This window comes from Glycine max, chromosome 12 (assembly GCF_000004515.6).
Source record: "Glycine max cultivar Williams 82 chromosome 12, Glycine_max_v4.0, whole genome shotgun sequence".
NCBI classification, from domain to species: Eukaryota; Viridiplantae; Streptophyta; class Magnoliopsida; order Fabales; family Fabaceae; genus Glycine; species Glycine max.
This window is the reverse complement of record NC_038248.2, coordinates 10,880,847-10,952,935: the sequence shown is the minus strand read 5'-3', so window position 1 is coordinate 10,952,935 and position 72,089 is coordinate 10,880,847. Positions and strand designations below refer to the sequence as shown.

General features: G+C 35.5%; 5 protein-coding genes across 6 annotated transcripts in view; 4 read left to right on the top strand and 1 right to left on the bottom strand.

The window, feature by feature from the left end:
* Nucleotides 1-19,882: 19,882 nt before the first annotated feature.
* LOC100809870 (GPI-anchored protein LLG3) lies at nt 19,883-23,266 on the bottom strand. The gene is made up of 3 exons (XM_003540859.4): nt 23,002-23,266; nt 22,835-22,891; nt 19,883-20,541 (listed from the first exon to the last, which is right to left on the bottom strand). Exons 1-3 carry the CDS (start codon nt 23,099-23,101, stop codon nt 20,174-20,176), a joined length of 525 nt encoding a protein of 174 aa, XP_003540907.2. The 5' UTR covers nt 23,102-23,266; the 3' UTR covers nt 19,883-20,173.
* Nucleotides 23,267-26,259: 2,993 nt separating this feature from the next.
* LOC102660446 (protein ACCELERATED CELL DEATH 6) lies at nt 26,260-30,897 on the top strand. The gene is made up of 4 exons (XM_006593014.1): nt 26,260-27,046; nt 28,735-28,830; nt 29,350-29,897; nt 30,232-30,897. The coding sequence occupies exons 1-4, from the start codon at nt 26,260-26,262 to the stop codon at nt 30,895-30,897; spliced, it is 2,097 nt and encodes a 698-aa protein (XP_006593077.1).
* Nucleotides 30,898-43,969: 13,072 nt separating this feature from the next.
* On the top strand, nt 43,970-44,569 carry LOC102660198 (uncharacterized). Its single transcript, XM_006593012.1, has one exon. It carries the CDS (start codon nt 43,970-43,972, stop codon nt 44,567-44,569), a length of 600 nt encoding a protein of 199 aa, XP_006593075.1.
* Nucleotides 44,570-58,578: 14,009 nt separating this feature from the next.
* On the top strand, nt 58,579-59,631 carry LOC100808786 (beta-glucuronosyltransferase GlcAT14B). Its single transcript, XM_003540857.2, has 3 exons — nt 58,579-59,110; nt 59,241-59,316; nt 59,420-59,631. The coding sequence occupies exons 1-3, from the start codon at nt 58,594-58,596 to the stop codon at nt 59,559-59,561; spliced, it is 735 nt and encodes a 244-aa protein (XP_003540905.1). The 5' UTR covers nt 58,579-58,593; the 3' UTR covers nt 59,562-59,631.
* A 9,787-nt stretch (nt 59,632-69,418) lies between these two features.
* LOC100807729 (E3 ubiquitin-protein ligase RMA1H1-like) overlaps nt 69,419-72,089 on the top strand; it is a 3,491-nt gene continuing 820 nt past the window's right edge. Inside the window, 3 exon segments of one of the 2 annotated variants that reach the window (NM_001289228.1) lie at nt 69,556-69,711; nt 69,887-69,940; nt 71,984-72,089. The exon segment at nt 71,984-72,089 is cut by the window's right edge and continues 820 nt beyond it. In NM_001289228.1, coding sequence (NP_001276157.1) covers nt 72,030-72,089 — 60 coding nt within the window. In that variant the 5' untranslated portion in view covers nt 69,556-69,711; nt 69,887-69,940; nt 71,984-72,029. 2 annotated transcript variants of the gene reach the window in all.

Genomic DNA, 72,089 nt, shown 5'->3' with positions numbered 1-72,089 from the left:
GAGGAGGAAGCAAACGAGAAAGACACACCGAGTCTTAGAGCTCTCCAATGAAGAAATCCATAGTCTGAGTCTCTCCCTTAGGGGAAACCCTCTTTTCTTAGCCATTCCCCCTTTTCTTGCTATTAGTCAGCCAACCCCTTCTTCTATTAGCCTTTGAAGTGTAAAGCCTTTCATGGCTATGAGAGGCTAAGCCCCCTCTGTTTGATGCCTAGCAGTCAATGCCCTTGTAATGTAACTTCTGTTCTTATCTATTAATGTAATTTCAATTTCTATTGTCTCTTTTCTGCTCTTCATCTTTATTGTGTGGTTTGGCCATCCTTGCATTTGCTTTTAGAGGTTATACATTGGGAAATGATAATGTCTAAAGAATTGGAAAAGGGCATCTCAATAATGCATTGCTAGGGATAGAGTGACTTTGTTGTGACTTTACATACATCTTCATACTTAATGCAATTTATTATTCAATCTTTGCCAAGGGATTTGGGAGAGACAATACATAAATTAGGCTCTTCATCGTGAGAGATCAAAGTTGAGTATCTTAGTAGATGTGGGTGGAAATTGGGAAAGCGATTAATAGAGAAAAACATTAATGTTGAATAAAGGGTAGTTACAAATGCTAGGCCCTAACATAATTGCATTCTGAAGTCATCTTTTTCACTCATCTTGTTTATTTTATTATTCTTGCCTTTTAAATTCAATTTCTTTCTTTTTTTATTTCTATTATACTCCTTCCTCTCTTGCTTACAAATTGGGTATTCATCAATACAAGTACAAACAAAGTTCCAGTGGACTTGACACTCACTCCTCCGTTTTAATCTTTACTACTTGTGATAAAACTGGTACACTTGCTAATCAGTTAACAGGCTCCAACCCTCCACCAGTAGCTATGACAGACACAAATATTCTTTAACAACTACAGAACCACATTGTGGAGATGGAGCGATGCCATGAGGAGGAGTTGAAAAAGCTAAAGGTTAACCATGATCAGTTGGAAGCTAATGTCAGACGTCCCCAAGATGACGAGTTGTTCACCCACACATTGCCTGAGCGCACCCTAGGGGAATCACACCCCCGACGCACAGTCTGTAGAAGCAAAGCTTCATGGTGAATCAAAAGTGATTCAAAGATGTTTTGATGATAACAATGATGATAACAAAAGATGATGACAAAGGTGATGACAAAAAGCTCAAAGGTCAATCAAAGGATGAGTTCAAGATGTTCAAGAAGAAATCAAGAACGATTCAAGACTCAAGAGGAAAGGTTGAAGAACACTTCAAGATTCAAGAGGAAAGTTGAATTCAAGAGAATCAAGATTCAAGGATCAAGCTTCAAGAATTAAGATCAAGATTCAAGACTCAAGATTCAAGAATCAAGAGAAGACTTAATCAAGGCAAGTATGAAAAGGATTTTTCAAAAACTGAGTAGCACATGGATTTTTCACAAAACTTGTTTACCATAGAGTTTTTACTCTCTGGTAATCGATTACCAGTAGCAAAATGGATTTGAAAAAGTTTTCAAATGAATTTACAACGTTCTAATTGATTTCAAAAAGCTGTAATTGATTACAATGTTTTGGTAATCGATTACCAGTGCCTTTGAACGTTGAAATTCAAATTCAAATGTGAAGAGTCACATCCTTTCACATAAAAGCTTTGTGTAATCGATTACACTGATTTAGTAATCGATTACCAGTGTTTGTTTCTGAATAAATCAAAAGATGTAACTCTTCAAATAGTTTTTGACTTTTTCAAATTGGTTTTTAAGTTTTTCTAAAAGTCATAACTCTTCTAATGGCTGTCTTGACTAGACATGAAGAGTCTATAAAAGCAAGGCTTTGTTTTGCATTTCAAGTATCTTGAACACTTATTCAATCAATCTTTTACAAGCCCTAAATCTCTTTGAACTTCTTCTTCTTCTTTGTACCAAAAGCTTTTCAAAGTTTTCTGGTTTTCTAAACCTTGAAAACTTGTGCTAGTCATCTTTGCATTATCTTCTCCCTTTGCCAAAAAGAATTCGCCAAGGACTAACCGCCTGAATTCTTTTTGTGTCTCTCTTCTTCCTTTTCCAAAAGAACAAAGGACTAACCGCCTGAATTCTTTTGTGTCTCCCTTCTCCCTTGTCAAAGAATTCAAAATGACACAGTCTGAGGATTCTTTTGATTCTTCCCTTTCCCTAATACAAAAGTGTTCAAAGGACTAACCGCCTGAGAATTCTTTTGTATCCCCATTCACAAAGTATCAAAGGTTTAACAACCTGAGATCTTTGTCTTAACACATTGGAGGGTACATCCTTTGTGGTACAAGTAGAGGGTACATCTACTTGGGTTTGACTGAGAACAAGAGAGGGTACATTTCTTGTGGATCATTTCTAGTGGAGGGTACATCCACTAGGGTTTCAAAGAGAACAAGGGAGGGTACATCCCTTGTGGATCTTTGCTTGTAAAAGGATTTTTACAAGGTTGGAAAAGAAATCTCAAGGACCGCAGGTCGCTTGGGGGCTGGATGTAGGCACGAGTTGTTGCCGAACCAGTATAAAAAATCTTGTGTGTTTGTCTCCTTCTTCCTTACTCTTTTACTTTCCGCTGTGCATTTTAATTTCCGATTTTACTTTTGGTTAAGATTCTCTTCTACTCCTTATTCTCTTAACAACATAGTAAAAGCCTGAAAAGAGTAATTTTTAATCAGTAAAGGTTTAAGAATAATTAATTCAACCCCCCTTCTTAATTATTCTGAGGCCACTTGATCCAACACAGTCAACACTTCAGATGACCTAAGTCTCTCCCACATGCACCGTCCAGCAAGGTAGACTACTCGTGAACATCCTTTTGTCGGCCACTTTATGGAAGCTAACATACCCCTGGGGTGGAAACCACTCAACCTAGAGCGGTATGATGGGAACATAGACCTAGATGAGAATTTGGATGCTTTCCTGACTCAGGCGAATCTATATACCAATGATGATGTGATTCTATGTCATGCCATCCCAACATCCCTCAAAGGGGCGTCATTAACCTGGTACGGTGGATTCCCACCAAGATCCATAGACATCTTTGACACTCTCATCGAGCGTCTCAATGCGCAGTACGCAACCAGTAGATCTCACCGGATGACCTCGGCCAGCTTGGCTAGTCTACGACAAGCAGACAATGAGTCTCTTAGAAAATTCATGGAGATTTAGGTGCACTGCCGTCTAGATCCAAAATTTTAACTCGGAGGTAGCATTGCATTCCATGCTCCTCGCTCTACGGCATGACAAATTCACAGATAGTCTGTGCAAAATATCCTTGGTAACATGAACGAGTTGCTCAAATTAGCCAAGGGCTACATTCAGATGGAAGAAATGTCTAGATTCAGGAACGAAGTCAGACAAGCAAGACAAAAGCGCGATAAGCGAGAAGGAAGCACTAAGACCGACTTACACAAGTTAGACAAGAGGCACAAGCCAGACAAGAGCCATTCTCTTCCAAAAGGACCCGAGTATGAGCATTACACACCCCTAATGGCCAATCACACTATAATTCTGGAGGAATCTTTCAACTTGGAGGTACCCATCAGCTACCCCTGATGAAACCTACCAAGCCGGGGGTTAAACACAACCAAATACTACATGTATCATCATGGTATTGGTCATAACGTAGAAACTATTGGACCCTAAAGGACAAGATAGAAGAGCTTATACAGGATGGGTACTTAGCCCAGCTTTTAAAAAGGCCAGACAACCACCAAGCAGGAGCAAGACCTGGAGGACACCAAAAGGAGCAATAGAGGAATCATGATGCAGATAGAAGAAAAGATAGAGTGGAAGATCGAAGTAGACAGAGACACCAACAGCAAAGGCGTGAGGGACAACCTCCACAAGAACAGGAACCCGCCCAACAAATTAGAGGTGTAATCAACACCATTATAGGCAAATTCCCCTATGCAGATAGTCCAACCAGTCCCGAAATTGCCAGCTTCACACTATTCGGGACATCGACATGAATTTTTTCAACACACTATTACAACAAAGTCTCCCTCCTATCACTTTCACAGATATGGACTTCAAGGGTATCAACCCCATCAACCAAGACAACCCCATGGTTGTCTCTATCATCATTGCAAACTTCATGGTGCCCAAGGTCCTTATCAATCAGGGCAGTTCCACTGATATCCTATATTGAAGAACTTTTCAGAGACTCGAGGTCTCCCCTAACACTTTCCACCCTCATGTTGGTCCACTTCTTGGCTTTGCAGGCGAGAAAGTAGAGACTAGAGGCTACGTGGAGCTAATGATCACATTGGAGCTTCACAATAAGATATCTACTTGTTGATGTAGATACATCATATTTTGCTTTGATCAGCAGGAAGACACTTAAGGAGCTTGGAGCCATAGTCTCCATGCCTCATTTGAAAATGAAATTCCTTACCCCGACCGAGGAGATTGTAATGATAAAGGCATAAAGGTAAAACCATATCCTCCCACCAGGGAGCTTGCCAAGCCTCACCCCACAGCGGCTGAAGGTACTTAAGTCATGAGCGAGGACGAAGGGTCTCCAATTCGACCTCTGATCGTGTACCAAGTAAGATTGGATGATGCATTCGATATAGATTCATGCGACGAAACTTTTCCTAGAGGCCTAAAACCCATCGAAGAGCTTATCAAGATGTAGCTTAGACCTAAACATGGGTAGTGTATGTTGCTCAGTAGGGACCTCACCAGCCATGAGCACTATCGCATCACCGATGTGCTAGACAAAAACACAGATTTATTTGCTTGCCAGCCATCTAACATGCCGAGAATCCATCTTAGCATTATCTGCCACAAACTTGCCATCTGTCCCTAGGCCAAACCGATATCACATAAAAATAGGAAAATAAGAGAAGAACAACACAAATCGGTCAAAGAAGAAGTGGACAAATTCCTCAATGCTAACTTCATCAGAGAAGTCAGGTATTCCACTTGGCTCGCCAACTCGTTATGATAAAAAAGGCCAATGACAAATGGCAAATGTGCATTGACTACATTAATCTCAACAGGGCATACCCCAAAGATGCATACCCTCTGCCCAACATCGATAGGCTAGTCGATGGAGCCTCTGGGTTCCAGGTGCTAAATTCCAAGACACTTACTCTAGATACAACCAAATCAGGATGCATGTTCCATATGAGGAGAAAATGACATTCATCACCGAAGATACCAATTTTTGCTACAAGGTCATGCCCTTCAGCCTTAAAAATACAGGCGCTACATACCAACGACTGAGTCTTTAAATAGTAGATCGGACGAAACATTGAGGTATATGTGGACAACATGGTTGTCATGTCTTAAAGCATAGCCCAACATGTGGCAGACTTGGAAGAATTCTTTAGGGAACTCTGCAAATATGACATGTGCCTCAACCTAGAAAAATGTACTTTCGGGGTAGGCGGAGGCAAGTTCCCCGGCTTCATGATCACTCACTGGGGGATTGAAGTGAACCTTGACAAATGCAGTGCCATATTGGAGATGCACAACCCAACCAACATCCAATAAGTCTAGAAATTGCATGGTTGGCTAGCATCCCTGTCCAGGTTCCTCCCAAAGCTTGTCGAAAAGGCGAAGCCATTTTACAAACTGCTCAAGAAAACCGAGCCCTTCCTTTGGACGAAACTTGTGAACAAACCTTCCTGGTTTTCAAAAAGACATAGCTACACCGCCAATCCTGAGTCGGCCCAAGCGAGGAGTATCCCTACTCCTATACCTTTCGGTAGCTGACAAAGTTTTTAGCTCAACCCTTGTGCAAGAGGAAGGGAAGCATCAACTTACTATCTATTTCACCATTCGCATACTTCATGACGCTGAGAAGCATTACCAAATGATAGAAAAGGTGGCACTAGCACTCATTACCTCAGCTCGACGACTCAAACCCTACTTCTAGAGTCATCAAGTGGTAGTCAAAATGAACTACCCTATCAAGCATGTTTTGCAAAAGCCAAAACTCACAGGAAGGATGGTGGTCTGGTCTGTAGAACTTTCAGAGTTCGACATCCAGTACTAACCTTGCTGGAAACAAAAAAACCACCCCAGATTGGTGGAATCTCTATGTGGACGGTGCGTCTAACGTAAAAGGAAGCGGGGCAGGAATCATCCTTGAATGCCTTGACAATGTCACCCTAGAGCTAGCTCTCAAGCTCAACTTCAAGGCCTCAAACAACCAGACAAAGTACAAGGCGCTTATTATAGGACTAAAACTAGAAATAGAAGTCAGGGCGAAGAAGCGACAATGCTACACAGACTCATAGCTTGTCTAGGGACAGGTTGCCAACAAATATCAGACCAAGGGGACAGTGTTGCTCAAGTACTACCACATTGCCAAAACTTTCATCAACAATTTTGAATGCTTTGAAATATACTACATACCGAGGGAGAGCAACACTAGAGCAGGTTTGCTTTCCAAGCGCCAACACCAAAAGGTCAGGCACCTCAAGACTATCATTTAGGAGACGCTCCAAACTCCCACCATAGACATTAAAGAAGTTATGGTTAGAGAAGAGGAGGAACTAGACTGAATGACCCCCTACAAGAATGTCCTAATCTGAAGGGTGTTGCCATCAGACGAGAATGAGGCCCGATGCTTGAAATGGAGGGCCAACTACTACGTCATCCTTGATGTTGAACTATTCAAAAAAGGGTTGACAACACCCTATTCAAATGCCTAAACAACCAATAGACACATTATGTCATGAAAAAACTCCATAAAGGGATTTGCGGTCTCCTTACAGGAGGAAGCTCCTATGCACAAAGATGGTACGTGCTGGCTACTACTGGCTAACACTCGAGGCAGACGCCCTTGACTTCACAAAGAGATGCAGACGATGCCAAGAGTTTGCTGACATTCCACGTACCCCTCCTGACAATCTCCACAATCTGATCTCCCCTTAGCCCTTTTCCATGTGGGGAATGAACATATTGGGACCACTACCAAAGGCCTCATGAGCAGTCAAATACTTATTAGTCGTCATCGACTACTTGATCAAGTGGATAGAAGCAAGACCACTGCGAGAAATTACGACCAGTGAGGTGGTGAAATTCACCTAGAAATACCTCATTTGCAAGTTCGACCTCCCATACGCCATTGTCACTGACAACGACACTTAATTCAAAGCTCAGACTTATGATGACTTCCTGGCAAGGCTAGGCATCAAGCACCTAGTCACCTTTGTTGAACATCCTCAGATCAACGGTTAGGCAGAGGCAACCAACAAAGTCATCCTTAGGGCCTTGCGCACTAGACTCGACAAGTCTAAGGGTCTGTGCAAAGAAGAGCTCCCAAGTATATCTAGGCCTACCATTATTCACCCAAGACAGCAACCAACGAGACTCCTTACTGACTCACATATGACATAAATGCCATGATCCCCGTTGAAGTTGGGGAACCATCGACAAGGAGACTGCTATTTTGACAACAAAAAAAATGAAGAAAACATGAGGGTAGAGCTTGAAACAACAGATGAAGTCCAAGAAATGGCAAGGATCAGGGAAGAAGCTACCAAACTCTGAGCAGTGAAGAGATACAATATAAAGGTTTAACCATGAGCCTTTCAACCTGGTGACCTTGTATGACGAGTTTAAGGTGAAGCCAGAAAAGATCCCTAAGCGGGAAAGCTTGGTCTCAATTGGGATAGCCCATTCATGGTGACAGCAAGCCTAGACAACGAAGCATACAAACTACAAGAACTGGATGTCGAAGCAATTCCAAGAACATGGAATTCCATCCACATGAAGTTCTACTTCAATTGACCTAAATGAAAACCAAATGTTGTACTCTTTTTCCTACTCAAGTCTTTTGACCCAAAAATAGAAAAATTAGGGTTCTGGCTTGAGAGATTTTAACAAGGCACATCTAGAATAATGAAGGGAATTTGTATTCAATCAAATACATTGAATAAAAATTTTACACCCCTTCTTTTTCTTAATTTTCTTGTAAAGATAGGAACATTCATAGTCGTAGCTCCAAGGCTATTAAAACCTAAGGATCAGCCTTGGTAAGCCCTCTTTTTATCATTAAGTCTCTAGTATGTGTCACCCATAGCGAGTGACATGTACGTAAAAGCACACCATTAAGCCTCCAGAACATGCCACCCACAGTAAGTGACATGTACGCAAGAGCATGCCACTAAGTCTCTAGTGCGTGTCACGCACAATTAGTGACATGTACGCAAGAGCACACCATTAAGCCTCGAGTACATGCTACCCACAACGAGTGACATGTACGCAAGAGCACGCCATTAAGCCTCCAGTAAATACCACCCACAACGAGTGGCATGTGCGCAAGAGCATGCCACTAAGTCTTTAGTATATGCCACCCACAGCGAGTAGCATATACGCAAACGTACGCCACTAAGTCTCTAGTACATGCTACCCTCGACGAGTGACATGTATGCAAGAGCACAACACATGCCTCACACATAAGACTCGTCAAACCCAAGCTCCACAATTGGTGATAACTAGAGGTAAGTCAAACATACTCCTCAAAGACATCAAGGGAGAAGCTCCGTGAAGCAGAAGGAAGCTCCACTAGATGGGTGACAAGACCTTTAACCACTACGATCTTACCTCTATTTTGACTAGGTCTCACTTCATGTGTCGTCAAAGATTCCACACTTATCATCATGATGGCTTATTCATACTATCACAATTACGAAGCATTGCATAAAGCAAACACATAAGACATACATAACATACATGCAAGATAAAATTCGTCAACGAAGGAAACCATATGCATTGAAGAAGAAACATTGTCATAATTACAAGGTCTATGCGGCCAAAATCCAACAATAAAGAAAAAAAGAAAAATAAAGACAAAGGTAGCTTAGACATGGGCATGATTGCTTTGCTCATTAGCACCCTGCTCCTAACCAGCAACCTCCTCCTCCGCAACAATTTCTTCCACGTTAAGCAAAACACCGTCCTTCACATCCTTGAATGGGTCAAAAAGACCCAAGTCAAGTTCCTCGGCAAAGAACCCGGCCTGCCTGAAGGCTTCGTTAAAGCCCTTTTCATGTTGTTCCATGATCTCCTTCTTGTAAACAAGCAACTCCTCCTCAAGCTCTTTGTTGGCTTTCCCTTCTCTAGCAGCCTGGACTCTGACTCTTTTAGTCGAGCCTCGAAATCCGCCACCACCTTGGCAAGTTCATCTTTCTTTATCGCCATGCTATCCACCTTCTTAGCCAAGTTCTTTTTCTCTTCTTGCAAGTCCTTGTAGCAATTGGATAGTTCATCACTGTCCAACTTGGTGCACAACAACTTCGCCAACGCACTGCCAACTTTAGAAGACAGTTGGTGGTTCAACCTCATAGCCTCAGCAAAAGCAGCGGTGGCACTAGCTACCTTAGGGCGCTCCACTCTCCAAATAGTGCAAGCAGTCGCCCTCCATTTGCCAACTTTAGCCTCCAAAAAGGTCATTCTGCTCAGCGTCTCTTGATGTCACTGTCCATTTTCTTCAAGAATTGTCAGACTTTGTTGAAGGAAAACCTTGGCAAAATTTGTAGCATGCTGGAACTCGGCTGACCTGATAAATTTTTTATCAAAGGCCAATACAAAGCAAACTAGGGCCTTCTGTTCGGGTTTGTACCCATGCCCAACAAGGAATCAACATCATTGGAAATGTAGATGTGATCCAGGGAAACATAGGAGCGAGATGAGGTTGAAGTCAAAGCCAATGCAGTGGAGGGAAGGATCATTGGAGCTGAAGAGGAAGAGGGAGGCACCATAAGGGCACTAATGGTAGCCACATCGACACTTAGTAAAGGTGTAGTGCAACGATGGGAGACGAGGGAACCGCAGCAAAACCAACCAAAGCAGTTGGCATGCTCACTTTAGTAGCAATAAGAGCGACCTCCTAAACAAGTAGAACATGAGGAGGTGGAGGAGCAGTAGTAATAGCAATATCAACCTCAGCACCAGGAACCTTGAAGATTGGTGGAGTCGGAGGCACATCTTGCACACTTGAAGGGCGACCCACACCGGGTGTCAACCTTATAGCTTGCCTTAGGGCACGAAGGGTCCCTTGGCTTCTTGCGACCCGATAGCCCAACACCATCATCTCGTTTCCTCTTAACCAATACAGAGGAAGGGGCAGTGGGAGCAATCTCAACAATACCAACAACAATAGGGCCAACCTTAACCACCGGTTGACTTCCTTCAGTGGGAGCAGCAGTAGACGGTGGCATAGTCCCATTTGCAAGTCTGGCCTGCTTCACGAGTGGACTCTAGGAGAAGTCACCCACAATACCTGCAAAATGAGCAACAACAACACAAGCAAGTGTCAGTTCAAGCCTCAATGCAATACAAACATAAGAAAGCAAGATAAGGCAAAACATTTATCGTCTAAGGCAGCAAGGGGATTGCTTGTCGAAGGAAGAGACAAAATGGCCCACGTATCTAGCGAGGCCGACAGCTGCTCCAAGATGGTCTTGTCTACCCTCTTCGCAAAGGTCAATAGGTCTTCATCAAAAGACTTAAACATGGTGGGATAAGCCTACCAGTAAAACGGGAAGCAAGACTCCCCGTCCTTGTTGAGCATCAATGGCAAACCATCAGCCACGACACCTGCATCCAGGACCTTGAAGCAATGGTCCTTAAAAAGATGAAAGACGTTTGAGTCAAACTCAAATAGCTTCTTGGACACGTTGTTCAAGGAGACCCAACAAATCTTTCCCGTCAGTTTCATTTGGAAGAAGTATAAGAAGACCGACACACTAGGCCGAATGTTGAAAAAGGGGTACAAAATTTCAAAAGCTCTCACTGTTGCCCAATAGTTTGGGTGGAGCTAAGAATGAGCCATATTCAAGTGCTCAAGTAGAGCACATTGGAAGACGATCAAGGGGAGAATAAGTCCCATGACCTCAAACAAGCATTTATACATAAAGAAGAAGGGCGGACTACCCAATGCCACCCTTAAGAAAGGGAAGTCATCACTGTCGCAGGCCTGGATGACTATCTTCCAGGAGTCCTCAGGGCTTGCCAACTTCACCTGGCATTGCAGAGCAGTGACACTTGTCGCAGAGGTGAGAGATGACTTATACTTCAAAACATCGTCCCTCACCCACTCATAGCCAATAACGACAGGTGGGGACGATAGTGACCCAACGCTATGGCTACGTCGCATGTGAGGAGATGCCTTAATATCTCCACCACTACTACCTCTCCTTACTCCCCAAAAGCAGAAGGGGAAAGGATCACAATAATTGGGGAAGGCTCCACAGAAACAACAGAAGGTCACTCCCTCTTGTGAAAGTGAGAAGTGCCTCCACTAGTACGACACAAAATCCTCAATCTCCCGAAAGAGAAGGATTCATTGTTAGAGGAATCATGACAAGTATCCTCCAAGGAGGAGTTGCCAATGGAAATGACCTCCTGATCTATCAGGGGTTGCTAAATCAAACCCCCAGAATCACTACCACCCATGCCAATGGCAGAATCAGAAAGGAACGAAGACATGACCAATCAAAAATGTACCTTGAAGACTGAAAAGACAAACGTAGAAGAAAAGGGAAACCGTAAGTAAGGAAGCACAAAAGCAAAGTGTATTCAGGAAACAAGAAATCACAGCGACAGTGCCCTGAAATCAAATGTCCCTTCCATTTATAGATTAGGCAGCCTCTTCAGTAACTGGCGGGAGCTAAAGTGGTGTCCTAAAATTTCATATCACAACGCAGCCTCACTCACACACGAGCCACGTCTCTAGTACGTATCCACTCAACGAGTGACACATGCAAGAGTACTGCGCGTGTGCCACACACACCTGTGGCAATGGATAGAACGTAACATCTGGTTTTAATGCACCCTCCAATGGTCAAAAAAAGGTAGGGCTATCAAATCTAAAGACTTCCCTCACCTGACATGTTAGACTTAGCCTACAAGATCAAAGGCATGTCCTATTGGATCAAGTGGTCTCGGAATAATTAAGAAGGAGGGGTTGAATTAATTATTACTAGACATTTACTACTTAAAATTTACCCTTCTAAGGCTTTTACTATGTTGTTAAGAAAGTAAAGAACAAAAATATAAACTTAACCAAAAGTAAAAGCGGTAATTAAAGTGCAGAGCAGAAATTAAAGAGTGTAGGGAAGAAGAAGACAAACACAAGAGTTTTATACTGGTTCGACAACAACCCGTGCCTACATCCAGTCCCCAAGCAACCTGCAATCCTTGAGATATCTTTTCAACCTTGTAAAATCCTTTACAAGCAAAGATCCACAAGGGATGTACCCTTCTTTGTTCTCTTTGAACAACCTAGTGGATGCACCCTCCACTAGAACTGATCCACAAGAGATGTACCCTCTCTTGTTCTCAGTTACAGCAACCCAAGTAGATGTACCCTCTACTTGTACCACAAAGGATGTACCCTCCAATGTGTTAAGACAAAGTTCTCAGGCGGTTAGTCGTTTGAAACTTTGTGAAGGGGGATACAAAAAATATCTCAGGCGGTTAGTCCTTTGAAATCTTTTGTATAAGGGAAAGGGAAAAATCAAAATAATTCTCAGACTGTGTCATTTTGAATTCTTTGACAAGGGAGAAGGGAGACACAAAAGAATTCGGCCGGTTAGTCCTTCGTTCTTTTGGAAAAGGGAGAAGAGAGACACAAAAAGAATTTGAATTTCAACGTTCAAGACTGGTAATCGATTACGAAATCCTTGTAATCGATTACACAAGGCTTTTTATGAAAGGATGTGACTCTTCACAAATGAATTTGAATTTCAACGTTCAAACACACTGGTAATCAATTACCAATATCTTGTAATCAATTACACAATTTCGAAATTAATTGGAAGGTTATAAATTCAGTTTAAAGCTTTTGAAAACAAAATTCGCCACTAGTAATCGATTATGAGAGAGTAAAAACTCTGGTAACTTAGAAAATTTTGTGAAAACTCTTTTGAAAACCAAAAATGTGCTATGTTTGTTTTTTGAAAAATCTTTTCAATACTTCCCTTGTGAAGTCTTCTTGATTTCTTCTCTTGAAACTTGAATTCATCTTTTCTTGAATCTTGAAATAAAACTTCTCTTGATTCTTGAATTGTTCTTGACTCAATCTTGAAATCATTCTCTTGGGCTTTTTGTCATCATCTTTTGTTATCATCAAAACATCCTGAATCAACTTGATTCATCATCATGAAGCTTGCTTTTGCAATCTCCCCCTTTTTGAAGATGACAACCCTGAAATCAAGAAACACATACACACACTTTTTCCTAGTTGATCACTCACTTGAATTCTTCATATTCTCCCCCTTTGTTTTTGAGTTTACGCTTCTATTGAAATTAAGTTAGTTACTTATGTGAGTTCTTGATTTAATCCCTATTTCTCTCCCCCTTTGGCATCAACAAAAAGCCAAAGTGCGTAACAAATATAAAACATACATAAATTACTAATCATTCACAAGACATTCATTGAGAAATCTAAACCAATCATGAAGCAAGAAACATGAATAGATCAAATATATAAAAACCACATAGTCATATAACATAATTCATAATTGTTCATTCATACCATGCAAATAAAAGAAATACAAAATTTGTTCAAATGTCATAATAATAAAGCCAAATAGACGGCTAGAAATCAAAGTACTAATAATATTAAAAATAATAGAAAACTAAGATGATGGTGGCGGTGGTGGTGGTAGATCAAAGCTTGTACAAATGTAAGAAACATCTTCTTCGACCTTGGTGATCCTTGACTCCATCTCATTGAATCGCATGTCCACTTGTAACTCCAAAGTATCAAACCTTTCACCAACAAAGGTTTGAAGACCATCGAACCTGTCCAAAATCTTTTGAAGAAGAGAGGAATCTTCTCCACCATGTAAATGTCCTTCTTCATCAATGGGTTGAGCACCCTTTTTCACCCAAGATCCATCATGCTCTTTACGGTAACCAAAGGATGCAATCACAACAACGCCTATTAGAAAGGATCTCTTGATTGGAATATAAGGTTCAGAATCAAAAGGAATGTTGAAGTGTTGAAGGAAGAGGGTGACTAGGTGTGGATATGGCAATAGAGCATTTAATCACAATGCCTTATGCATGCGATATCGAACTAAGTGTGTCCAATCAATTTGTCGGCCTTTATGAAAAGCACACATAACAATAAGATCTTCTTCAGAAACCTGAGCAAGGTTTGAAGATCTTGGAACCAAGATACACACAATGAGATAATGAAGGATGCGACTCTCAATAACCAATGAACCGGCAAGAAGCCTTCTGGTCATATCCGCTTGGTTGGTGCAAACCAACCGGTGGGCATAATGCACAGAAAATTCAAATTTTTAATCATCAATCAGTGTACCTTCAAATGGTACACCTTCACTGGGTAATTGGGGCAAATTATAGAATAGGGATTGGTCAATGACCATTTTAATCCCATAAACTTCAGAAATTAAGGTGCCTTCTTGGATTTCTAGGTTTGAATAGAAGGCTTTAACTAAATCAGAGTAAACAAGCAATTTTAAAGACATGAAAGGAATAAGATTGGAGTTTTCAAATGCCTGAATGCATTCAAAACTCTCATTTGAAAAGAAATCCATATCAATGAATTTTGGATCAATAATGGAACGAGAAGAGAAAAGATTTGTGTACCGTATCCGTTGTTCTTCGAATGAGAACAATGAGGAAGAGGAAATGGAGGAAGGAATCTGAGTTTCTTGAGTCTCGGAATGTCGTTGGCTTCGACTCGAAGAACCCTTTCGTTTCTTTGATGGTTCCTCCATATGAAGAGGTTATTTGAATTTTCAATCGGATCAAATGAAAGAGAATGAAAAAAGATGAAGTTTGGGCTTTGTGAGGAGTGATTTGGGCAAGAAATGAGTGAGATATGGCAAAAGGGAGAATTGGGAACGAGGGTTTTTCGAAAAAGAGAGAAATTGTAAATTTCTAATTTTGAATTTTGAATATATAGGGGCAAGGACACATTGTAATCGATTACAGAATTTGGTAATCGATTACACCTTACTATAATTGCCTGTAATCGATTACACTAATGTGGTAATCGATTACTAGAGAGCATTTTAGCCAAAACTAAAAGATGATTGACTTTTAAGGGAAAAGGGATTTGAATGAATATCAAAATACTTTCTTAAAGAAAATATATATTAAAAATACTTTATGAATGAATCTTAATCAAGTGATTCACATATCATATTCAAAATCATGCATAATCATTTAAAAGGATATATATATATATATATATATATATATATATATATATATATATATATATATTCAATTTTTATCACAAAAATCAACTCAAGTATTGAAGAATAAAGATCATAAATATTATCAAAATTTTTAAAGGAGACTTCATGCTTTGAGAAAAAATTAACTCAATCAAGAACATATAAATGCATACTCACAATTTCAATCAATCAAGATAAACAAAATACAAAAAATGTTAGTCATCATAATCAAATTAATTGAAAGGAAAATTTCAACCAAAAAAAACTTTCAAAAGAGAATGGTTTTGATGTTACCTTTTTCATGATTAAAGGTATCTAGATCTTCAAAGATGAAAGTCATACTTTTGATTTTTGTTTAACCTTCTTGAGAAATGTTCTCATCACTCTCATAATCCTTGGTTAGAAGATTGATCTCCTTTTTTGAACCATCGGATGAATCATTGTCATCCCATGCAATGTAGGCCTTCTTGATCCTTCTTTCATCATACCTTTTTGTATCACTTTTCTCAGGCCATTCTTCATTTGAAGGACAATTAGCTTTGATGTGACCAAGTTGGTTGCATTTGTAACATCTAAGAACTTGAGAGTCTTCTTGTGATCTTCTTCCATTGTTGAAGTTCTGACGCCTCTCGATTCTTCTTTTCTTGACAAATTTTTGGAACTTCTTCACAAAGAGTGAGAAGTCTTCTTCATCATCTGAATCTTTTTCTTCATTTTCTTCTTGCATTGATGATGAGGCTTTAAGTGCTATACTTATCTTTTTTTTGTCGATTTCTTCATTTTGATTAAGACGTTGGAGTTCCATTTCATGTTCCTGCAATTTTCCAAACAAAGTAGCAAGAGACATAGAAGAGAGATCTTTACTTTCAGAAATAGCAGTTACCTTGGGCTGCCATTCCCTACTTAAGCATCTTAAAACTTTATTAATTAAATCTTCATTAGGGAAGATTTTTCCTAAAGAGGCAAGATGGTTAACTATATGTGTAAATCTTTTCTGCATGCTATGAATGTTTTCATTAGGGTTCATCCTAAACAATTCATATTCATGTGTAAAGGTATTGACTCTAGATCTTTTAACATCAGTGGTGACTTCATGTGTAAGTTGGAGAGTATCCCACATCTCCTTGGCATTTGTGCAGTTTGACACTCTAAAATACTCATATATTCCTAGGGCTGAAATAATAATGTTTTTGGCTTTAAGATCATACTGGATTCTTCTTATATCTTCTTCTGTCCACTTATCTCTAGGTTTTTGTGTTGTGGTTCTTGTGCTTACATATACTATAGTGACTATGTAAGGTCCTTATTTCTATTGCTTCCCAAATGTTTAAATCTATGGCTTTAGGAAACAAAGAATTTGAAGATATGTGGCCTATGGATGGAATTTCCTTCAGGAAACAAAGAATTTGAAGAGGCCATGAATCTTGAAGTGGTTAAACTTTCTACAAGATACCTGCTCTGATACCACTTGTTGGATCAAGTGGCCTCGGAATAATTAAGAAGGAGGGGTTGAATTAATTATTACTAGACCTTTACTAATTAAAATTTACCCTTCTTAGGCTTTTACTATGTTAAGAAAGTAAAGAACAGAAATATAAACTTAACCAAAAGTAAAAGCGGTAATTAAAGTGCACAACATAAATTAAAGAGTGTAGGGAAGAAGAAGACAAACACAAGAGTTTTATACTGGTTCGGCAACAACCCGTGCCTACATCTAGTCCCCAAGCAACCTGCGATCCTTGAGATTTCTTTTCAACCTTGTAAAATCCTTTACAAGCAAAGATCCACAAGGGATGTACCCTTCCTTGTTCTCTTTTAACAACCTAGTGGATGTATCCTCCACTAGAACTGATCCACAAGAGATGTACCCTCTCTTGTTCTCAGTTACAACAACCCAAGTAGATGTACCCTCTACTTGTTCCACAAAGGATGTACCCTCCAATGTGTTAAGACAAAGTTCTCAGGCGGTTAGTCCTTTGAAACTTTGTGAAGGAGGATACAAAAGATATCTCAGGTGATTAGTTCTTTGAAATTTTTTGTATAAGGGAAAGGGAAGAATCAAAAGAATTCTCAGACTGGGTCGTTTTGAATTCTTTGACAAGGGAGAAGAGAGACACAAAAGAATTCGGCTGGTTAGTCCTTCGTTCTTTTGGAAAAGGGAGAAGAGAGACACAAAAAGAATTCCGGCGGTTAGTCCTTGGCAAATTCTTTTTGGCAAAGGGAGAAGGGAATGACAAAGATGAATAGCACACTTTTGTTTTCAAGGTTTGGAAAACCAGAAAATTTTAGAAAGCTTTTTTCAAAGGAAGAAGAAGAAGAAGAAATTCAAGAAGATGCTCAAAGAGATTCAAAGGTTGTAAAAGATTGTAATGATTGTTGTTTGTAAAGGTTGTAAGTTCTTCTTTAAATGCAAATCAAGGTCTTGCTTTTATAGAATCTTCAAGTCTGGTCAAGAAAACCATTGGAAGAGTTATAACCTTTAGAAAAATCTAAAAACCATTGGATGAGTTACATCTTTTAATTTTTGTTCAAAACTTGTCACTGGTAATCGATTATCAAATTCTTGTAATCGATTACACAAGGCTTTTTATGAAAGGATGTGACTCTTCACAAATGAATTTGAATTTCAACGTTCAAACACACTGGTAATCGATTACCAATATCTTGTAATTGATTACACAATTTTGAAATTAATTGGAAGGTTGTAAATTCAATTTAAAGCTTTTGAAAACAAACTTTGCCACTAGTAATCGATTATGAGAGTAAAAACTCTGGTAACTTAGAAAATTTTGTGAAAACTCTTTTGAAAACCAAAACTGTGCTATGTTTGTTTTTTGAAAAATCTTTTCAATATTTCCCTTGTGAAGTCTTCTTGATTTCTTCTCTTGAAACTTGAATTCATCTTTTCTTGAATCTTGAAATAAAACTTCTCTTGATTCTTGAATTGTTCTTGACTCAATCTTGAAATCATTCTCTTGGGATTTTTGTCATCATCTTTTGTTATCATCAAAATATATTGAATCAACTTGATTCATCATCATGAAGCTTGCTTCTACATGTCCATTCCAGACAACTTGATAGAAATAGCGCAGACAACACTTGTCCAGGCTCGAGGGCTTGACAAACCACATCGACTTGTCATTCCTTCACCTGTTGAGGTTACCACCCCCAACATCGGACAAACACACATCCATGATTGGGGACTTGTCAAGGCTACTACCTCAGACATTCAACAATCTTTAACACTGAACAATCTCTTTCGCCTGCAACCTGGCTCAGAGCTTGGGGGGCTTATGTATTATCCAAGGTCCACAAAATACACGTGGAACCCTACATGACACTCTAAGACACATGTCAACCCTCCACGTCAGCCCTAGAACATGAGCACAGACACTCGACCCTTAGCAATCGGGCTCCCTAACTCAAAGGTTATCTCTAACCTCTTATTATGTGAATATATTTGAATCTCCATATCTCTTGGTAGGTATTCAAACTACAAATTATCTATAAGGTACAATTATCTCCTAGCCTTTATCCTTAAGCTACATATTATCTCTAACATTATCTATAAGCTACCAGCTCTTATCTATAAGCAGAGAATTATCTGCAAAGGCTATAACAACCTCTACAAACAAGGACCCGTAACTCTACTCCTCTCCTATAAATACCAAATTCCGTCGAACCCTGAACACATGCACACCTGCTTGCATACTTGTGTTTTTCTACTCTATATTTATCTCTTAAGTCATATACTTACTTGAGAGTCAGAATCATTAATTTTGTAGGTCCCCCCCTCCTATTCTATTAACAAAGGTATCTCTCAAAGTCGACGTGTGAAGTTTGAGAACCCACTTTAGTCATATCTACCATGACGTGTGCCAACTCCAAATTTTAATAAGTACATGTGTACGATATCAATATCTAACAAATCATAACCCCACCTTAAATCATCTTCCCCTTTTCCCTTTTATGAAGGCGATGTTATTCATGCACTGAGCAATTTTTTATTCAATAAATTAATGATATATTCAACTAATTTTTCACTCTCACATAATAATTTTAGTTTTCAGAAGAATTGCTTTGTTACATAAGCTTTTAAAATGATGTGTAATGATACTATAATATTTTAGCTGAAATTCCAGATAAGTCATTTATAATTCTGATTTGATACTGTCCGTTAAAGTTAAAAAAAGGCAAATAGGATCTCTAGTCCTTTTACACTTATAGTTTAGTCCTTAAATTACTTAGGTATATGAGTTAGTGTTTAAATTGACAACAATTGTTTAAAATAATTCTTTGAACAAACTAGTTAAGGCTGAATGCAAATGGTTGCTAGCGGGGAAGGGGGCCAAGATTAACATTTCTATCTTTTATTTATCGTGATAATTGCTGGATTGAGGAGGTCTCTTTTGAAGTAGACGAAATAATTTATAATGATGTAATTTCTGCTTTTGATCATTATTAATAAAATCCAGCTTTACCATAAAAAAATATTTTTTTAGAGATTACATATATCTTTTACAAGAGATAATCTTGTTTGAGTTGAATAAAATTATTATGTATAATATTTTTTTTTGAAATATAATTTACAAGATTATAAAAAAGTACTAACATGCTACAAATTATCTAAGGAGTAACTCTAAATAATATCAGATACTAGTACTAATAAACTGATTAAAATAATTATATGAACAAATTTTACATACTTTTCCTTGTAAAAAATTTCAAGGAAGGTTTAGAGTGCAGGGCACAAAACCACATTTTGCACTTTGTATCCATAAAGGAAAACAAGAAGAAAAAAATAATAATGAAATTGTCAATAATATACTTTTCTTGGCAATCTCGATTCTTGATCAGATCATATAAATTCAAGCATCATATCACATGAAGGGTGGATATAGAATTCTCACTCCAAATATCTTGGAAAGAGTGTTCAATAATACAAGAGCTACTCTTTCTTAAATTTTTCACATATCATCCTTTCAGAACAAGTGGAACAAGAATCCCAGGAAAGCAGCAATGGTCATGAGTGAGAAAAAGTGAGGAGGAGCAGCCACATGAATGGTGTTGGAAGAGGTAGAAGTGTTGGCTGGTTTGACTTGGCTGCAATCAAGGCCTTGGTTCCCTTCTTTGCACTCATTGGCAAACAGGCCAGGGGGGTATTTGCCATAGATGTTGATGTAGCTAAACATAACTGAGGAGCAATCAGTTGTCATGTCATTGATCTCATTTGCAAAAGGGCAAGCAAATTGCTTGAAAGCCTCACAGCACACCTTTGGCGGGTACTGGGGTCCCTTGCATTGGCTTGTGAGGACTGTGTAGTTCTGGTTCTCAAAGTCAACTCCACAGGCTGCACATAAGTTCTCATTTTATTAGCTCAATCATGAAAAAATTAGAGGAGATGCTTCACATTGAAAAAAAAATGAAAAAAATGTTGATATCACATTCTATAACTCTGTTCTACTAAGGTATTTTTTTTATTTTGATTGAAATTCATGTAGGTCTTATTACTTTGAAATGAGACCTATTAAGTAAGAAATAGAACCCACATGTTTAGTGAAAATCTAGGCAAATTTGACCTAATAAGAGAGTGAGTATTGGAATGGGAGTAAGAGTAACAGAACGTGTTACTAACACTCCTAAAAATAAAATATATTTTTTAGTTAATATGCTCTCTCTCTCTCTTTTCTTTTTCTTCCTTTGACTAAAAATCCTTATAAACAAAAGCAATGAAGAGATTAACCTTTTTGGAATGGTTGGGTGAAAATCTCTCCAAAATAACTATTTCATGATACAAATTCCAAAACTGTTTTCCTCTTTAGTTGATATGTTTTGGTTAATGAACTCTCTATAAAATGAAAGCAACAAAGTATTTTAATTTAAAATGAAGATGAAAGACAAACTAAATACTGCCGTAGAGTTCAACTTTTTTCCATAATTCCTCTACAACATTGGAAAATTGTAAAGAGAGTATAAAAGTTTGCGTGGCTAATGGGTTCAGACTTCAGAGTGCACACAAGTACATCCATTCTGATAACCTATTTTGATAAATACATTCTCATGAGTGGTGAAGCATTAGTGTAACATAGGTGACTCATGCCTCCACTAAAACTTTTTTACTTTCTTAGTCATCAATGAAAAAGTATAGCACCTTCAAATGTAAGTTATAAACCTACTTTTTTCCAAAAGGAAAAATACTGATAAAAAAACTTCGTACCCCATTGCCCAGAGGCTCTTCGCTATGCGAAGGTATGGGGGAGGGATATTGTACGTAGCCTTACCCTTGCATATGCAAAGAGGCTATTTCCAGATTCGAACCCATGACCAACAAGTCACCAAGGCACAACTTTACCGCTGCACCAGGGCTCGCCCTCTTATGGGGGAGGGATATTGTATCCAGCCTTACCCTTGCATATGCAAAGAGGTTGTTTCCAGATTCGAACCCATGACCAACAAGTCACCAAGGCACAACTTTACCGCTGCACCAGGGCTTGCCCTCTAAAAGGAAAAATACTGATATTTATCTGAATTTTTATTGGTAAATTTTTCACTTATCAGTACTTACAATACTCGGATTCATTTGCCTAGAGCTTACAAGAAAATTTGGGTTCTTAATAATAAATAACGGTGCTATTCTCGAGGGCAATTGGGTATTGTTTAGATAATTTTTTCTTTAAGTACTCAGAAAAGAAAATTAAGAAAGTAAAATGAATCAAAAAGGGAAGAATTATTGCAAAGATAAGGATAGGAAGAGGGAAAACTAAAGTTAAAAAAAAAAAAAAAAACTAATGATAGAGAGCTGAGAATTAACATTGAATAATTCAAAGGACTAAGCTCCTTTGCTTTTGCTTACCTATCACCATCCAACCTTTGCATAACCCATTGTCTTCTAGCAAGGGGTCATTTTTTGGGCCAACAGTATAATTTTTCTTATGTACAATTAAAGGATGAGAGGTAACACTAAAGATTTTTTTCTCCAAATAATATGCTTTTGAAGATTTGGAATATCACCCTCCATATTCCAAATAATTAACATCAAAGGACTAGGTGGTTTCCTCAATATTTTTACAAATAACTCCTGTAGTCAATCCTTCTTTTACTTGGACATCACCCATAAATAAAGAAATGTATAAGGAGCATAAACCAGAGAATCGAAAGGATTTTTATTTTAAAGGAAAAAGAAAGATTAGAAAGAGGAATAATTTGGACAATAATTAATATCCAAGTAGGTGGAGTTTCTGAGGAGAACCTAATAAATTTTGACATGCTTTACAGATATAATCTCTTTATTCCCCATAGAGAATCATAATGCAAAAATTTGTTTTCACATGGAATGAACAATAAAATCCGGTTCAAAAGAATTAACCTGATTTTAGTTACTTGTCGCCTGTTTGGAATATCGTTAAGAAGTAAGAAATCACGTTTAGGATGTGGAAATTATAACTATTAACTTCTTAAAATGATATTGTGAAAAATCATGTCCGAGACACAGAATCAAACAAGCTATTGGTTACATTATGATTTCCACATTAGAATCGAAAGGAAATCCATTAAAGATGTATAAACACAACAAATATTTCAGGGTACATGCATTAAGGTAAAACTAGAAATATAAAGAGAAAGGAGGCAGAACAAAATGTTACCTTTCTTAGCCTGTAGGAGGGCACGGCCAGTGGATGCTTCAGCTCCAAATATGTCATCTGTGTTGACACACAAAATCAATCACATTAAGCCAATCTTAACAAATACGAGTACCCATCATTAAATGTGACACGTAAAAAAGGTTGCAACTTGAGGAAAAAGAATGTACCAGAAAGGAATGGGGCAGAGGAGACCAATGTAGCTAGGAGGAAAAAATAGAGAATGGAAGAGAAGAAGGCGTTTGAACCCATTTTCTCTTTCACTCTCATCCTTTTGATTTCAAAATATTCTTTTTCCTTTGATGGGTGTGCTTCTTTTGTTTTCTGGTTTTGGAGAGATGAAGAAGAGAGAAGGAAGGGACTGACATTGCAGGAATTGTGGTGGAAATCAATCGTGTTGTCAGGCAGGCAAAGTTCCAATGGCTCTCCGCAAGTTTTCCCTTGGCTTTGGTAGTTATTGGTAGTTTTATAATGTGCTGCTTCCCCCTATAGGATAGTTATTTAATATGCCCTATTTTTACTATAATTAGAAAGGAGGAAATTATCATTTTAACTTAATGGCAAAAGTTGTTTCTTACCGGTAGGAATTCAAAATCTAAGATAAATATTAACGATTTGTAATAATTTACTCATCTTATTTAACTAATTGAACTAGATTCTTTAATTATTGACATAAGATCTAATTCTAAAAACACAATCCAGGGTATTGTAAAAAAAAAAATTAAAATGATAAACAACTCGTTTAAAAATTATTCTATAATTTTTGGTGAGTTTTAACTTTGCTTTTCAAGTTTATAGAGATAGAAATTCTAAAGCACTTGTTAGTAAAAATATAATTCATATTTTGAATTCTTATTCTAATTCCTAATAATTTCTCTATGAATAACTGCACATTCTTTATTTAGTTTTCCAGTTCAGTGTTCAAATGGTAAATGCAAAAGCAAGAGTTTCAAATCATATTGTTTCCTAATCTAAAAAGTAGCTAATGTTTTTGCATAAACATTCCAAAAACAGCGCAGTTAGGATGCTAGCAGTGGGTTAACGTACATAATAAATATTATTCCCCAAAAAATGTCTTCTAATTTGCATTGAAGTAATATTATACTGCACAAGTCCAACCGCATGCAGTGCCAGATGAGACAGTGAATTAGCTATAAATTCACAAAGTAATTTGACAAGACACAACTGTACATTGCTTCATTCTGTTTAAGCACTAATATTATTTGTGAATCAAGAAAGAAAAATACATGAGCAATCAATATAATGTTTAAAAGAATTTCCAGTTTTGTTTTGTCATAAGAAAATCCTGACATAAATGACTAAGAAGTAGAACATAACTGCAAATTTTAGCCTTTTTTATGAATATAAGTATAAACTGTACCTTACTTCCTTCTATATGGGTCGTGTGGACTATGTTCCAGAGTTCCTCATGGGCTCTGGTTTAGGACTGTTGCTACCTACACTTCCATAAATTACTTCCTGCACCCCATTACATTTCCGAAAGCTCCATCCAAAATGCAAAATCATATTTTAGATTGGTCTTTCCAGGATGAAATGGAGTACCAATGGCAATTTATGGAGATGCAGGAAGTTTAGCCCAAACATAGCTACACTGTTTTTAGGCAAACATAGATTTTGCATACATATATGATTTTGGAACATTATTTTGGAACATAGTAACTATCAACGACTAAATTGTGAGAACGACATACTCTAGTTTCACCAATCACATTAGTTATATATGTGAAGGCCATAAAATTAGAGACATTGGTCATTAGTAGACTAGAAAAGCCAAGAGACCACAGCAAGTTTTGATTATAAGAACAATTGACACCCCGCTAAATGATATGGGTTCCCGATCGAATCATTGAAATTTGTTAAAAGTACTTACAGAGTTTGACAGTTTGTGTTTCTAATCTAACAAGTAATAATTAAGCCACATGACACGGTCATTACTCATTAGTAGTTCTATTGTGTGATGATTTATGGTGCGTTAGTATGAATGGACATTGAGTCATTGAGGACGCTTAACTCTAACGGTCTAACCTGAAAAGTGAAAATAACCCTTCTTTGTCGTGTTATAATTTTCCTTTTATATAGTGTCTCATCAGCCCTGGTGTTTATTTGTGCATGCTATGTACTTTAATTAGTTGCAACCACTTGTGTCATGCGTGAGGAAAAAATCATGATCTATTTGTCAATTTTGAGCGATATCCTCCTCTCAATACGAATATGAAATTGGTTTTGCAAAAGGAAACAACGTTTTAAATTAAGCAAATGTATGGAGCATGCATAGAAGAATGAACTAGACATCGGTATCATCCATCCACTTGCGTGCTTCTGCAGAACTTCTATTTATGCATTTGTCTGTTCTAGCAGAGAGTGCTACCCTCCCTATGTTGTTATCAGGTACTAAAAAACAAGATACTCCTTGCAATTGTCTTGGTCTCGCTGTTACTAACATGTCATCCAACAACGAGGTAAATTTAAATTTTATCGTTGTCCACATCTTCCGTTCTTTTTAAGACCATCGTGTGGTAAAATAAATTAAGCGTCGAAGTGTAAAAAGGCTTAAAAATTAATCTGAGACTTCACGTCAACCAAGGATTATTATATACTCCTATGCACCCAATAATGCTACCATATACTAGTAGGGTATAAGAGGGAATATTAATTAAGTATTTAGCAAAGTAGGGTATCTAAAAAGCTCTTGTTAATCAATGTTGGTAGGAAAACTAAAATAAAAAAATATTTATTGTAAAAATTATAGGAGAGTGTAAAAAGAAATTATGAATAATATAATTTTACGCATTTCAGTAGAAATATTTTTTCTTTTCATTTCTTAATCAATATTCTAATGACACTAATTAACATTTCTGAATCTAAAAATATTATTACTCCTAAATATTAATGTATAATTACTCTTAATTTAAACAAACTTTGTCGTTGTTTAGGCCTTGTTGTCACAAAATGGTATACCTCGTCATTACAAATACGAGGTGAGTTTAAATTTTATCATTGTCGACATCTTCCACTCTTTTTAAGATCGATCTATGGGAAAATAAATTTAGGATTTAAGCATGACAGTTCACGAGTGAAAAGGTTCGAAAATCAGACTTCGCGTCAACCAAAGATTACTATATAATCTTATGTACCGAATAATCCTACCATATACTACGTTCACACACAACATCGTATGACAATGTTACATGCGAAGTAATTATTTAATTCATTGAAAAAATATTTTTTTTGACAGTATTAGTAAAATAATATAAAGACACAAGCACCATCATTTCCTTAATTAACGGTCTTCTCGTGTATTAATTGCGGTTCACATCTGTTAAGGATAAATCACAAGTCACAACCTTCATCTTTCTGGATTTATTGCACTTGATTTGGGTGTTACTCAATTATCATATACCTAAATCATGAATCATAATCATAATCATTTGCAAATTCCTATCGAATCAGATGACTCAAGCTGGAGACAGAGATGCAACAGGAGGATGGAGGAACTGAAGAACACACAATTCTCAAGTCAAGAGGCAGCAGCTTCTTCACAACCGGTGAGACTATTATTGCATAAGGAACTTGTTGGAAAAGTTATGGTTCGCGAGTTGTACAATGCTGTTGAAGATGGGAATGTGGATAACTTTGTTGGGGTTTTGAATCAACAATGCAGAAAAAGGAAACTATCTTTGTCTGATATTTTTTATCAAGTCACTGGAGCAGGTGATTCATTGCTTCACGTGGCAGCATATCATAAGGGAGAGCATATTGCTGAGCTGATTGCCCATCATTTTCCTGAGCTTCTTATTAGGAGAAACGTAAGAGGAGATACTCCACTTCATGTTGCTGTGAGGTCCAAGAACTCTACTATAGTCAACATCATTCTCTCACAATATGCCATAGAGAAGTCAAACCATGAAGAGATGAATGATAAAGAGATAACAAGAGAAACAAATGAACATGGGGATACTCCTTTGCACGAGGCTATCCACAGTGGGGATGTTGATGTGATAAAGGAGATTTTTTGTGCAGATAATGATGTGGTTCATTATTTGAACAAGTCAAGGCGATCACCACTGTATTTGGCAGTAGTGAATGGGAATGTGGAAATTCTGAATCTTCTATTGGAAATTCCATTCCCTGTGGATCTTCCACAGTGCCTTGGAAACTCTCCACTCCATGCAGCCCTGTTAGAACGGAAATCTGGTAAATCCTGCTTCTTTAGACTAAATTACTGTATTTGTGGTATTTTAATTAAGCAATTGTTTCATAAGCTTTTAAATAGAGTTGGACATATATTTTTATAAGAAAAGTATTGTTAATAAAATTTGAACTAAGTAGAAAGGATACTTTAGTCCAGAATCTTACTTTCTAGATAAAAGAAGTAAATAGAGTTCGATATTTAAGTTATAGACAAAGTAGACCTGCACGCATAAGTTTAAAAATAGGATTGGTTGTCCGTACGGTCAAAACACTCGGTTGATGAGTTCCTGATTGAATCATCCTATGAACTGTTGTAACTAACATAAAATATAACTATATGTATTAATTAATTATATATTTAATAATTAATCAATGATGATTTGATGGTAAGTTGATCCACTAAATGATTTTTAGGTTCTAGATTTATTTTTTTATTCATTAAATTTTACATTTTAATAAAAATAACTAATATTGGTTCAATCGATTCAATCAAATTGATTCATGCTAAATGGAATTAATTTATCAATTCAACCACAGAATCAATCAGGTTAGATTGGATCATTGGATCAATGACATACCAATTAATTTAACAACAGACTCAGACCAACCAATTAGTTATATTATTTGTAAGGGTAATTATAAACATATATATCTATTGTATCATTCATCTTATTGTCATTCTATTTTTTTTATCATTATGTCTATCTATTTTTTTCTATTTATTTGTCTATTCTCGTACCAATCCACCCATAATAGAGTGTATATTTACAATTTTCCTAATTGCAATTTGCATGAGGCAAGATTGTAGACTTTTTATTCTATATAAAAAAACAATTTTATATTTTTAGTTAATTTTCCTGATTTTTTTATTTTCTTTTTCACTTTAGTCCCATGTTTGTTTTTTTAAATCTTCTATTAACTATATGACCCAACTTATTAAGTTGTGGGCCAAGGGAAGTAAACCCAAGTCAATTCTATAAGCCCATTTATTTCCTAGGGCATATAATTTAACCACATTTGAATCTTGTACCTCTCAACTTATATCATGCACCTTCTACTTTATTTGTATGGACAAAAATAACTCTTTCATCAAGAATCACCTTTTCAGAATGGTCATTTGGAAAGGTAACTTTTATTTTCTAGAACAATTATTCCAAAATAGGTTATCATAACATACTTTTGAAATGATCAGTCTCAAAGGTAATTTTTACATTTCGAAATAGCTATTTTGGAAAAGGTTTTTAGAACACTTATTCTTATTCTTCAAAATAGTTTATGAAATGGTTATTCTAGAACATAGATTGAGTTTCAGAGTAAACTTTCCCGATAACATAAAATATGCTTCTAGAATAGGTATTTTGAAAAAATGCTATCAATATTCTGTATTGCATGTTCCAAAACAAATATACATATTTTTGGAAAAGGAATTTCAGAAGCTTTGTTTCATTATTATGGAGCACGTATTCTAGAACTAAAATCGTGTTCCAAAAAGGTCATTCTGTAACCGAAATAAAAGCTTCCAGAATACCTGTTCCGAATACAATTGCCACAATTCCTCTTTGGAAAAGATTTGTTCATAAAATAAAAGCTTAATAAAGAATGGAAGAAATCAATAGTGGAATCGACACAAATGAAGATGAAGAGGAACAAATGAAAGTTTGTGAGATGATTATGTGTGAATGCAAATGGAGACGAAGAGGAAGACCGAACCGTGGAGAAACACTTAGATGGAGTATATGAGAACAAGTGGGACTCCCTCTGGAGTAGCATGTTGAGAAAGAGGAAAGGTATAATATGAAAATGATGATTTGGAGATATTTAAAAATCAGAATATGCGAAATTCAAAATGGGAGGTGCAACATTTGAATACCTAATTTACTGCATGTAACAAGGTTACGTAATGAACAGGGGGTTTGAACATGTTAGACTAATCCACATGCCTTTTTTTTTGTATACTTAACCCTATTTATAATATGAAAGACCAAAGTTACTAAAATAATTTAAAAATAATGAAGTTCACCATAAAAAAATATTTAAATAAGAAGAACACAGGAAAAAGTTCTAGGCCTAAATACGTTTATTATAAACTCGCCATATGTCACAGTATATACGAAGAATTAGGCATACTTATCATAATAATAAGGTACAATTTTTATTAGAAAAATATATTTTATCGCAAATGTAAAAGTTATGTAATTTTTAATATTTGAATAATTAAAAATATTTAATAAAATATGCTAAGATTCTTTAATTTGTCGTTAGCAAAATCTAATTAATTTATTTTACTTTGGTTTGTTCAACTGTAGATCTAATAAATGGGATACTAGCAAAAAGACCAGAACTAGTTTACTTAAGAGATGAAGATGGAGGTACTCCCCTTCATTATGCAGCTTATATCGGTTATGTTGAGGGATTTCATATACTCTTAGAAAATTCAATTGATAGTTCAAATCAAACTGCCTTGGAAGGGAACAAAAAGGGTCATCTTCCTATTCACCTTGCTTGCAAAAAGGGTCATGTTAGGGTGATAAATGATTTTCTTCAACATGAATGGCCTATTAATCTTCTCCTCAACCAAAAATGTCAAAACATTCTTCATGTTGCAGCGAAAAATGGAAAAAGTAAAGTGGTACAATACCTATTGAAAAATTCGAAGATCGACCAATTTACTATAAACCAGAAAGACAATGATGGAAACACTGCATTGCATTTGGCTTCAATAAATTTGTTTCCTAAAGTTTTGTACTTCATCACTCAAGATAAGAAGACTGATGTTAACTGCTCGAATAACGACGGCTTTACGGCTCGGGATATCGTTCATCTAGCTTCGAAAAAGCAAATGACAATTCGAAAGGTATGATCAATAATTAATATCTGTAGCAGAAGTGCTTAAGGCTTCATATATAATGGCATCATGCAATAGAGTTATATGTTTCAATGAATGATAAAAGATAAAATGGAATTATATAAAATGACATGAAATGCTATTAAATTATATTATTTGAGATATGAATATCAACTATAATTGATATGCTTCATATATAATATTCTCTCATTATAAAAAAGGTACTCTTTTGGTTTCATTGTGAATATATCTAAACACTATAACTTGTAATTATTGATGATGCATGACATCTCATGTTTATTTCTACTTTTTTTTTTCCTGAACTTCTCCATTTTTCATGTAGTTCCTTGCTAATCTAGTATTAAAAGAAGCTGGTGCCCTCCTAAAAGTAAATGATATGTTGAGTTCTCAATGGCAACAATCGCCCAGAATGCAATTGAGCTTAAAAGATCTCATCAACACATTTTTAGTTGTGGCAACGTTGATGGTCACTGTGACATTTGCTGCTGGTTTCACTGTGCCTGGAGGCGTATATAGTTCAGATGCTAAAGACCCAAAAAATATAGGGATGGCAATTTTGGCTGATAAACCATTTTTTTGGGTATTCACCACCTTCAACATGATAGCTATGTATAGCTCTGTTATTGCATGTGGACTCATGTTGATGGCACTGATTTTTGATCATAAATTGGCAACAGGAGCAACTATCCTTGCAATGTGTTGTTTGGTTCTTGCCTTTTCAACCGTACCAATTGCATTTATGGCTGCAGTACATCTAGTTGTGGCCAACAACTATGCTCTTTCCCGTACTATTATTGTCATTGGAGTTGTGTACACTTCCCTCATCTTGTTGGGTTTATTTTTTGGATTTTTTCCAATTGGAATTCGCCTTCTTCTATTTCGTCATGTTGGTAGACTCGTTCTTCGGATTCTAATTGCATTGACAAAATATGATGATAGGCCTGAAGATTCATTGCCTCAGAAAGAAAACAATGACAAGGATGATTAATCAGAGGAGCATGTGTAACAACAGATTAAACTATATACTAGTGTTTACTGTATTGCTTTTATTGGGATGGAGGAATGAGAATGGCAATCAAAATTTCATACTTGTTAAGTAATTTCCCTTTACATGTGGATGTAAATTAAATTAAACTCGGGATTTGTATTGAAAAAAACAATTCACAAAACATAGAAGCTACATATATTTTTAAAATAAGTATTAAATATAAATATAAAAATATATAATTTAAACAAACCCGTGAGATTTGAAATCTAGTCAATAGAAATTAAATTTAAGATTTCTTATGATTCTTGTGAATGTTTTATTTTCCTTGACCGAACAATCTCAATTTTCATTCCATGCAGCTCCAATTTGGCAATTCCCATGATTTTTAAGAGCATCTTATTGACCAAAATGATCATTTTCTTTTGTTTACTGTGAGGGTAGGCATTCGATCAATAAGATACGCAGCTGTTTGCTACGCATAACACCAAATTTGAATGGGAGGGATGCATGCATGATTCAAGAGACAATGGGATGTTTCGATAAGATGACAATGCTTACATTCAGAGATTCCATTATGTTCAGAGGTATGGGCAAAAGTTGTTAAATGAGAAATGTCATGGGTTTGCAGGAACGAACGCATAACTTAATGTATGTATTCACCGTCGTTGCCAGTGTAAAGAGTTTTAATTTTGGCATTTAATTGATTTTTCGATAAGGGATTTAAAGACTGGAAATATATTGAAAAAATCAGATTTGATTTTACTGGATACAACTAGACATAAAGTGAAAATAAATCAATGAAAACTTTGGATTTGATTTTATTGAAGTTTGACCCATACATCGGAATAAACAATGTGAATAGGACAAGAATAGCAAGACTCGATTTATTGAATGAAAGTTTGTGACTTTTGTTACCTAAACAATTAACACAACGACACTTGATGACTTTATTGGAATTTAGGAACTTTGGAATGTGATACAGCACAGCACCCTCGGCCCAAGAGAGAGACCCACAGACCAGCTTACCTGCATGATTACGTGGATAAATTTATTGTAAAGGGTCCCTTTTACAAATTATTTATGTAAAGGGGTCCCTTTTTTAAGTATTTACCGAGGGGGTCTCTTCTTATGCTGATGTCACCAACAGGATTGACGAGATAAGTGTGTCGCCATTGTCAATGACGAGAAACTTCGTGACGTGGCTATATGGTGAGTGTGCCGCCAGCACAACTGGCGAGATGCATGGTGACGTGGGTGTGCCGCCAGCATGACTGGAGAAGCCTCCCCCATTGTGCCACCATTGCTTCCGGCGAGACAGCTTAAATGACTGAATTTGTTATGTGTTGTATATTTCAACTCTGCTGTCTGAATGCAAAGACACGGCACAGTGATGAAGTGAAGTGGTGCATCAACCTCAATCTCAGGTACCCATTCTTTCTCAACCCAACAACTCCATTTTTTTCAAATAATTCATGTCTACCCAGATGGCAATTCCTCTTCAGTTTTCTTGGGTTTCTTATGATTTTATATCCTAAGATTGTTTTTAGGAATGCTGAATGCTGAAGCGGAGAACTTTTTGGGGGGGGGGGGTTGTTTATTTGTTTCTAGGTTTCTTTTGTTTCAACAAAGGTTGGATTTCGAAGGAATTCTTGGTTGATGGTTGATGCTATATCTCATCAGTGTGTTCTATAAGAAATTGGGGTTTTCCCATTACTTTGTATGTGGCAAGTCATTGCATTTGAGAACTGTTGGAGATCTTCTCCAACACTGTAGAAGGTTGAGAAGACATTAATTGGTGAGTATGGTTTTCTGTGCTTGAGGGATTTAAGCTTTGGATGCAGATTGAAGAGGGCTAATTGTTAAAACCATAACCCCCATCAAGGTTTTTGCTTTGTGTGTTTGTGGAAATAGCTTGAGCTGCTCTGTCTATTTTCATTTGGTGTTTTGTTCCATTTGCTTCATTTACAGTAAATTTGCCGCACCGAAACTTATTCATGGGTCCATTGGGTGGATGCAGTATAGCAATATGAAGGAAGGAGACAATGTATCTCGCCAGTGGGAGCAGCGAGACAGCTTCCACGTCAGCTATCTCGCCAACGACAATGGCGGCACCATCTTCTCTCCGCCAAGCACGCTTCTCGCTATTGCGAATAGCGGCACACCTATCTCGCCAATCCTGCTGGCGGCATCAGCGTAAGAAGAGACCCCCTCCATAAATACTTAGAAAAGGGACCCCTTTACGTAAATAGTTTGTAAAGGGGACCCTCTACAATAAATTTTCCTGATTAGGTGCAACCTTAGGCCATTTGTGTAACTGTCGAGACGTAATAGGAGTGTGCAATTAGTTAGTATTCTGTAATTAGAAAGTTGTCAGCAATTGTCCGTTTTGTTATTTTGTGTACGTGTCTCTGTGTAATGGAAGGTTCGTGTACCTCGAGGGCTTTTAAATAGCAAGAAGCGCACTAAATGAAGGGAGGAATATTCATTTTCAGCTTTTTGTTTATCGTTCTTCTCCCTGGAGACTACCCTTGATCTTGAATCCAAGGGATAATCCCTATGATTTAGTCTGACCTATCGACGTCCCCATGGCAGAGCACAACACCTGCTCCAAGACCACCAATCGCTTGGAAGAGGCGGTTCTCCGTCTAACCCAGACCCACCATGACCTCTCCTTGCGCCTCGACTCCATACAAGAGTAGTTGTAGCTCCTGTAACTCTAACACCAACACCCTCCACCTTCACCCCCGCCCTTACCCCCACCACCCTTTTTCCCCTTTCTTCCCACCACCACATCAAACTTGACGTCTCTCATTTCGACGGCAACAACGCCATGGGATGGATCTTCAAGATCTCCCAATTCTTCGACTATCACCATACACTGGATGAAGAACGCGTCACCATCGCTTCGTTTTATATGGAAGGACCCGTTTTAAGCTGGTTTCAATGGATGTTTTGAAACAGCTTAATCACGTCGTGGTTGTCATTGCTGCAAGCACTGGAGACCCGGTTCGCGCCGACATTTTATGACGCCCCCAAGGGCGTGTTATTCAAGCTCACTCAGAAAGGGTCCATCAATGATTACCTCCATGAGTTTGAGTGCCTCGCCAACCACATCATCGGCTTACCGCCATCATTCTTGCTCAGCTGCTTCATATCGGGTCTCACGCCGAAATTGCGTCATGAGATACAGGCACTCCAGCCTATCTCCCTTCCTTAGGCTATCTCTTACAGGAAGATAAGCTCGAAGATCGCTGCCTCAGTTTTTGCCCGTGGCCACCAGCCTCAATCACCATCATCCACATAGCCCATCCACCATTCTTACCCTCACCGGTACCCACTGGTACTCCCAATCATTCCTACACCCAGGTCCACCGCCTCACCTCTAAGGAAATGGCCCATAAGCGTTAACACGGTCTGTGTTATAATTGTGACGAGAAGTGGGCACCTTCCCACAAATGCAAGGTTCGTTTCTTCTTGCTTGTTGTCGACGAGGACGACCTAGGACCTGACCACCCTTCTCAGACCCCCATTTCCCCACCTCCCATACCACCCTCCCCAGACCCCACCCTCGCCCAAATTAGCTTTAATTCCTTTTCCAGTGCCTCGACTCTCGACGCATTCTGACTCTTTGGGTTTATTCACCACTTCAGAGTGACGGTACTCATTGACGGAGGGAGTACCCATAATTTCATACAATCTTGCATCACCAAGCACCTCCAACTGCCAGCATCACAGACCACCCCTCTGCAGGTAATCGTCGACAACGGCACTATGCTCCTATGTGAACAAATCTGTTCCCAAACTCCATTATCACTCCAAGGTCATGACTTCGCTGCGGAAAACTCCAACTCACGGATTCTCTGAACCTATTCAGCTTAATATCTTCATTGATGGGTTAAGGCCACAGTCAAAGCAATTACTTGACGCTTTTGCTGGGGGGAAAATTAAATTGAAGACCCCAAAAGAGGCAATAGAATTGATTGAAAACATGGCTGCTAGTGATCATGCTATCTTGCGTGACAGGACACACATTCTCACCAAGAGAAGTTTGTTAGAGCTTTCATCAGAGGATGCTTTGTTGGCACTGAACAAGTTGTTGTCCAAGCAGCTTGAGACCTTAATAGAGACATTAAGTAAGTTGTCAACTCAATTAAATGTTAGTCAACCTTCACATTCTATTATTTTGCAGGTTGTAGGTTGCACTATTTGTGGTGGAGCTCACAAAGTAAATTACATGGGGAATCAGCCAAGACCAAATTTTAATGCAGGTGGATACTCAGGTTTCCAACATGGCCTGAATTACAACCAGCAACAAGGACAGTGGAGAACTCACCCAGGGATCCAATTCAACAAAGACCAGGGTGGGCCATCCAATAGGCCGCAACAACAAGGGCCTAACTTATACAAGAGGACGACAAAACTGGAAGAGACTCTTGCTCAATTTATGCAGGTTTCTATGTCAAATCATAAAAGCACAGAGTCGGCCATTAAAAACCTTGAAATTCAGGTGGGACAGTTGGCCAAACAATTGGCAGACAAGCCTTCAAGCAATTTTGGAGCCAATACAGAAAAGAATCCAAAGGAAAAGTGTAAGGTTGTCATGACCAAAGGTAGGAGGGCCATTATTGCTGAAGATGAGGGGAGACTAGTTGCTGAGAACCAAGAATTAGTTGTTGAAGAAGAAAAAGAAGAAGAGAAGGAAGAGGAAGAAGACCAGTTGAAGAAGGGACCAATAATTGATGAAAAGAAAGAAATAAATGAATAGAAGAATAAAGAAAAACAAAAACAAAAACAAAAAAATGAAAAAATGAGAAGAGAGAAGAGGGGAAGAAGAGTAAGAGTGAACGTGCCCATGGGAAGAAAAATGAGGCAACTCCAGTTAAAGGGAAAGAGGTATCATACCCATTGTTACCCTCAAAGAAGGACAAGGAACAACATCTAGCTCAATTCCTTGATATCTTCAAGAAATTGGAGATTACTATGCCCTTTGGAGAGGCCTTACAACAGATGCCCCTCTACTCTTGTTGGATCAAGTGGCCTCGGAATAATTAAGAAGGGGGGGTTGGAATAATTATTACTAGACCTTTACTAATTAAAATCTACCCTTCTTAGGCTTTTAATATGTTGTTAAGAAATTAAAGAACAAAAATATAAACTTAACCAAAAGTAAAAGCGGTAATTAAAGTGCACAGTGGAAAATAAAGAGTGTAGGGAAGAAGAAGACAAACACAAGAGTTTTATACTGATTCGACAACAACCTGTGCCAACATCCAGTCCCCAAGTGACCTACGGTCCTTGAGATTTCTTTTCAACCTTGTAAAGTCCTATACAAGCAAAGATCCATAAGGGATGTACCCTCCCTTGTTCTCTTTGAATAACCTAGTGGATGTACCCTCCACTAGAACTGATCCACAAAAGATGTACCCTTTCTTGTTCTCAGTCACAACAACCCAAGTAGATGTACCCTCTACTTGTACCACAAATGATGTACCCTCCAATGAGTTAAGACAAAGTTCTCAGGCGGTTAGTCCTTTGAAACTTTGTGAATGGGGAAACAAAAGAATTCTCAGGCGGTTACCTTTGAAATCTTTTGTTTATGGGAAAGGGAAGAATCAAAAGAATTCTCAGACTGTGTCGTTTTGAATTGTTTGACAAGGGAGAAGGGAGACACAAAAGAATTCAGGCGGTTAGTCCTTTGTTCTTTTGGAAAAGGGAGAAGAGAGACACAAAAAGAATTCAGGCGGTTAGTCCTTGGCGAATTCTTTTTGGCAAAGGGAGAAGGGAATGAAAAAGATGAATAACACAAGTTTTGTTTTCAAGGTTTGGAAAAACCAGAAAACTTTAGAAAGATTTTGGCAAAGGAAGAAGAAGAAGAAATTCAAGAACATGCTTAAAGAGATTCAAAGGTTGTAAAGGATTGTAATGATTGTATTCAATGTGTTGTAAAATGCAAGTTTAGGTCTTGCTTTTATAGACTCTTCATGTCTGGTCAAGAAAACCATTAGAAGAGTTATAACCTTTAGAAAAACTTGAAAACCATTGGAAGAGTTACATCTTTTAATTTTTGTTCAAAACTTATCACTGGTAATCGATTACCAAATCATTGTAATCGATTACACAAAGCATTTTTGTGAAAGGATGTGACTCTTCACATTTGAATTTGAATTTCAACGTTCAAACACATTGGTAATCGATTACCAAATCATTGTAATCGATTACACCATTTTGAAATCAATTGGAACGTTGTAAATTCAGTTGAAAGCTTTTTGAAAACAATCTTTGCTACTGGTAATCGATTACAATAAACTGGTAATCTATTACCAGAGAGTAAAAACTCTTTGGTAAAAGGTTTTGTGAAAAATTCATGTGCTACTCAATGTTTTGAAAAACTTTTTAGTACTTATCTTGATTGAGTCTTTTCTTGATTCTCGAATCTTCAACTTGATTATTCTTGATTCTTGATTCTTGATTCTTGATTCTTGAAACTTAAATCTTGAAACTTGATTCTTGAATCTAGAAATCAAATTTCCTCTTGATTCTTGAAGTGTTCTTGATTCAATCTTGAACTCATTCTCTTGAGCTTTTTGTCATCATCTTTGTTATCATCAAAACTCCTTGAATCAATCTTGCTTCTACAATCTCCCTCTTTTTGATGATGACAACTCTGAAATCAAGAAACACATACACTTACTTTTTCCTAGTCGATCACTCACTTAATTTTCCATTCTCCCCCTTTGTTTTTGAGTTTATGCTTCACTTGAAATTAAGTTAATTACTTATGTGAGTTCTTGATTTAATCCCTATTTCTCTCCCCATTTGGCATCAACAAAAAGCCAAAGTGCGTAACAAGTATGAAACATTCATATACTATCAATCATTCACAAGACATTCATTGAAGAATATAAACCAATCATGAAGCAAGAAACATGGATAGATCAAATATATAAAAACCACATAGTCATATAACATAATTCATAATTGTTCAATCATACCATGCAAATAAAGAAATATTAAATTGTTCAAATGTCATAATAATATAGATCATTTAGACAAGTCATTAGTATCTAGCAGTCCTAATTCTCTTCTAATAGTGTAAAAGGAATCTTTGTTTAGTGGTTTTGTGAAGATGTCTGCAAGTTGATTTTTAGTATCTACAAATTCTAAAACAACATCTCCTTTTGGAATATGATCTCTAATAAAATGATGCCTAATTTCTATATGCTTGGTTCTAGAGTGGAAAACTGGATTTTTAGATATGTTTATGGCACTAGTGTTATCACATTTTATGGGAATGTGATCTAGTACAATTCCATAATCAGATAGTTGTTGTTTCATCCACAGAATTTGTGCACAACAACTACCAACAGAAATATATTCTGCTTCTGCTATGGATAATGCTACACTATTTTGCTTCTTGCTATTCCAAGAAACAAGAGCAAGCCCTATGAATTGACATGTGCCACTAGTGCTTTTCCTATCTGTTTTTGATCCAACAAAATCTGAATCTGAATATCCTACTAAATTGCATAAAGAATTCTTAGGGTACAATAATCCTAAGTTAACTGTTCCTAATAGATATCTTATGATTCTTTTTACTGCCATTAGATGTGAGAACTTTGGATTTGATTGAAATCTTGCACACATGCATACACTAAACATAATATCTGGCCTACCTGCAGATAAGTAAAGTAGAGATCCAATCATACCTCTGTATTGCCTTGCATCAACAGGTTGACCGGCTTCATTTTTGTCAAGATAACAACTGGTGCTCATGGGAGTAGCCAAGTGTTTTGAGTTTTCCATTCCAAATCTCTTGATAAGTTCCTTGCAATACTTTTCTTGATTGACAAAGATCCCATCATTTATTTGTTTGATTTGTAGTCCAATAAAGTAATTTAACTCACCCATCATGGACATCTCAAACTCACTTTGCATATCAATAGAAAACTCCTTGCACAAAGATTCATTAGTGGATCCAAAAATTATATCATCAACATAAATTTGTACCAATAAGATATCATTATCCTTCCTTTTTATGAATAAGGTGGTATCTACCTTCCCTCAAGTGAAATTCTTTTCTAATAGGAATTTACTTAATCTTTCATACCAAGCCCTAGGTGTTTGTTTTAAACCATAAAGTGCTTTCTTTAATCTATAGACATGGTCTAATTTTTGTGAGTCTTCAAACCCAGGAGGTTGTTCTACATATACCTCCTCTTGAATTAGACCATTTAAGAAAGCACTCTTGACATCCATTTGATATAGTTTAAAATTCATAATAGATGCATAAGCTAAAAGCATCCTAATGGCTTCTAATCTGGCTACGGGTGCAAAGGTTTCTTCATAATCTATACCTTCTTCTTGGTTATATCCTTTTGCTACAAGTCTAGCTTTATTTCTAACTACTATACCATTTTCATCCAATTTATTTATAAATACCCATTTAGTTCCTATGATTGGATAGTTTGAAGGTTTCTCTACTAATTCCCACACATCATTTCTCTCAAATTGATTTAATTCTTCTTGCATAACTATTATCCTATGATCATCTCTAATGGCTTCTTTAAAGTTTTTAGGTTCTATTAACGAAACAAAAGCCATATTATTGCATAAAGCTTTAAGAGAATGTCTAGTTGTTACCCCTTTTGAGATATCTCTGATGATGTTGTCAAGAGGATGATTTTTTGAAGTTTTCCATTCTTTGGGAAGATTGTCATTTTCTTGGGTTGTGTCATTTTGATCATCCTTGTTTTCTTCATCTCTCTTCCTTTTTAGATTTCTTTCTTCATTGTGTGTATCTTCCAAAGAATCTGCAAAATCATCAAGAAATTCCTTTCTCGGAGAGGTAATATTAGTTTCATCAAAAGTAACATGTATTGATTCCTCAATTGTCATGGTTATTTTGTTGTATATCCTAAAGGCTTTGCTATATAGGGAATAACCAAGGAAGATGCCCTCATCTGCCTTAGCATCAAATTTACCTAGACTTTCTTTACCATTGTTTAGGACAAAACATTTACATCCAAAAACATGTAAATGAGAAATGTTTGGTTTTCTATTATTAAATTGTTCATATGGGGCTTCTTAAGAATGGGTCTTATTAAAGCTCTATTCATAATATAACATGCGGTGTTTACTGTTTCTGCCCAAAAATATTTTGGAAGTGGTGTGTCATTTAAAAGGGTTCTAGCAATTTCTTCTAAAGATCTATTCTTCCTTTCTACTACTCTGTTTTGTTGGGGTGTCCTAGGTGCAGAAAAGTTGTGTTCTATGCCATGTTCATCACAAAACATTTCAAAATCATTATTTTCAAATTCACCTCCATGATCACTTTCTAATGGAGATTATTTTGAGATTTTTCTTGTTTTGGATAACTTTGGCAAGTCTTCTAAATGCATGAAATGCATCATTTTTATGAGTAAGAAATAATGTCCAAGTATATCTAGAATAATCACCAACAATTACTAAAGCATAGTAACTACCACTAAAACTCATGACCCTAGAGGGTCCAAATACATCCATATGCAATAATTGTAATGGTTGAGTGGTAGAGACAATGTTTTTGGATTTAAAAGATGCTTTTGTTTGTTACCTTTTTGGCATGCATCACATAATTTATCTTTTTCAAACTTTAATTTTGGTAAACCAACAACTAGATCTTTTGAGATTAATCTATTTAGATGATCCATGTTAATATGAGTAATTCTCTTATGCCATAACCAAGGATCATTATCTTTACTTAGAAAACATCTATCATTTTCATATTTTTTTTAAATCAAGCATGTAAACATTATTTCCTCTGAAACCTATATGCTCAATATCTTTGTCATGCTCATGCTTGATAACACATTTTTCAGAATCAAAAGATACTTTATACCCTTTATCACATAATTGACTAACACTAAATAAACTATTCTTTAAACCTTCTACAAGTAACACATTTTCAATGGGGGTAGAGGAATTCGTACCTATTTTACCGACCCCAGTAATTTTGCCTTTATTATTGTCACCATATGTAACGTGTCCACTTTTCTTAGGGGAAATGGTTGTAAATTTGGATACACCTCCTATCATATGCTTGGAACATCCACTGTCGATGTACCACTTCTTTCTTACAGATTCTTCTTTGTTGTCTTCATGAGATTTTTTCATGAGACACAAATTGACTTGGTCTTCATCATAATCTTGAAATGACTTCAGATTTGACCTGTTCCTGAAAATACTTTTGAAAAAAAAGGAATTTAAAGAGGCCATGAATCTTGAAGTGGTTAAACTTTCTACAAGAAACCTGCTCTGATACCACTTATTGGATCAAGTGGCCTCGAAATAATTAAGAAGGGGGGTTGAATTAATTATTACTAGACCTTTACTAATTAAAAATCTACCCTTCTTAGGTTTTTACTATGTTGTTAAGAAAGTAAAGAACATAAATATAAACTTAACCAAAAGCAAAAGCGGTAATTAAAGTGCACAACGGAAAATAAAAAGTGTAGGGAAGAAGAAGACAAACACAAGAGTTTTATACTAGTTCGGCAACAACCCGTGCCTACATCCAGTCCCCAAGTGACCTGCGGTCCTTGAGATTTCTTTTCAACCTTGTAAAGTGTGAATGTATGTAAACATGATTTTGATGATGTCAAAGAAGAATCTAACAAGGCTGCTTCAAATGATAAGCATTTGCTTCAAGAATAATTTAAGATTGCTTCAACAAACAAAGCCTTGTTTCAAGATTCACTAAAGACCAAGCCTTGCCTTAAAACAAAGTGCTTTCAAGACATGCAAGGCTCTGGTAATCGATTACCAGGAAGTGTAATCGATTACCAGAAGACAGGGTTGAGAAATAGCTGTTGAAAAAGGTTTTGAATTTGAATTTTCAACATGTAATCGATTACCATATGTCTGTAATCGATTACCAGCAATGGAACTTTGGAAATTGAAATTCAAAAGTCATAACCCTTCAAATTATAACTGTGTAATCGATTACACAAACATTGTAATCGATTACCAGTGGAAAGTTTTCAGAAAATCTGCCAACAGTCACATCTTTTCATTAGATTTATGAATGGTCATCAAAGGCCTATAAATAGGTGACTTGGGCACGAATTTTACAGAGAGTTTTGATTGATTAAAAATGTTTTATCCTCTCAAAATATTGAGAGAGTTTTGCTTGACAAAAATGTCTTATCCTCTCAAAAGACAATGAGAGAGATTCCAAAAGAACTTCATTGTCAAATGCTCTCTCAAAAGAAATCCTTGGCCAAACACTTGCAAAATCTATAAGGATTCTTACATGATCTTCATTGTAATATTCTTCTCTTGAAGAGAGAATTCTTCTTCCATTCTTCTTATTCAATGAGATTGGCTAAGAGACTATAAGTCTTTTGTTTTAAAGCATCTGAACACAAGGGATGAGTTGTCCATGTGTGGTTCAGACTTTGTAAAGGATTTTACAAAGATAGTGGAAATCTCAAGTGGGTTGCTTGAGTACTGGACGTAGGCACGGGAAGTGGCCGAACCAGTATAAAATTGTGTTTGCATTCTCTCTTCCCTTATCTTATTTATTTTGTTGCAATCAATTGTGTCTTGCATGTTTAAAGAACATTATTAAATTGATTGCTGCTTCTTCTGCATTCTGAGCCTATCTCTTTTAGAAGGGGGTTAAAAGTTTGTTAGTGGAAAATTAATTCACCCCTTCGTAAGTTATTGAGGCCACAAGGTCCAACTTAAATTCCTTTACAAGCAAAGATCCACAAGGGATGTACCCTCCCTTGTTCTCTTTGAACAACCTAGTGGATGTACCCTCCACTAGAACTGATCCATAAGAGATGTACCCTCTCTTATTCTCAGTCACAACAACCCAAGTAGATGTACCCTCTACTTGTACCACAAAGGATGTACCCTCCAATGTGTTAAGACAAAGTTCTCAGGCGGTTAGTCCTTTGAAACTTTGTGAATGGGAAAACAAAAGAATTCTTAGGCGGTTAGTCCTTTGAAATCTTTTGTTTATGGGAAAGGGAAGAATCAAAAGAATTCTTAGACTGTGTCGTTTTGAATTCTTTGACAAGGGAGAAGGGAGACACAAAAGAATTAAAGTGGTTAGTCCTTTGTTCTTTTGGAAAAGGGAGAAGAGAGACACAAAAAGAATTCAGGCGGTTAGTCCTTGGAGAATTCTTTTTGGCAAAGGGAGAATGGAATGAAAAAGATGAATAGCACAAGTTTTGTTTTCAAGGTTTGGAAAAATCAAAAAACTTTAGAAAGCTTTTGGCAAAGGAAGAAGAAGAATAAATTCAAGAAGATGCTTAAAGAGATTCAAAGGTTGTAAAAGATTGTAATGATTGTATTCAATGTGTCGTAAAATGTAAGTTAAGGTCTTGCTTTTATAGACTCTTCATGTCTGATCAAGAAAACCATTAGAAGAGTTATAACCTGTAGAAAAACTTGAAAACCATTGGAAGAGTTACATCTTTTGATTTTTGTTCAAAACTTATCACTGGTAATCGATTACCAAATCATTGTAATCGATTACACAAAGCATTTTTGTGAAAGGATGTGACTCTTCACATTTGAATTTGAATTTCAACGTTCAAACAAACTGGTAATCGATTACCAAATCATTGTAATCGATTACACCATTTTAAAATCAATTGGAATGTTGTAAATTCAGTTGAAAGCTTTTTGAAAACAATTTTTGCTACTGGTAATCAATTACAATAAACTAGTAATCGATTACAATAAACTGGTAATCGATTACCAAAGAGTAAAAACTCTTTGATAAAAGGTTTTGTGAAAAATTCATGTGCTACTCAATGTTTTGAAAAACCTTTTAGTACTTATCTTGATTGAATCTTTTCTTGATTCTTGAATCTTCAACTAGATTATTCTTGATTCATGATTCTTGATTTTTGAAACTTAAATCTTAAAACTTGATTCTTAAATCTTGAAATCCAATTTGAAGTGTTCTTGATTCAATCTTGAACTCATTCTCTTGAGCTTTTTGTCATCATCTTTGTTATCGTCAAAACTCCTTGAATCAATCTTGATTCAACATCATGAAGCTTGCTTCTACAATTCTATGTTCTTGAAAGATCTGCTCACCAAAAAGAGCAAATACATACATAGTGACACTATTGTTGTGGAAGGAAATTTTAGCACAGCGATTCAACGCATCCTTCCACCCAAGCACAAGGATCCCGGAAGTGTCACCATTCCTTGCTCTATCGGTGCAGTTTCTGTTGGTAAGGCTCTCATTGATTTGGGAGCAAGTATTAATTTGACGTTGCTCTCCATGTGTAGAAGGATAGAAGAGCTGGAAATAATGCCAACAAGAATGACGTTGCAGTTAGCAAACCACTCCATTACCAGGCCATATGGAGTGATTGAGGATGTTTTGGTCCGAGTTAAGCACTTCACTTTCCCGGCTGATTTCGTTGTCATGGACATTGAAGAGGATGCTGAGATCCCCTTGATTTTGGGACGTCCTTTCATGTTAACCACAAGCTGTTTGGTGGACATGGGAAAATGGAAGTTAGAAATGGGCATTGAAGATCAAAAGATCAGTTTTGATCTATTTGATGAAGAAAAGCAATTGTTGGACCAGAATGTTTGTTTGCAGGTGAAGGAGTTTGGTGAAGAGGTTCTGAAGGTGGGAACCAAATTTGATCCAGACCCATAGAGTTAGATGCGTCAAGCTAATGATGTTAAACGAGCGCTTACTGGGAGGCAACCCAGTCCTTTCTAATTTTATGTTCATTGCATTTAGTTTGGAAATACTTGTTTGTGATTTTGTTGAATGATTTAATCAGCATGTTTTGCATTGTTAAATAGGGTTGATCAAGCTTCTTTGGAAGTTGTGGATGAAAAATAACTCAAAATTTTTTCAGTCATCCACTCGCTCAACGAACCCTGTGCGCTAAGCGAATGATCCTTCACGCGCTGAGGCACTTCTCACGCTAAGCGCATCAACCCCTATTCTTTGGCCGAAGGGGTCTCGCTAAGCGAGCCCTATGCGCTAAGCCCAAAAACTTCTCTAGAATTTTATCTTTTGGAATTGGGCTAAGCGATTCATCTCATTAAGCGCACAACTGCCTCTCGCTAAGCGCAATTTCCTCTCTGTTGGACCATTAATGTGAATTGGGCCCAGCTGGTCAGCTCGCTAAGCCTAAATCCCTCTCGGGTTTGGAATTGCACTAAGCGAGAGTCTCTCGCTAAGCGAGCTCCACTACTGCATCAAGAAGCATTTTATTTGCTAAGTCGGCCCATGGCCCGCTAAGCGAGAGTTGCAGACCAATCAGAGCTGCATAACTCGCTAACCGCGACCCTTCGCACTAAGCCCGATTTCTTCTCTGGAATGTCATATTTTTGAAATAGGCTGAGTGAGTCTGCCTTCTAAGCGCGCAAGTTTGAATTCTGAAAACTCAAAAGTCATTGAGTGCTCGCTTAGCGAGTGACCCGTGCTAAGCGAGACAATCGAAACTGCCAAAAATAAGGCTTAACTGCCTTAGGCAGTTTTCTTTTGTGCATTTACATACACATTTTCTCTCAGCATCTAGAATCTCTGCTTTGTGCTTCCATTTTGATCTCTGCATCTGTGCTTCCTCGTTGCTTCTACATTCTGCAATCAAAGTAAGTGTTCCCAACTTTACACTTTAATTTTGTTCTAAACTTTAGGATAGATGCCTTACTGTAGCCATTTTAAAGTTTTGATTGTATGCTTTGCAATGCTGTTGTTAGATTAGTTTAGTAAGCAAGCTGTTAGGGGTTTATTTTTGCACACAATGTACATGCTTTTGTGTTGTTTTGATTAGGTTTTAAGGCCTAATAGAGGCCTATGGTAGGGGGCTGAAAAGCCCAAAGTTTTCTGGAAATTTTGATGTGCTCGCTAAGCTCACCTGTGCACTAAGCGAGTTCATCAGTTTCTGTTGATTTTCTGGGTTTTTGGATGAACTCGCTTAGTTGGTCTTGTCCAGCTAAGCGTGTTCATCATTTTTGTACATATGTTGAATGTTCGTATGAACTTGCTAAGCCACTGTACTTGGGCTTAGCGAGTATTTAAATTTCCAGTTTGTGCTTTTGAGTTCGTATGAACTCACTAATCTGGCATGCCACGCTTAGCGAGTTAGCTTGTGTAGGTCAAACTCTTAGAGTCTTTTTATCTTCTGTTGGTGGCTAAGCGAGCTCTCTCGCTAAGCCACTCAGCCATTGTTGGCTAAATAAGTCTGGGCTAAGCGAGTTTGTCTCGCTAAGCCTAAGGCACTTGTGTTTTCCTGAGTTTTTGTTCATGCGCTAAGCCAGCCCTGTTCGCTAAGTGCAATTTCTTCTCTGTTTTATTTATTTTTGGAATTGGGCTTAGCGAGCCTACTCGCTAAGCCAATTATGTTCCAGAGGTCTGTTTGGGCTAAGCACCAGCTGGTGCTAATCCTGTTTAGTGTGTCGCGCTAAGCGTGCCCTACGTGCTAAGTGCAATTATCTCTTTGTTTGAGAATAAGGATTAGTGAGCCCTGCTCATTTAGCCACTGTGGTCTGTCAGGCTAACGAGGGTGTCTCGTTTAGCCAGAGTTATGTTTCTATGTTGACGCGCTAAGCGCGCATCTGTTGTGCTAAGCGCATGAGTTAATTTTAATAAGGCGCGCTAAGCGAGTCAGTCTCGCTAAGCGCCCAATCTGTTTTTCAGTTTTATTTTTCTACTTTCAGTTGAGATAAAAACCTGTCTAACTTGATTCCTATGACCATTTTTAATACAGATGGCCTCTAGGAAGAGGAAAGCCACGGCATCCCGGCCCCAAGAGCCCTATGATACTACCAGATTCACTTTTGAGGGGGCCTGGAATGTTATTCTTAGAACATTCACTCCCGGAACATCCTTCCGGAGAGGAATGTTAATCTCTTTGTCACAGAATATGACGAATTCTGCCGGGAGTTGATCAGGCGAAACTGGCACAAGGTCTTGACCCATTTCATGGACGGGAACATTGATGTAGCCTTGGTCAAGGAGTTTTACTTGAACCTGTATGATCCAGAAGACAAATCACCAAAATAGGTTCGAGTTCGAGGGAGGTTGATTAAGTTCGATGCAGCATCACCGAATGCCTTTCTGGAGACACCACTAGTCATTTATCCAGGGGAGCAGTACCCCTCATATGCCATTTTCTGCAGGACGCGGACAAATCCTTAGGAGCTTGCTTCCAAGCTCTGTATTCCAGGGCGCAAATTTATTTTAAATGCTAAAAGAGCGCCCTGGAAGCTCCTAAGGAAGGATATGACGACGCTGGCCTAGACTTAGAGTGTGTTATCATACTCCAACCTCGCCCCCACTTCTCATACGTCCGATTTGAATATGGACAGGGTGAGGTTAGTCTATGGGCTAGTTATAAAGATGGACATGGACGTGGGCTTCCTCATCTCGCATCAGATTTCTCAGATGGCCTAGTCTAACTACTCGAGGCTTGGCTTTCCAACCCTCATTTCCGTACTCTGCGTGGCCCGAGAAGTAGTCTCAAATTCTCTGACTTTCGAGTCCCTCAGCCCTACCATTAATTTGGCATACATAAAGAAGAATTGCTGGAACCTGTATGATCCCACAATCGCATTTCTAGGGACCCGCAAGGCACGGGCGAGGGGATCTGAGGGTTCATCTTCAGCTGCTCCTCCTGCTCCTGCTCCTTCTACCACACCAGCTCCCTCTTTATCTTCTTCAGTTCAGACTGGCACCTCTACTCCACCATCCTCAATTCCAGCACAGTGTCAATGCTCCGAGGTCACAGTGCCTATGTTGCAGAGCATCCACCGTGGCTTATGCCTGGTGATGCAGAGTATTCACGCCTCGGATCAACATCGACCTATCATCAGTATGGAGGATTTCATGGCACAGGTGGCCTGGCCAGGAGTCCAACCTTCTCCTTTGGGGGGAGGTGAGGCTTCCGCAGCCCAAGAGCCTCAGCCAGAGCCAAAGGTCGCCCGCAAGGCCACTCTAGAGGCTACTGCACGAACCTCACCAATCACTTCACCAGTTTTGGAGGTCTCTGGGGAGGAGGATGGCGCTGCTAATGCGGATTATGCAGCTGATATGACTACAGCGCAGAGCACCTGGGATGCTTGGCCTGTTACAGATCAGGAGACACCCCAGCCAGCCCATGATGCTCCCTTCTCACCTCATGGCGAGCCTGCACCAGCCTAGGATGAGCAGACACCAGCTCAGGATGATTATTGACAGGATTTTCATTTATTTCCTACTTTAGATACATTTTATTTTCAGTTTATGTTTTTAGTATAGTTTTTAGTTAGTAAATTTTGAAAGCTTGTTGAACAGTTTGCAGTTTGATTGATATTGCAGTGGTTGTTTGGTTTGATTTGAAAATGTGTTTGTTGAATGAATTGGATTAATCAATGGCATGAATTGAGTGAATTGTAATGCATAAATCATATGCTTTGAATAAGTATTCAGTAATTAGAAGAGAAAGAACATGGATTAGGTGCTTGGTTGAAAATGTTAGTTGGTTTGATAGATTGATTGTGAAGGTAATCACTAGCCACAACCCGGTGAGTGTGTGATCTTTAAATGTGAGAGAACAACTTGAGTACCGATTTTTGCATGAATCTCTTATTACTAAATGAATGCATGAGTTTGAAGATGATGAAGGCCATGATTTTAGAAGCAAAGCTTCATGGTGAATCAAAGGTGATTCAAAGGTGTTTTGATGATAACAAAAGATGATGACAAAGGTGATGACAAAAAGCTCAAAGAACAACTCAAGTGATCTAGTTAGAATCAAGAACAATTCAAGAGTTCAAGATAAAATCAAGAAGAATTCAAGACTTCAAGAGGAAAGTTAAGAGTCAAGAATCAAGATTCAAGGTTCAAGATCTCAAGAATCAAGATCAAGATTCAAGACTCAAGATTCAAGAATCAAGAGAAGGCTTAATCAAGATAAGTATGAAAAGTTTTTTTTTCTCAAAAATTGAGTAGCACATGATTTTTCTCAAAACATGTTTACCAAAGAGTTTTTACTCTCTGGTAATCGATTACCAGATTGCTGTAATCGATTACCAGTAGCAAAATTGTTTTGAAAAAGTTTTCAAGTTGAATTTACAACGTTCCAATTAATTTCAAAAAGCTGTAATCGATTACAATGTTTTGGTAATCGATTACCAGTGCATTTGAACGTTGAAATTCAAATTCAAATGTGAAGAGTCACATCTTTTCACATAAAAGCTTTGTGTAATCGATTACACTGATTTGGTAATCGATTACCAGTTATTGTTTCTGAATAAAATCAAAAGATGTAACTCTTCAAATAGTTTTTGACTTTTTCAAATTGGTTTTTAAGTTTTTCTAAAAGTTATAACTCTTCTAAATGGTCCTCTTGGCCAGACATGAAGAGCCTATAAAAGCAAGGCTTTGATTTGCTTTTCAATACACTTATTCAATCAATCTTTTACAAGCCCTGAATCTCTTTGAACTTCTTCTTCTTCTTTGTGCCAAAAGCTTTCCAAAAGTTTTCTGGTTTTCTATCCTTGAAAACTTGTGTTATTCATCTTTTCTTTCTCTTCTCCCTTTGCCAAAAAGAATTCGCCAAGGACTAACCGCCTGAATTCTTTTTGTGTCTCTCTTCTCCCTTTTCCAAAAGAATAAAGGACTAACCGCTTGAATTCTTTTGTGTCTCCCTTCTCCCTTGTCAAAGAATTCAATAAGACACAGTCTGAGAATTCTTTTGATTCTTCCCATTCCCTTATACAAAAGTGTTCAAAGGACTAACCGCCTGAGAATTCTTTTGTATCCCCATTCACAAAGTATCAAAGGTTTAACTGCCTAAGATCTTTGTCTTAACACATTGGAGGGTACATCCTTTGTGGTACAAGTAAAGGGTACATCTACTTGGGTTTGACTGAGAACAAGAGAAGGTACATCTCTTGTGGATCATTTCTAGTGGAGGGTACATCCACTAGGGTTTCAAAGAGAACAAGGGAGGGTACATCCCTTGTGGATCTTTGCTTGTAAAAGGATTTTTACAAGGTTGAAAGAAATCTCAAGGACCGTAGGTCGCTTGGGGACTGGATGTAGGGACGGGTTGTTGCCGAACCAGTATAAAAACTCTTGTGTGTTTGTCTCCTTCTTCCCTACTCTTTTAATTTCCGCTGTGCATTTAATTTCCGCCTTTACTTTCTGTTAAGTTTCTCTTCTACCCCTTATTCTCTTAACAACTTAGTAAAAGTCTTAGAAGAGTAAATTTTTAATTAGTAAAGGTTTAGGAATAATTAATTCAACCCCCCCTTCTTAATTATTCTGAGGCCACTTGATCCAACAATGATTGACTGAAATAGCTACTTAGCCAAAAAGCTTACCTTATGCATGAATGAATTATCCCTTGCACCCATGTTGAGCTGAAAATTTGATTGATTGACTGAGCCTATAAATTGTAATCTCCATCTACCTTGTCTTAGGTTGTAGGAAAGCATCATAGTTCAAGGCAAATTTGTCCCAAATTTGGGGGAGTTTATTGGGTAACAACAATTGTGGTAAGAAGATGATAGCACACACAGCAAAATCAATAAGCAGCAAGTAAAAGCTGCTAAAATAAAAAAAAAAAAACAAAAAAGAAGAAGAAAGAAATTTCAAAAATAAAAGCTAAGTGTGTGTTGTTGTCAAAGCTAAGTGAAGCTAAATGCTGAAAGGCAAGTAATAGAAGCTAGAATAAAAGAGAAAAGGTTTATCTAAGAATGAATGCTCTCTTAAAACTTAAGATTTTTGCATCCTAGAAAAACCATACTTTTTTCGCATCCCAGCCTCATTACAAGCCAAGAAAAGTCCTTCGGGTTCAATTTGTGTGTTTGTGATTGTATGGCATGAGATGAATTGCAAAGATTGAGACTTGTGTTGGTTGTTGATTGATAAATAGCCTAAACACTTGTGCTTGAGAGAAACAGTGACCGTGAGGATTTGGCTTGATGAATCTTCCTTGATATTTGTCTTGCTTGCTTGCTAGCTTATTTCACTTGTGTGCCTAATTATCATGTTCATATTTTTGAAAAGATGTATATCTTGTGAAAAGCTATTGATTGAAGCATTGTATGCCACTAGTGTCATGTTATTGAATGCTTGGAAACAAACACTATTTTGAATAACCACTGTGATTTTGTCACTTAAGGACAAGTGAACTGTTCTTTCTTTGCTTGAGGACAAGCAAAACTGAAAATTTGGGGGAGTTTGTTAGTCGTCATTTACGACTAACTTTTGTATAGAAAAGTTTTATAAAATGTTTATCTTTTCCCCAGTTTATGGTTCTTTTTGTAGGTTTGTACATATTTTTAGGTTTAGTTTAATTTTGTTTAGTAGAAATGCCCAACATTGTGAATTTAATGTGTTTCAACTTCAATTTCAGGTAAAAAAGATGAAATTTGTGAAGGCTTGCAGCTGGTGTCTCGCTAAGCGAGGCTTGTGCTGTTAGCGAGAATCATGCGCTAAACGAGGCACTCAACCCGTTTAGCAAGAAGGGAGAATCTGGAGGAGAATCTAAGAAGCATCTGCGCGCTCAGCGCGTCATCAGCTCGCTCAGCGAGGCGTTTGTCTCTTCCTGCGCTAAGTGCGCCCAGCTTGCTCAGCGGATTTTCACTAACTCGCGCTAAGTGCGAAAATGGCGCTAAGTGATCCTTCGAGGACAGAAAGCCCTTTTTAGGCTAAAGTTGGAAAAATCAAGAGAGAGGAGAATAGAGCGTGGATTGGAATGTAGAGAGCAGAACAGAGGCGCAAAACAGAGCAAGGAAGCCAAAAACCTTAGCTTTCAAGAGGATCTTAGGTTTAGAAGTAAATTCTAGGTTCCTAGAGGTGGAGGAGACATCCCCACCACTGTATAATCTGTTATTTTCTTCTTAAACCCTCATCTTGTAGCTGAAAGGTGCTGCCTTGTGATGGAAGTTTAAGTATCTTTGTTGGGAAATTTTGCTGAAACTTGATGTAAATTCTTAACTATCTATTTAAAGTTTTTTATGTGTTCATTGCTTCTATCTACACTTAATTATTGCATGCTTTTGGTCTGATCACCCATTTGTGTGTAAAGTTAGGATTTTTATCATTGGAAAATGTATTAATCCTTAGAACTGGATAGAGCAGGGCTAGATAACTGCATTGCTAGACATAAAGTGCAGGGTTTTAGTTTTTGTTATGCTGTGATTGTAATGTTGTTTGGTTAGGCTAAGTTCGATGAGACATCCGAGAACAAGGTTTAATTAGAATTAGTCCATTCACGCGAGGAATCGGTGTTTGGTATTTTAGTCCTCAGCATAAAACACAGAAATAACATTAAATAGAGAAAAATCTTTTAATTACATCAAGCATTCAGTAGAAGGACCCAACGTTTTAATCATCTGCTTTCTCTCCCGTTTTGATAAGCGTATTTATAGTTATTTTATATTTACAACATATACATCTTGATTTCATTCTATTTGCATGGCTTTATATCAATGTCTGCTTGCTAAATGAAACTTCACCGAATGAAACAAGTTCCCTGAGTTTGATACTTGGTTTCTTACTATTTTATTATTACTTTAACGACTCGATACATTTTCCGATAAAGTTCGAGACTATCCTGGAGTTCGAACATTCATCAAATAGTAAAAAAGTGTCTTTAGTGCGAATTATGGTTGTGAATTCACGAAATGATGGGCTGAGGCCATTAAGGGCAATAATGACAAGATCAAGGTCATCGATGGGATGACCAATAAGAGAAAGTTTATTCGCTATGAGTAAGATTGAATGAAGATAACTGTTGATGCTAGAGGTGTCTTTGGTGACAAATGAAAGACACTTTTTCAAAGACATAATATGATTGTGAGATTTGTTTGTGTAGTGTTTGTTTAACCTCATCCATGCAATAGTTGAAGAAGTGACAGAGGTCATTACAATTTGATCACCAGGATCACAAGAACTAAGAAGGGCGAGGAACACATAGTGATCCTAGCATTACCAATGAGTTTAGGAAAAATTGACAGTAGTTGGATCTCTTTCACCAATGGTTGAGGAGAATAGGGAGTGTCGCCAGTGATGTATCCATAGAGATCTTGGGCTTGAAAAAGGTGAGTGATTTGAGTGTGCCAAGTGTGGTGATTGGTGGATCTGAGTTTAATGAGAAGGGTGGATGTAATGGGTATTTCCACAAGTGAGGAAGTGATGCAATCCTACCCCCCCCAAGGGCATTGGATAGAAGACTCCAAGAAGATTGGGCCAAAGATGCAAGAGAAGGCCATAGGGTTCTCATGAGCCTTAGGGTAGATTTCGGGCCCATGTGCTAAGTATGAGCCCACTTATCTTTGTACATATTAGATTAAGGTTTCATTAATTTTGGGTCTTGTATTTAGGGCTCCATAATGTAGATAGGGTACCCTAGAAATATAGGATTTTTCAGCCCTTGTATTTTAGGGCACCTAGACTAGTTTTTGTATTAGGGATAGTTTTGTAATTTCACATGCACTAAGTGAATATTTGATGTGTGTGTTGGGAAATAAAATTTAGTTGAACTGGTAGAAGCCCAATCCAATTAAATTTTAGAGGGGGAGGTGAGCACTTGCTTACTACACCCCATTGCCACATCATATAGTCACACTTTGTGTATGTCTTTCATGCTTTACATGTCTCATGACACCTAAGCACACTTAGTGGAGAATCTTGGAATTGATCTTGGATTAGTGGGCTGAACCATAACTAAAATTCACTAATCATAATTAGTGAAATTTTGGCTCCAAAGTTTGTCTCCACAAATTCAATTTCAAATTCAAGTGAAATTTGAATTGAAATTCAAATTTCCCTCCAATTTTGTATGACACTTAAGCTATAAATAGAGATCATGTGTGTGCATTTTTTCAACTTTGATCATTTGAAAATTAAACTTCAGATTTCAGAACTCTCTTAGAGCACAAAATTTTGTGCTCTTCTCTTCCTCTCCCTTCATTCATCTCCTTCTTCCTCCAAGCTCTTATCCATGGCCTCCTATGGTGGTGAGCTTCTTCTAGACTCATCTTCTCCTTGAAGTGGCGTCTCCTCTCTCTCTTCCTTCTCCATTTCGTTGTCATTCATCATCCAAGAAGCAAAGGAATCCATTGATGAAGAAGATCCTAGGCCTACGAGCTCCAATAGAGCTTACATCAAGAAGCCATGGATAGGATCAAAAAAGGACTGTGAGTTATAGACTAATCTGATACCATATGGAGAAAGGATAAATCAAGGGTTTTATTTAATATTAATTGTGAGTATACAATAGATATATATATAGAGTACATGGAATAATAAATTCTGAATTATGTATAATTTGAATTTAATGTACAATAAGTTAATAGATAAACTTGAATTTGAATTTAGGCATCACGAGGGTTGAGACCTAGTGCTAGTTGAATCTAAGCCTTTTTTATGTCAGCCTCGTAAAAAATTGAGTTAATTATGTTTTAAGTTCCTATTTTTTTCAATTTTTATACTTAACTCAAGCTTTATACCAAGTTTGTTATACATCTAGTATTCTTTGTCTTGTCAAGTCTCTAACATAAATCAGAAGAGGATTTGTTGATTTGATTGTAGAATGACTAACACTTTATGATCTTACAAACGGATAAACAAATTCAGTACTTAGTCTTTTCTCTTAGGATGAACATAATGTTTTGAGAGCTTTACTAAACTTTACAAAAATATACACAGAGAGCTTTTTACAAAAATAATGAAAATAATGAGTGCTTCAAATCATATATAATGTCTTCAAAGCTTCTGGTATTTATAGACCTCCTTCAATTAAGTATGTGTTGTCTCTAGACGGATATATTTTCTCTCTTTAAGCTTGTGTATAAAGAAAATGGTCATTGCAACATTAAATGTGTGCATTAATGCATGTACTTCTTCATGCTGAGAAACCATTCTTCATAACTAGCGTATTGAACATTTCAATAAGAAATCACTTCCTTTTGTGTTAGAGCAGGTCTATGCAACATAGTTCTTTTTTTTTATAGCAATTGAGAAATTTTAGAGCTTAGCTTCATCTATTTTTCATGGGATTCTACAAATCCTAGGAGAATGTCTCTACAAAATAGATCTTAGACACACAGTATTAAATGAAGTTTTAAATGTCAACTTTAATGTTGTATCGGATCATGATTTTATCTTGCTATCGTCTGAAACATCAGATGTAGACTTCGCAGAACATGTCCTGCTAGCACCTAAGATACAACTTTTAACTTTTGTATTCATTTACATTTAATTAAAATAATTAAGAAACATAACACTTTGACAAGTAAACAAGACAAGGTCAAGCTCAAGTGATGTACTTTTAACCAACGCCTAACTCAAGCCAAGCCAATTATAGTCTAATCTAACTTATTTCCATCCCCGGTTCCTGCTATTAATTTTGATTGCTAGACAATGATTTGACATTCACATGACTTATACCACATGGAATGTTAGTCTAAGGTGGCATCCACCTGATAAAATATTTTTTTTTCTTAAATAAATGGTGACTTGACAATTGACACTAAAGATATCTTAAGAAAATGGATCCTTACTTTTTCAATGTGTATGTTTCTTAGTTCTAAAAAAGGTTTGAGCAGTGTTAGTCCTGAAAAAATCTTCCTTTGTTTTTTATACTACAAGAAAAACGCAAATTAATTATCATTAACATAGTTGACGCAAGTTTATATAAAACATTTAAAGTGAAGTTATATATGAAAATCAATCTGTTATTTTATTTGAAAATACTACTTTAAAATTAACTAAATATCTATGAATTAATTCAAATTTTCTATAAGATATATTTTACTAACTAAAAAAAATTATACTTTTTTTAAATAGATAATAATTTATTTCTTAATATATATCCTTAGTTATTAATTAAAATAAAAAATTATTGATTATGCTTTATTTAACTACATATTTATAAAATTAGTACTTTCAATTATTATTTTTTATAAAATATATTGGATAGTAACCAATTTTAAAAATTAAATAAAGTATAGAATCAGTATTAATATGATATTCAATGTTAATAATATATATATATATATATATATATATTAATAAAATAAAATAGAAAACATAAAACATATTTTCATTTGAAAACTAATTATTCATAAGAATTTTTTTATAGTAACCAATTTTAAAATTTTAATAAATTTGAGAATAAGTATCAATATGATATATAATATATATTTATATATCTATAAAATATTTAGGATTTTAATAAAATAAAATAAAAATATAAAATTTATTTGAAAACTAATTATTTGTAAGAAAAAAGTAATAGTATATTTTTATTAACATCTATAAAAATATTAAAAATTTTGAAAAAATATTATTTAATTTTATCCTTAGTTCTAATTTAAAAGAAAGTTGTATCATAAAAATATTACTAAAATATTAGAATTTTAAAAATTTATATTTAATTTTTAAAATTATATATATAATTAACATTAATTAGAAGCATTAAATTCAGTTGAATCCAACGGTTATTATAAAATTGAATGATCAATCTAGTGGTTAGAAAAACTTCAAGTAAAATTTACTTATGTAGATATAATAATTAATTAAGTTTAACATCTCAGTTAGCTATACGAATAAAAACACAAACAAACAAAAAATTGTTAGACTAAAACTGGTCAAACTTTTTTTGAAGATTAAAGATTTAAATTGTGATAAAATGAGGTACTTTATTTTATGGACTAAAAATATGGTACTTTATTTTCTTGTAAGGAAGTTTCCGTAAAGATTATAAAAATAAAAAGAGTTTGTACAATTTCACAAAAGAATAGCAACGTGCTGTGTGACAAGGACCTATATTGACTATTAGGGATTAAGGGTCCTTCATCTGTGTCTTCTGGGATATCATTTATATTTTTATCTATAACTAGTACCTTACAGTATTCCAAGATTTCATGCATATCTCATATGAAACTATGAAAGTGCTAACTGATGTAATTATGCATTGTTATTTTATGACGGTATATTTTGAACTTCACGTCATCTGGCGTAACAGCCACAGTGCTGCAAACTATATATATACTATGTTTATGAAGTAATAAGGGTCACCTTTTCCAATTTAGTGATTTAATTTAAAACTGGGAGCAAGTTTGGACAATATGTTCATTACTTGATCCATATCAATAAAATTTAAAATATTCATATAAAAAAAAAACAAGTGAATCAAATCAAAGTATGGAACTTATGCTAAAGTTCCCTTTAATAAAGTTGCCAGTAGTGGCCTTAAACGTGAGCTAAAAAAAAGCATTAGCCTTAAACGAAGCATATAAACAAAGTTACGCATTTTGTACTATATTAATTATATTATAAATATTAATGCCATAAAAATATATTATAATTTTAGTTACTGATTATTTATTTTATGGATTAAATGTTTTTTTAATTCTTAAAATATGTCTGTTTTTGTTAAAAATTATTTTTTAGTTCTTATATTTAACATAATAATGTAATATATGTTAGTTTTTTGTAAGATATTAAAAATACATATTATCATAATATATAAATATTAAAAAATATTTTAACAAAAATTAAATAAATATATAGTATTTTAGTTTGTGCATTACATATAATTAATGCTTATTTCTATATAGTTAAAAAAAGTTACAATAAATAGTTATTTAACTATTTACAACGGAAATGTTTAAAATGCAACTCAAATTAAAATAAAAAAATTAAGAATTTATAATCTGTAATTAAAACAAAATAAAATAAATAAAAACATCATTCTTTTAATTAAGTTTGATATTATGATTTGTGATATAATAACGAATTCATCTACCACTCCAGCATCTTTCTAGCTAATATATTGTATTGGGAGAGCAGACAACAACAATATTTATTTAGTTATTTGGTGAAATAAAACATTGCGTGTCATCCTTATCCATCTCAAAGGGAAGAATCTCATTAGTGGAGGGGTTTGTATTTTATTCTTACTTGTCCCCGGGAGTACAAAGGTTCAAAAACGGTCTTTGATACATAATCCGATTAGTCATATCCACAATTTTTTTCCAACATGGTATCCACCGGTCTTATCCAAATGTTTCTTTCAACAATTTTCGTCATCTAATGAGATGGAGTGAAAAGGAATAAAACAAATAAAAAAATATTTAAATTAAAGTAAAATAAAATAAGTGTGAGACTCATTAAATAATAAAAGAAATTCTTTGAATTCTTTCTCCTTCTTGACAACCAAACATATCCTTATAGTTTACAAATACAAGTAGTATCCCAATCTTTTGTCATGTAAGTGAATGTTTTAGAGACAAAAATTTTCTTATGGGAAGAAGTATAACGTTGTATTTTCTTATTTGTATGATTAAATATTTAATTAAAAATAACAGATAAAACTGAATTTTATTTATTTTATTTACTAGTTAATTGATGATAATTAGTAAATTAAGTTTGCTTATGTGCTTTGGATGAGGTTACGCCACTACTAGAAAAAAAGCATTTTACGACAGTGGTTTTACGTCGGTTATATAAAGACCGATGTAATAAGGAAAGTGGTGGCAATTTTGTAAATAATTGTAACTTTTTAAAAGCGGTTTCCTCACAAACGACTTTAAATATGCTTTACTACATCATTTTTTCAAAACCGCCTTTGAAAACATTGTGTTTCCACTTTTTGTTGCTGACGCGGCACATTTTAATTGGGCGAAAGCTTGGACAACCCTAGATCAATAAAAAAAATTGTGAGAATGACATTGCTTTTGGGGCTCAGGAAGATCTGCTCCCTCTTCCTCGCCACCCTCACCTCCCCGGAGGGAACCCCCATCCTCCCCTTCTACCGCTCCATCACCGCCGCCTCCTACTCTGTCTTCGTCGAATCCAAGCTCCGCCCCCTCCCCGTCGTCTCCTCCCTCCCCCCTCCGCCGCGCCTCTCCTACCTCGTCTCCGGCTCAAAGGGCGACGGCGCCGCCGTCACCCGCGTCCTCTTGGCCCTCTACCACCCCAACAACCGCTACGTGGTCCACCTGGACCTCGAATCCTCGCCGGAGGAACGCTCCGATCTGGTGAGGTTCGTGGAGGGCCACGCGCTGTTCAAGCGGTTCGGGAATGTGAGGGTTATAAAGAAGGCGAATCTCGTCACGTACAGGGGACCCACCATGGTCGCAAACATGCTTCACGCCGCCGCGATTCTGTTGAGGGAGCTTGGGGATTGGGACTGGTTCATCAATCTCAGCGCCTCCGATTACCCACTTGTCACACAAGATGGTACGAGGTTGTTTCAGCTTAATCAGTTGTCTCATTCTCGAATTCGAGTCCTGAGTATGTAACTGGTTAACAGTTGTCTCTATAATTTTGTTTGCTTATGTCTTTTTCTCTCTTGTTTTTTGATGGTTAGATCTGCTGCATACGTTTTCGTACCTGCCGCGGGATCTGAATTTCAGTGATCATACGAGTGACATTGGATGGAAAGAGTGAGTTTTTTTTTTTATGATGGTGTTGTTTTGATTTTGATTTTGATTTTGTGTGTGGGTTTTGTTTTGGTGATTTATGTGATTGGGTTTTTGTGATGATTAGTCATCAGCGTGCGAGGCCGATCATCGTTGATCCGGGTTTGTATATGAATAAGAAGCAAGATGTGTTTTGGATTACGCAGAGGAGGAGTAGGCCAACGACTTTCAAGCTTTTCACAGGTGAAGATCCTTTTCTTGTCTGTTAATATTGATTTTGGCTTCCTTTCTTTTTAGGGGAAGGAAATAAAGTTTGTTTCCCGTGTTTACTTTTGGTTTTATGTGGTTCAGTGGGAAGGTATTCTATTTTTGTGTAGAGGTTTTTGTTAATTTTGGCAAGGTATGAATCCTGGCTTGCGCAGGGCTTTCTTTATTAAAAGGAAGCTTTATGTGAAGAAATTGTAAGACAATTAAGGTTTTGAAGAGATTGTATGCACCATGACTAGTTCTGGGCGTTTCGTGATTTCTCTAATTGTTAGTTTCAATTGTAATGTTTTTTTTATTCTTAATGCATGACTTAGCTGGAAATGTACTTTATCGGGACACTAGGGGTAAAACCTGTGTGAGGTAATGGTAAAAGTGAACCTAATAATTACACTAATTTTCTTAAAGAGGCAAATGACCGCTTTGCTCTGTTTGGAATCTGTTCTTGGAACTGGACAAATTTGGTGATGTAGCATCTGATTTTGCATTGGGTGACTTTGCATAGGACACCTAGAAAGGTGTGAATATTTCTGGTACTTAAATTTTTCATCTTGGAGGCTTGGACAAGGCTCCTCAAAGGTGAGCTTGTCTCTAAAGCAAGCAAGGGTGTATGCACACTTTATTTATTTTAAAGTGCATTGTGATCTTTACTTACTAAAATTTAATGGTGTATACACCATATTTTGGGGACAAGCTCACTTTACAGGATTTTGCTTCAACTTTAATAAAAGGAAACAGCTTTTTGGAAGGATACATTAAGTTTTCTGTTAATAGCAAGATGATTTTTTCTGCCAGTTCGATGAGTATAGTGCAACAGCATATTCTTGCTATATGCTGTTATACCACTTATGCTGGCCTTTGGTAGGGCTCATCATGTTTCTATCAAAATAAGGGAGTTAGATGGAGGGTATATCCTGCAGGATTAATGATATTTTGCTTAGCATCAAATATTGAACTGATATTGACACTTTTTTGTTTTGCTGTAACAAATATAACTGTTGTAGTACAACAATACTCCCAATGTCCTTAGGTTGATTGAAATCCTCTAGCGATGTTGAAAAAAATTCATTATTCTACATCGGTTGAGTGGTAAACGATGTTGAAACCCTTAAAATTCTACACCGGTTGACTTATAACCGATGTAGAAACCTTGCAATTCCTACTCATTCTACATCGGTTCAGTAATAAACGATGTAGAAATCCTTCAAATTCTACATCGGTTAACTTATAACCGATGTAGAAACCTTGTCATTATTACCCATTTTACATCGGTTGATTGATAACCGATGTAGAAACCCTATCATTCAACATCGGTTTCGACCTTAGAATCAATGTAGAAAACTTACATTCTACATCGGTTGAGCTACACAACCGATGTAGAAAATTCGCCTTTCAAAGACGGTTCTCTAATCGATGTCGGTATTCAACGACACTGTGTTATCACCACGCGTCGTAACCGATGTAGAAAGGCCATTAAAACCGATGTAAAAGACCTTTTTTTAGTAATGCGCTACATGTTTTGAATGAGCTTGGTTGCTTCTTTTATGTTTTAGGCCTTGGTATTAGGCTTGAGAAATTAAGTGAGAAGAGTGGCGTGTTTAGAAATGAGCTTTGTGAGAGAAAGAGACCAAAAGGGTTCTAATTAAAACTCTTCCCTTGAACCCTTAAAATTTTGAATAACCACTCTAAAAAATATTTATTCTCATATATAGTTTCATTTCTTCCTCCTCAACATACTCTCTCAAGAGAAAGATCCCTTCCATCTTAGCATCCTTGGATAGTTTTCTGAGTGTGATGATAAGTTTTTTTCTTCGCTATTTTCTCTTTTATTCCATATTTTTATCCCTTGTCGAAAATAAGAATTAGTAGTCTGATTTATTAATAATAGTGATTTCTAGGAACATAATATTTGATTTAGAAGAAACAAAATATCATCTGTTTATGTATAATTAATGTAATCAACATATATAAACACACATCTGGTGTGTGTTCAAGCACATGATTTTCAATCACGTATCCTTTTGTTTTTCCTATTTTAACATGGTATCCAATGTCTGATAGATGAATCTCTTGAACTATAATTACTTGGTGGACCCATTGTCCCCAAAGACAAATGTTTAGTGAACAATGTACAACTCAAATTTTTCCCTTATGATCATCGCTCATTTCTCGACAAGGAACTTTTTGACATTTATTTATGTACAGTTAATGTAATCAACCTATATAAACATGCATCCGCTGTGTATTCAGACACATAATTTTCAGTTATTTATCCATTTGTTTCTCCCATTAACATCCCTATTGAGATAACCCATGGTATGCTGAGTTTTGATTCAAAATCTAAATTGGAGTTTGGTTTGGGATTGATTTTGTGCTCTATTAGTGTAGATTGCTGGTTGGGTGGAGCAAAGCTTAGTTCTTTGACAAAAAAGCTTCTTTATTTTTTCTCTCTTCTTTCCAAAAGCTAGAAACTTGAACTTGAATATGTAAGGAAAACTCCACCTTATACTATATTGTTTTTGTTATTGGGATGAATATAGTTGTTCACAGACGATGCATACACATAGAAATGTGTTCTTGGCTAATTTGAGTTCTTGGAAGTTTGGATTTTTTGAAAGATTGACGATAATTGATGGACCTTATATGAGGTTATGAATTGTTTAAATTGATTAGAAACATGTAAGAATCAAGCTTAGACCTCTTAATTTGTATGGTTGGTGTTTAGGTTAATTTGGGGAAAGTGAAACCCCAAACTATGCAACAGCAAAAAAAACTCAACTAACAAACCTTATTGCACTAAGCATAGGAATATGCCACGCTAATCATGAGTTTCTCTAAGAAAAAGTGGTCTCTATACCTTTCACGCTAAGCATGGGAAAATTCCATACTAAGCACGGGACAAGCTAAGAGGCTATTGCTTTGTGGCCTCTTCACACTAAGCATGGATATACTTGTGCTAAGCGCTAAATTCCAAGCTAAGCGTGGGATATGCTTGTTGGGCATTCAATGAATATTATTTAAAAATATAGGTTTTCATAAAATCCCTTGAGCCAACCCCCCACTCCCACCCATCAATGGATCACATATTACGTAAGACTCGTTAGGTTAAGGTAACCTTTATTGTGTGCTTTACAATACTAAAGCCTTAGAGTGGATGTCCCTCCCTCCAATTCCTTTGTTCACCAGGCATTTAAGAGGTAAAAATATTCTCGCCTCTACATATCAATAAAACTAACTTTAGAACTTGTAGAGCTACAAAGATGAGAATACTATCCTTTATAAGTAAAAATACTGCTCTGCAGAGACTTGACAATTTTTAATTAGTAGCCCAAGAGCCTGTAAACATGAAGATGTCATTATGTATTTTCTTTATGTTGTTGATGATGAGTTGTAATTGAAATACCAGTCATGATTAGGATGATTGTTATTGCTTAATTGTGTGTGAAGTCATGCATAAATGCATCCTAGACTAGGATCACTGCTAGAAAAAGAGCGTTCTACATCGATGGAATTGACATTTCTACGACGGTGTACGCGTGTCTTTAAATCTAATGTCATTGTAGAGGGTGGATGTTTCTACATCGGTCGTAAAAGGATCGTCTTAGAAACACGTGACAAACGAAGTCGTGCCTACAACAGCACCGATGTAGAAAGCATTTCTTTCTACATCGTTGTTGGCTTAAGCACAAATTTGTTTCTCATGTGTTCTACGAAGGTCATTTTACGACCGATGTAGTTTGTTACGTGTTCTACGACGGTCCTTTTACGATTGATGTTGAAAGCTTTGTTAAGCACCAGATGATATCACCACCTGTGATGCTTACAATACAAACAGAATAGCATAAAAACTACTACAATGCAATGATAAAACACATAATAGTTTTCAAGGTTCTAAAAACCCTCCTATGGGAGGGAGGGAGGGAGGAACGAACCGGTGTAGTGGTCTTTGGCAAAGTTATTGGTGGCGTCTTCCTTGCCAGAGATGAGTTGTTTGGGGTGGAAGAGTTGACGATAGGTGCCGTAGCAGACCTCGTCGATGACGGTGGGTTTGAGGTCGACAAAGGCAGCACGGGGGACGTGCTTGCCAGATCCAGTTTCGCTGAAGGTGTTGAAGGCGTCGTGGGCTACATCGAAGGTTGAGTCAGAAGGCATCATGTCGTCGGGCTCGATGCCATGTTCGAGGCAGTAGAGTTCCCACCTGGATCCACATGACAACCTAGAAAGCCTTCACGAGGACAAGCACGACAATGTTGGAAAGCCTCCCTGACAAGAAACAAACGACACAAAATGAGTGAGGTAGGGCATAGTGCGACTGTGCGAGAGGGAAAAAGATTTAGTCCGCTTCAAGGACGGTGTTTATAAAACCCGTCTTTGAATAATTGAACTCAACGACGGTGTGTTAAGCACGTCTCTGTAATACAAATACAAAGTTGTTTTCGTTATAAACGTCATTGAAATACACCTATTATTTACTAAAATGTCATTGCGTCTAAAACAACGTCGTTTTTTGAAGCACCGTAGTTGAAGCCGTGTCGTAGAATAAGTTTTTTGTAGTAGTGGATGTATAACTCAACATGCTTTAATTGATTAGCATTGCATTGATTCATGGTGATTAACCTTTAAGAATTGAAACTTTCGTAACTTAGTTTTTAAAATATTTAAGTTTCAATTTTGCATTAATATAATTGACTATATGCAAACATAGTAGACTAAATCATGACCCTTGTATCTTAGAATTGAGATATGTGCACAAATAGTCAATTACCTTAAGTGTTTAATCGATTATATTGGGTTTAAAGAGTTTTTTGCTTTCACAAACAGTCAACTATATGATAATATAATCAACTATCTGTTCTTCAAGAAACCCAGGTGATGCAAAGAATAATATAATCGACTATCTCTTTGACCTAATCGACTATTTTTGTTCTAAGGCTATGAAAATGAGTTTTTTGAAGGAACTTGTGTATGGCACGATTCTCTTATATTTTTTCACTGCGATTTTCATTGAGAGCTTTAGAACCTCTTAGTGTTATCACTCCTTTGATCCTTTGAATGGATACTCGTTTTTACATGGAATCAATGGATTTATGAATTGGATCTTGAAGAGAAGTTAATACTATATAAGAAGTGTTTTCAAACTTTCACATCTTTCACTTATTAGGTGAAATCTTTCCTTAATCTGTGTTTTGGTTTTCATTTTTATAAATTGGATCACATCTTTCACATCTTCCACTTAATTGTATTCATGTAGTGGGTTTTCTACATGTAGGTTTTAATTTTTCATAGGCTTTCAAGGGTTAATGCATTTGTGACTACAATTGTTTGTGAGTTTGGTTGTAATTTAAAAATTATAGTATGAATCAATTGAATGTAGATTTCTTCGCAATCGAACCAGTATAAATAATGTTTGCATCTTTTCTCTAACCCTTCAACTCTCATATTGCTTCATTTTTTAGTTTCTTAACATTTGCGTGTTCATAATTTGTTTTGTATAATTATGTAATTGTTTAATTGGGATTAAGAAATCAAAAGATATTTCTAACACACCTAAATCTCTTGTTTCAATTGAATTAAAGAAAGTTATTTGTGAAAAGTTTTAATTTGGGTCTAAAATCGATTTAAAACCAATTCAACCCCTTTTATTGACTTGTATTTCCATGTGCTATTATTTTAAAAAAGTTTGATTAAAAAGTATCAAATAATACAGGAACCTACATATAAATTTAACTTTTTTTTGTCTATGTGAAAAAATCAAGTGGACATTTGTTTTAAGGTACAGTTTTATTCTTGGAAATCAATGAAATATTATGTTTAGAGATGTTATTCATGTGAACCTATTTGGTTGACAACTTGGCGTTAACAATTAAAAAAATATTAATTTAAAATTAAAGTAAAGAAGAAATGTAGAAAAATATAGTGAGAAAGAGTATAATTATAAAAAATAAATTTCATTCTCACATAAATGCACAATACATTTATTCCATCATGAAAATAAGAAATAAGGCAAATAAAAATAATTTATATCCTTAAAAATAATTTTTCAAAAATTATACTCCTTTCATTCTTTTTTATTTGTCTTTCAAATTTTTTATGCAGAAAACATAAAAGTACTATACAGTTTTTTATCCTAATAAAATAGTTATAAAGTTTTCTATTTTATCTTTTTTTCATTTATATTTCTCAATAAATACATGTCTAAATTAATTAAAGATTATGTTAAAATTAAGGATATAATTAATAAAAGAGTAATTGATATTATTCTAAACTTTGAAAACAAAAAAAATAAATAAAAGAAGATAAAAATCTAGAAATTATGAAAGATATGAAGGAGTATCAAGCACCAAAATGAGTTATTTCTAAATTGTTTTTTTTCAAAAATAATTTTTAATATTTTTTTAACTAATAAGCATTAGAGATTTCATATTTAACACCCAATTAATTATCTTCCTTCTAAATCAACCCATTTTGGAATAAAGTTTTATTCCTAATTATGATTCCAAAAATCTTTTTTTTAATACGGTAAGACTTAAATATATTTTTATTTCCTTAAATTTGCAAAATTTTTGGTTTTGATCTCCCAATTAAAAATTTACTCTTTTTTAGTCTCTAAATTTGCAAAATATTATGTTTAGTCTCTTTGAGGAATTAAAAATAACATATTTTTAATCCTTCAAAATGCTAGGGATGTTCGCAGTCCAGGTTAGTTTGATTGTTAGATAAACAAAATCATTCAAACAAAACATACAAAAAAGATGTTTGTTTGATTTGATTTGTTTTAAATATAACATCAAATTCAAACTAAACCAATTTTTGTAGTTTGGTTTGGTTCAATGTTATGATTTTTTATTTTTTAATCTATTATCATAATTTAAAATTCATCAACTAAACTTAATTATAGTATATTATATAAAAAATGATTTTTTTATATTAAATCTTGTTTAACATACTTTAGTTAAAAATAATTATTTTTACTTCTATTTATCATTAATATAAAATGATATCATGAACCCTTTTTGCAACATATCACTTTATTAACAATTTTTAAAAATACTAATATATCTTTTTTTAATACATGAAAGTAAAATATGCATGATGATAAAACAAATGAAAAATATAAATTATTTAGTACTTATTATTAATTACCATAATAAACATTAATATAATTATAATATACAATTTATTTCATTTTGTTTAATTTTTTTATAACAAGATATGAAAACCAAACCAAACAAAATAAAAAAATACGTGATTTTTAAGATTTTTTGTTTTTGTGATTTATGATTTAACATTGTTATTTTTTATAAATTTGTTTAACGATCTATCAACAGTTTGATTCGATCTAAGCAAATCTAATATTAAAGAACTAAAATAATATTGGATGAATTTAAAGAATTAAAAAGAATAAAATTTTATTTAAGAGACAAAAATTAAAAATATCACAAAATTTAAAAGATTAAAAAGATATAAAGACAAACTATAACTTCAAACCTAGGTTTCCATAGACTTAGATATGTTGAGCAAATGTGTCGAGCGGCTACTGATCAATAAAATATTGTCAGCAATTGCAAACAGAGAAAGCGACACTTTTGTCTATATTCGTAGGTGGTAACAAACATAAAATTGACAAAATTTCTTGAATTGAAAATAAAAATGACACTTTTCTCCAATAAATATAAGAGTACATAAAATAAAAATAAAACAATAATACATAAACCAACGCGCGCAATTTATTGTTATTTTAAATTTAATTTACTTAAAAAAATGTGCACTCTAATATTACACTAGTTATCCTAAAAAAAAATAACACTAGTTAAATGAGATTGTATAATGATTTTCCTTAATGAAGTATACTATTGAACATTATATTTATAATATTTACTAACCCATTAGTACTCATTTATGATTAATTTACTCATTCATCGTTAGCATATAAAATCTTTAGTATAAATTTTACCATTTTTTTTACATTTTCTCTAATTGAAAATTAAACATACATTAAAAACATGTTAAAAAATTTAAATCTATTCATTATTTAAAATTCAAAACTCAGAAGATTAATTTTAAAAAGAGAAATAAACGAAAAATAACAACTAATATAAATTTATGAGCTATGTTTTTCTTCAAGGAGGTAAAATGCTTGTACTTCCGAAAAAAAGTATTACTCCTATTTGTAATTTTTTTTACCTTATTAAGTTGTAAATAATAGAAGCAAGAATAGAATAAATTATTTTTTAAAACTTAATACCTTTTGTATATTTCAAATTAAAAAGGTATAAAGAAAATGTTAAATATTAATGTTTAAAATTATTAGAAAAGTAGAAAAAGACTTGCCTCGTGCAGAGTGCGACCTATGTTCTATGTGGCGCCACGTCAGGAAGGTTATCCATTCCGGAAGGGAATACGAGTGTTGATTAAAATTTCTCTTTTTATTTTAAAAATTTAATTTAATTATTTTATAAATAATTATATTTTAAAATAAATAATACAGTAAAAAAGTATTTTAAAATAAATAATTATATTTTATAAATCAATGATAAATTTTTGTAGATAACATATTGAAAAGAATACAGTAAAAAATTAAATTTAAGAATGTTTTTAAGGTTCAGTAATGATAACAAAATTCAGGATTAAATATTTGGTCCTCAAGAATTTGTCAAGTTTTATTTTAGTTTTTTTAAAATTATTTATTTTTGGTTTTTATAATTTTAAAATATATCACTTTAATTTTTCAAGTGATTTAAACTTTAGATAATACTTTATTAAGAGACATAAACTAGTTTGGATACCGATTATAGAATAAAAAATGATACATGTCAAAATCGAAAAATCAAAACAAGATTTTTTTATATTTTACAAATTTTAGAGAGATAAAAACCGATTTTACTCTAAAATTTAAATTGAGGAACTGGTAGAAATTATTCATAGATCTTTTTATTACTAGAAAACCTAGTGGAACAGTGGTTTAAATTGAAGGGCATTAGATGCGCTGTATCATTAATGGTTTCTTCATAAATGGGTGTACAACCAGCAAAATTAAGTATCATTAAAGAATTGTTGAAAATTTTAAACATATTGATAAAAAATTAATTTCTAATTGCATCCTTAAATAAGGTTTTGTCGAACAAAATTTTACTAGTACCTTAAATTATATGCAGATTAATTTCTTTTTTTTAGAGGCAGATTAATTCCTAATTATGACACTTTTTTTAAAGGTCAACTAGACACTTTACTTATAACTAATAGTTTAGCTCGTGCATTGGCATGATATATATTTATTTTATGATAAAAAATATTTTAAATATATAAATTATATTATAATTAAATTTTTTAATAAATAAATATTTTGAATATATAAATTATATTTTAAATTTATGATAAATCATTTTTATTGTGATAAATTATTATTATTATTATTAGTTATTGATTTTTTTAAAATATTCAAATTAAAGTTGAAACTAAAGATTTTGAAAATTATAGATGAAAAGAGATTAAAATGTAAATTAAATCATTTAGTTGATTTTTAAAATATAAGATGATATCTCAAATGCAAGTTAGAAGCATATATGTATATTTAAGAAAATATATATATATATATATATATATATATATATATATATATATATATATATATATATATATATATATATATATATATATATAAGTTTTTATAGTCGATTAGTTTGTTAAATAGGTATTAAGTGTGCCGATGATAAACAATTTTTAATTTCAATTCCTGAGTAATGAGTAATATAAGACAATTTGATATACGAAAATAACTGTCATGGGAAATGACAGATAGAAATATGAAAAGAGAAAAAAAGTATATGTATGATAAAATAATCCATATACAAAACTTTATATTTACTTTTGTTATCATAAGATTTATCACATTCATTTATCGCCTTTTCCCCGACGAATTCATACCTTAACCACAATTAATTTAAGTTAATAATTATTATTCTATTATAAAATCTCATTCTCCCAACTCTTCTTTCCCTCGTACTCCATCATTTCTTGTTCTTCTTCCTTCTCTTCATCTGTCTCTACCCTTCTACGCAACTTTCCTTCTTTTCTATTGAGCTTCCAAATATTCTCACGGCTTGCTATAGTAGTTGCACCCTCCAAACACAAACTGATTCCCTTGTCTTTTCATCTGTAAGTATTCAAACCTTTCTCTCTCTCTCTCTCTCTTCATAGGATGTGATGTCAAGACATGGGGCATGCAGTTTCGTTTTTGTTTTCCTTAACTCGCCTTCTTTATTTATGCTTAGCCTCTTATGTTCATCTGGGTGTTGAAATTTTCAATAAAAAATGTTTTTTTTTGGTGAAGAATTGCTTGGTCTTTAATGGACGCGCTTTAACTTTACGCACGGAAACTGATAAGGTAACTTCATCAATACTCGTGTTGATAATTGAGATCCTGATTTCTATGTGTCTAATAGATGGAAATAAACACCTTTTGCATCTCACTTTATTATGTTCAACACTTACACACGCCACCATATTCCATAGTTCATAGGTGGTTGAATCTTGTTTTCTCTCACGACAGATCTAGAAAGAAAATTGTTTAGGCTGTGCTTGATTTATGTTTTATAAAAACTGATTTTAGTTTCTACTAAAATTTATGTAGTGTTAAATTATTTTAGAAAAATAGTTTTTAAAATAAAAAAGTGAGAAGGGAATAGAACATGCTCTTAATTTCTAGTTCCTGCAAAAAGTGATTTGGTGATTGATGATGGATATCAGAAGCTTTTGTATTTTCCCTCTTGTACATGATAACATGATCTGCATGATGCATGATATCCCTGAGATTGTGGATATTGCTTTCTTTGTTTTTCCAATTTGTCTTTTGCTTTGAGAGATATTATGCAATTGACTTGCTTGTTTCAATTCGAAGAACCTCTTCTCTTCGCTTAATATTTACCTCTCCAGTAGTAGTCTAACTTAATTAGTATCGTAGCTAATTTGGATTGAATACTAAGAGGAGTTGGGACTAGTCTTTCGCAGTATAGCGGATAAGTTTAAATTTCCGTTGAGAGTGGTACCCACATTTACTATTCATCAGTGTCTCGAACTAGGGAAAAGAAAAGTAAAGTGCACTCACTAGATTTTCTTTCTTTGGCTAGCTTCTTTCTAGAAATTAGTTTATTTAATTAAGCAGTTGGATGAGTCCTGTCTGCAATTGTTTTAATATGTCAAATAAAGATAAATTGAAGCAGGCACCTACCATATATTTAATGTCTGTAACTGTCATTGTCATTTTTCTTGCAATCATTGGCAACAAGTGATTGTAGTCTTGTAATCTTTTTTACCAGAAACCTTTTTTTCCCCAAAGAGAGGATTAGAGATTAAATGCAGAGTTATTTTTAACGGATTTGGACACTGTGATATGGTTAGTTGTAGAGAGATAAATACAATTTTTCAGAAATATAATTAGGGTGCAGTACAAACAATGGTGGTGAGTTCTTAATTGATAAAAATCAAATATAAATTGTTTACTTCTTTCTCCGACATAACCATGTTATGTTATTTAATCACATGAAGATAAATAAAAATAGAATAATTATAGTTGCCCCACCGACTTTGTATACACAGTAAGGCCTGTGATTAAAGCTATTCTCCATGTATTTTTTTTTTGCAATTTATGGGAAAAAAGGTGGTTGGAGAGTTAAATGGGTTGGTTCTTTCCAAATTTGGCATTTGACACACTCTGTCATTAAAATATAGCTATGTAAATTTAACTTTTTAAAAACTAGAACTCTGAACATATTTTTGGTAGTTATAAGGAGTGGTTGCCACCCATAACTTGAACTTATCAACTCTAGCCAAAGTCGATCCCACCCTAACCAACCAACTGAGCAACGCCTAGGTAGTTGAAAATAATTATCATATAGAAGGTACTTTCCAAATTTCTGTGGATGTGGTTGCTACTTGCTACTCCAATATCATGGTGTAAACCTTTTGGTTGGTTCCCAAACTTGGATTTTTTTATTACAAATACTAATTATTTTTGTGGAAATTTATAACTAAATATGGCTAACCAAGTAACCATTTATTAAAACACTGCACTTCATTTGGTTGGTTGATATGTCGCTTAATTTTGTGTCTTTTCCATTTACATATTCCACATTCACTAATTTTGAGAAACATTGAGTATACCATAGATGTGGGGATGGCTTTAAGTAGATATATTTTTGGTCCATGGTATCTACTGACTTAAATTGCTTTGCCAAACCATCATGCTCAGCCACAAGCCACAAGGAAAATAATTGTACCATAGAAGGTTGACATTTTTTATTTGAACCTTTAATTTTGAGTGGTTTGTAAAATTTAAACCCTCTCATACTAACAAAACTCATTTATGAAAACTATGAACTAATCTGCAATCACTTAAGAGACACTCATAATTCATACTTGTGCATTTCAGGTTCAGGTACTTGTAAGAGAACATACTGTAAAACTAAAAGGAAAAAATGGCCTTAGATCACTTCGAGGAGAGTGTGCACCAAAAAGGAAATTGGAAATCTTCCAGT

Excerpts from the sequence above, each read along its gene's own strand:
- LOC102660198 (XM_006593012.1), top strand. The coding sequence starts at position 43,970 with ATGTTCTTGAAAGATCTGCTCACCAAAAAGAGCAAATACATACATAGT.
- LOC100809870 (XM_003540859.4), bottom strand. The coding sequence starts at position 23,101 with ATGAGAGTGAAAGAGAAAATGGGTTCAAACGCCTTCTTCTCTTCCATT. Across the intron at positions 22,892-23,001 it reads CTCTGCCCCATTCCTTTCTG|ATGACATATTTGGAGCTGAA; the intron begins GTACATTCTTTT and ends GTGTCAACACAG. Across the intron at positions 20,542-22,834 it reads CCTCCTACAGGCTAAGAAAG|CCTGTGGAGTTGACTTTGAG; the intron begins GTAACATTTTGT and ends ACTTATGTGCAG.
- LOC100808786 (XM_003540857.2), top strand. The coding sequence starts at position 58,594 with ATGACATTGCTTTTGGGGCTCAGGAAGATCTGCTCCCTCTTCCTCGCC. Across the intron at positions 59,111-59,240 it reads CCCACTTGTCACACAAGATG|ATCTGCTGCATACGTTTTCG; the intron begins GTACGAGGTTGT and ends TTTGATGGTTAG. Across the intron at positions 59,317-59,419 it reads AGTGACATTGGATGGAAAGA|TCATCAGCGTGCGAGGCCGA; the intron begins GTGAGTTTTTTT and ends TGTGATGATTAG.
- LOC102660446 (XM_006593014.1), top strand. The coding sequence starts at position 26,260 with ATGAATCATAATCATAATCATTTGCAAATTCCTATCGAATCAGATGAC. Across the intron at positions 28,831-29,349 it reads CATGTTGAGAAAGAGGAAAG|ATCTAATAAATGGGATACTA; the intron begins GTATAATATGAA and ends GTTCAACTGTAG. Across the intron at positions 29,898-30,231 it reads AGCAAATGACAATTCGAAAG|TTCCTTGCTAATCTAGTATT; the intron begins GTATGATCAATA and ends TTTTTCATGTAG.